At 34.2% G+C, this 64019-nt stretch overlaps 3 protein-coding genes and 2 long non-coding RNA genes across 9 annotated transcripts; 1 reads left to right on the forward strand and 4 right to left on the reverse strand.

Moving 5' to 3' along the window:
- Positions 1 to 1876: 1876 nt before the first annotated feature.
- On the reverse strand, positions 1877 to 2838 carry LOC121223755 (uncharacterized). The gene is made up of 3 exons (XR_005921098.1): positions 2650 to 2838; positions 2397 to 2540; positions 1877 to 2292 (listed from the first exon to the last, which is right to left on the reverse strand). It is a non-coding gene; the product is annotated as an uncharacterized lncRNA (long non-coding RNA).
- A 693-nt stretch (positions 2839 to 3531) lies between these two features.
- On the reverse strand, positions 3532 to 4262 carry LOC107937587 (aluminum-activated malate transporter 12). Its single transcript, XM_041106079.1, has 2 exons — positions 3918 to 4262; positions 3532 to 3822 (listed from the first exon to the last, which is right to left on the reverse strand). The coding sequence occupies exons 1-2, from the start codon at positions 4204 to 4206 to the stop codon at positions 3602 to 3604; spliced, it is 510 nt and encodes a 169-aa protein (XP_040962013.1). The 5' UTR covers positions 4207 to 4262; the 3' UTR covers positions 3532 to 3601.
- Positions 4263 to 21786: 17524 nt separating this feature from the next.
- On the reverse strand, positions 21787 to 25071 carry LOC107912429 (uncharacterized). Of its 4 annotated transcripts, none has more exons than XR_005921099.1 (6): positions 24408 to 25049; positions 23956 to 24102; positions 23590 to 23650; positions 23299 to 23388; positions 23052 to 23161; positions 21787 to 22904 (listed from the first exon to the last, which is right to left on the reverse strand). It is a non-coding gene; the product is annotated as an uncharacterized lncRNA (long non-coding RNA). The 4 variants fall into 4 exon arrangements; XR_005921100.1 differs by having other exon boundaries at positions 23982 to 24102; positions 24408 to 25048; XR_001688153.2 differs by having other exon boundaries at positions 23590 to 24102; positions 24408 to 25071.
- Positions 25072 to 32977: 7906 nt separating this feature from the next.
- LOC107912431 (transcription factor BHLH42) lies at positions 32978 to 37766 on the forward strand. The gene is made up of 8 exons (XM_016840611.2): positions 32978 to 33468; positions 33560 to 33814; positions 34897 to 34993; positions 35262 to 35276; positions 35396 to 35452; positions 35543 to 36035; positions 36567 to 37420; positions 37524 to 37766. The coding sequence occupies exons 1-8, from the start codon at positions 33365 to 33367 to the stop codon at positions 37602 to 37604; spliced, it is 1956 nt and encodes a 651-aa protein (XP_016696100.1). The 5' UTR covers positions 32978 to 33364; the 3' UTR covers positions 37605 to 37766.
- Positions 37686 to 43714, reverse strand: LOC107912430 (general transcription and DNA repair factor IIH helicase subunit XPD). Of its 2 annotated transcripts, XM_016840610.2 has the most exons (12): positions 42625 to 43714; positions 42026 to 42306; positions 41663 to 41745; positions 41163 to 41566; positions 40518 to 40711; positions 40217 to 40397; positions 39869 to 39993; positions 39511 to 39600; positions 39272 to 39350; positions 39097 to 39173; positions 38529 to 38637; positions 37686 to 38175 (listed from the first exon to the last, which is right to left on the reverse strand). In XM_016840610.2, the coding sequence occupies exons 1-12, from the start codon at positions 43156 to 43158 to the stop codon at positions 38056 to 38058; spliced, it is 2277 nt and encodes a 758-aa protein (XP_016696099.1). In that variant the 5' UTR covers positions 43159 to 43714; the 3' UTR covers positions 37686 to 38055. The 2 variants fall into 2 exon arrangements, with proteins under 2 accessions (XP_016696099.1, XP_040962014.1); XM_041106080.1 differs by lacking the exons at positions 37686 to 38175; positions 38529 to 38637 and having other exon boundaries at positions 39091 to 39173; positions 39515 to 39600; positions 42625 to 43451.
- Between the last annotated feature and the right edge of the window lie 20305 nt (positions 43715 to 64019).

Raw genomic sequence — 64019 nt, forward strand, 5'->3', positions numbered from 1 at the left:
ACAACTCAATATTTGTTCTCTTTTTCTCAAAATAAATATTATTTATTCAACTAATTTAATTAATTAATTAATTTTCTCAATCTAATTTTAATTCCGTTAAAGTCATGACAACTTTATCATAAAAGAATCTATGAGAAAATATATTTAATTTTTTTTATTAATTTATTCTACAAATTCATAATGACTAATTAATTTAATTCCATCCTCAAACTTCAATTATTTAATTCAAAAAATCTTAGTTAGTAAGAAAACACATTCATTTGTGAATGCAACACATTTATCTTACTTCATCATTTTCATTTATTTCTACTAATACAAGTTGTCTTTTCATATTACGATCCAACAACATAATACCGCTTAGCATTAGTTAAACGCTAGATAACCAGTGAATTAATATTTTTTTTCATTTTGCTTTATCTGCAAAAATTGTTGAGGACAATATACAAGAAATATTAATGTAGCCAATGGATATTTTATTAAACCAATTTGTTCGAAAAATACAAGTGTACAAAAACGAATATATTACACTTAGGGTATTACACTTTGGCCTCCCTAAAATTATAAAATTTGATTTAATCCTTTAAAAATTATAAATATATAGACTATAAAAATTAAAATTTCATTCTCCCCTAAAAAATTGTTTTAGCTTAACAAAGATGGCAAAAGAGCTACCTTTCCATTTATCAAGTAAAAGTCTTCAACTAAAACCTGCTAGTTTGCTGTTCCATTTTTTGTTATAATAGGATTTTGAACATAAATATTCTTTTCACAGGTCGACTCATATTTTCCTTAGCATTTACTTCCATTCACCATTAGATCTTGTTAGAAATTAAATAAAATTTGTCAAAATAAATTTTGCAATCATATCAAAAATCATTTCATAAAGTACACAATTAAGTTTTTATAAATAATTCTCTCATTAGGTTAAAAACTCTCTTAAACAATAAGAATAATGATAAGTATCAGCACTTCAAACTTCTTTCTTCTCCTTCAAGTTAGTCAACTAAAAGATGATGATCATAACATGGTTGTTGAATAATATTAAATCATAAATCATATCATTGAAAAGTTAGAACATATCAACCCAAAATTTTAATTGCACTACCGTTTCAACATGAAGTGTAACAAGAGAAATAGTCAAAGTTGCAACATAATGTATATGTATTGTGAAAAAGACACCCAATATTTAAATCATGTTTATATAGACATGGAGGAGATGCATTTAAAATTTTGAAGAACCCTAAGTAGTTCGGTTATTAGAGCCGAAGTTAAGAAAATAAAGACAAAACTGTAGGCATTCATTCATGCAAGCCCGCATTGATGAACCAAATGGACCTAATCTCGAAGCTCATGATGCGTAGTATGAAGGTAGATATGATGAATTAACCTATGTAATCTTAGTGGACCGAAATTAAATGATTTCATTAATTGACATAAATGTGATATAAAATGAAGTTGTGTTTCTCTTGTTAGTAGATTAAGTTCATATATTGGTTATTATGTTTTATATATTAAATATAACTTTGAAAATTAATAAAATTTACGTTTGAAAGGTTCTCATGAAGAAGGCAATACACTTTAATTATATTAATGATGATGTTTTTTCCTTTTCATTTTAAAATTGTTAACAATTACTTTTATTGAGTTCAAATACTGATTTCAAATTCCATTTTCTTGTTCTTAAATTCAATTATTTGAATCCTGAGTTTGATATTTAGTTATTTTTTGTTCTCATCTTTTTCTTGTTTATTTGCAAAATAATAATAATAATAAATTATGGAGTCAAATTCATCTAACATTCAACCAAGACTCAATCTTTTGGAACCCAACTCACTTCCACTCGATTAATTAGCCTCAAATTCTGATTTCAAAATTCATGTTTATAGCCGGCCAATGAGTAATATACCTATTTATATGTACAGTACAATCAATACATATGCACATGCCTTGAAATAGTTTAATCTAACTGAAACCTCCACGTTGTCCAAGTTGTTCCACATGTTTTGCCAATTCTTCCATCTTTTCAACCATCTCCACCATCGAATACATGAAGGTAGCCAATCCTAACCCATCAGTTCTCTCCAAATTATTAGTTCCCAATGTGGAAGGACCCGGAATTTGGCTTAGTTCTTGTCTCACTGTCTTCAATTTGGGTAATATGGTATCCTCGGATCCACATTTTTTCATCTTTTTTATGCTTTCTCCCAGTTCTCTTAGTGTCCATGCTAGTGATGCTACAATTGCTTCACATGGTTCCTTCACCGGCTGACGACAGGTATTACTTTCTGATGGCTGATGATAACAATATTTGAAAAAGAAAATTCAGCAAAAGCGACTACTATATGGAAGATTCTCCCAAAGAAACATTTTGGTTTGTGAAGAAGATTTAGTTGTACCTGTGTAGGTGATTTAAGGCAGCCTTTGAGTGAAAGGATAGTTGTAGCCAAATCTCTTAAATCTTCCCCTAATTTTAGGTATATTCCCCAAGGGTAGCAAAACCCAAATTTTGCATGCCAGGGTTCCCAGCTTGCAAAATTTACCTGCACAAATTTTCGTTGTTTATCAAACAATAATAATTCTGATATTGATGTTAAGATGACAGAAACAAAGAAATACTATACTATAAACAAAAAAGAAAGAATAATATACCAATGATTCATCCTTTGTCTTGGAATGCAGGACTGATTTGCATTTACTACTGAAATTAAAACTAGACTTCTCCTTCTCATTGACATTTTCAAAGTACTCCTTGGAGAACCCTACAATAGGTGTATCATAATAAAATTTAAATTTGTGGCTATAATTTTAAAAATATAATTTTTTTTATATTCGATAATTACATTGGGTTTCAATTAAATTTAAAATCTAAGTAAAATCAAATTTTTAAGTGACAAAATTCTTTGGATATTATTTAAAAAATATTGGGTTACAACAAGCATGGGTATAAACTTTGGAATGATTTGAATGATAAAATTGATACACTTATCACAAGCCTAGGTAGTAACCAACTAATTTGAGATCTCTCCTTAGGCTTAATGTAAGGTATAAATTCTAGCACCAGGTCTAGCCCCAGGCCCTAACCTTGGGCTAAGGTGGAAATGGACAAAAGCATATGTAGAACCAAAGATTTAAGCATAAGGGTAAGTTTACTATGGCTTGTACTGTTAAAAGAAATGATTAGAAAACCTTCGAGAGAGACAGCAAGGTCTTCGAAGCGGGCGACTAAAGAGTCATGGAGTTCGTCACTAGCCCAAATGGGGAAGACGAGCAAACTTATAAAGAGGCAGATAGCGAAGCCCATGGCAATTGTGGAAAGACGGTCACGGGCTATTTCCAACACTTGTTCAGCACGTAAACCCGACACTACAACCAGGCTAAACGTGAGAATGAATATCATTGCTCCGTAATCGAATTTCTTTTAACGTTTGGAACCTGTCGAGTGTATGTTGCGGCCGCACCTGAGAACAAGATTCCAGTCAAAAGTTCAAAAATCAGCGCAATGACTTCAAACAAGTCGAAAAACAACCCTTGATTACACAACAATGGTTTATCCATCCATGGACTCGTACAGGGAAAACTTGAATATAAAAAGTTTCTTTAGTTATGTCCATCCATGGACTCGTATAGGGAAAACTTGAATCTTGAGTAGAAGAGAATTTATTGCAAGCGCGGCAGCCATACCAAATATGAAGACAGTAATGCCGACAATTATAGCTTTGCCAACCCCACCCACTGCTTGGGCGAAAATTGCCGCTAAACACCCCAGTCCACCTCCTAGTACTGTCCCAATTCCTCGATTTATGCCCTTGCTTAGTGTAGCGCCTGACAAACAGGTAAAAAAAAAGATAGCAAACTTGTAAATTTAACTGAAACGAACCTAATAAATGTACAAATTAAGAAGCAATTAAGCATATCACCTGCAAAGAACTCGAAGACAACCACGACAGTCATAATGGCCCACATGGCATTTTCTCCAACTTGCTTGTACAGAGGATCAAGTAGATAGAGCAGTGAAACGAAAACTAAAGCAACACCAACCTTGATACTATGAATCACTTTTCTCGTCATATGCTTATTACTTTTCATTTCTTTAAAAAACAAATCAATGGGGAATTGACAACAAATGTCACCAACTTTCTTCTTCTTTTCTTTAGAGCCAGGGACAACCCCTTCTCCATCTGGAATATCTATAACAGTCGAGCCCATTGCTCAAACAAACACTACCACTAAAACTCTCTTGCTCGTGATATATATATAATTTGATATCTGTTGAACCTTCACTTGCTAGTTGAGGGGTTTGGTGGGGGAGAACGGGCTATATATAAGCATGTCAGGTGATAGAGACAGCCATAAAGTGGGAACATGATGATGCCTCAGCTCCAAAAGAAAAGTGGGCACGAACTAATGCTAGCACTTTGTTCTTACCTCTATAACCTAAAGATATGAAGCTTCAAACATACATGTGCGTAAATCCAAACATAGGATTAGCAACACCTCATCAAACATTTAATAACTTTTCATGAGTTTTTTTTTGGTTATTAGAGTGTATACTTTTTTTTTTTAATGTTTTGAATGAGAAGAATTATCAAAAGCTCTAATATTATATTAAGTATCCAACGTAAATAACTAATAATAGGTGGAGGAATTGAATTTAATATAAAATTACATAAGGAAATTGCATTTTTAAGAAGAGATACATATTTGAATTTTAAAAACATATTATTGAGAGAGATAATTATAAACTCCAAATATAAAACATAAAACCAACTTAGAGAATACTAAAAACAATTTAACCAATTTAAAATAAAACATATTTACTTTAATGTTTTTGATGTATGCATAGTGCATTTTGCACTAAATTACATGTATAATATAACCATATATATTTAATATAAGATTTTCATGTAAATAAGAAACAAAATCTTAAATGAAGGAGTTTATAGCGCAATGTGACGAGCCTATTGATAGATATGTAAACATTTTATAATATTAAAATAATATTTTTAAGAGATACTAGTAATCAAAATAAATAATATTTTTATTATTATCTATTTTTGGAATAAATTATTTTGGATGTCTTATTTTTTAATGACTATTTTTTGTTGTTTGTAGGTTTTTAATATTTGGTGTGCTATTTTATTTTTTTCTATTTCTATAAATATTTAAATTCTTATAAAATGAAAAATATTGTAACATCAACCATTTGATGTTGGGCAGCTTTTGTTATATTTTATTGTCGTCCTTTTTGGCGTTCCTTAGCGATTGTGTGATGACTTTGGCAATTATCAGGCATTTTCATTTATTAATAAAAACTTTATTTTTGCTAAGAAAAAAATTCTAATATCTACCATTAGATTTAAAACTAATTTAATTTTTTAATCATGAATATTATAAAAATAATTTAATTAACCCATATAACTAATACAATAACATACATATAACTAGGAGTAATCGTTCGATCGAATTGAATCGAATGAAAAAATTTCGAGTTAATCGAGTTAACAAATCATATTTTATCATCCTAACTCCATTTGCAATTTTCTCGAATCGAGTCGAGTGAGATGAAATTCGAATCGAATATATTTGTTCGAGTTAAATTAAAAAAAATTAGGTCATTGTTACTACTGTCACCCACCGTAATCAAATTTGTTATTAACTTTCATTACCTCATAATTTATTTATTAATATTTTATATATGGGTTAGCTTCTTTGATTGCTTAGTTATTTCAATTATCTTCAGATTCTTGTCACTATGTAGTTTGAAATTAAAAATATATTAAGTGTAAAAATGTGATTTTCTAATAAAAGTTATTTTAAAGAAATTGATACAAACATAAAATTTTAACAAGAATATTTTATGACATCATTAATAATTAAATTTTAATATAAATATTCAATATGATTAAACAATTCAATAATATAAATAATAGAAACTATGAAACTTAATTTAATAATACAAATAGTAGATATAAATAAAATTATTACTATTTAGGTTTAAGGATTTTTTTGGATGATTTTGATTTTTTATATAGGAGTAAAGGGTGAGAAGTAAAAGTTTAGGGGGAAAATAAAAAGTTTTTGGGGAATAAAATTTTGAGGGAAAGTAAATAGGTAAAATTTTGGAAGGAAAATATTAAAAAAAAATTGGGGGGATGGGTTTGGGGTAGATGAGGGTGGGAAAGGAGGGGAGTAAAAGTTTTAGGGGGAAAGTGGGAGGGAGTAAAAATTTTGGGGAAAAATAAAAAGTTTTAAGGGTTTTTGGGAGTAAAATTTTGAGGGAAAGTAAATGGGAGAGTAAAATTTTTTAGGGAAAATATTAAAAAAATATATTTGGTGGGAAATGAATTTTGGGTAGATGAGGGATTGGGATGGGAGGGAAGTAAAAGTTTTGGGGGGAAGTGGGAAGGAGTTAAAGTTTTGGGGGAAAAGTAAAAAGGTCTGGGGTTTGGGGTAAAAATATAAAATATTATAATTTGATATTCGAGTTACTCGAATTCGAAAATTCAACTAGATTCGAACTCGAAATTTGAAAAAAAAATTTGAGTTGACTCAAATAACTCGAATAACTTGATACGGTTAACTCGAAATTTAAATTTTTTTCGATTTTTTCGAGTCAAATTGAGTTTTGCTCACCCCTACATATAACAGCATTAAAGTCTTGTAATTCTTACATATTACGGTCAATTCTCCCTATAACAACTCCATTTGTCTACTCAATTTTGTTTGTTATAAAAAGGTGGTTGTTATACACCTACAAAAGTATGTTATTATAGAGAGATAATCTGTAACACCCCGAACCCGAGACCGACACCGGAGTCGGACACGAGATGTTAACAAACTTTGAAAAATTTCCTTCCAGACACTGCCCAGTCTGAGTACTAGTCGCTTCAAAAATCATATCTTGAGTTTCACAACTCGAAAATCAGTTTGGTGATTTTTCCCTGAAACTAGACTCATGTCCCCACCTATGTATTTTTTTCTAGAATTTTTGGTCGGGCCAATTAGTACAGTTTATTAGTCAAAGTCTCCCATGTTACAGGGGTCGACTACACTGACCTTTTCCCATTACGACTTGGATATCTCTCTGCACAGAGCTTCAATACTGATGCCGTTTGTTTCTATGGAAACTAGACTCAGAGAGGAATCTATACATATATGGTATGACCCCTAATTATCTCTGGTCAATTTATAGTGAATTTCCAAAGACGGAACAGGGAATCCAGAAACTGTTCTGGCCCTGTTCCACAAGAACCCGAATATCTCTTACTGTACTGTCCATATGATTGTTTCGTTACTTTCCTATGAAAGTAGATTCTTCAAGGTTTGTTTACATAATTTATTCACTATTTAATTCCATTCCTACTATTTTTAGTGATTTTCCAAATCTACATCACTGCTGCTGTCAGCATCTACCTTTAAGGTAGGCTTTACCTATTTCATGGTTCAACTAGCCCTTTTTGCATACATAGCACAATTTATGAAAGTGATTGACCATCCCCGTGGCCAATCCTTGTCAAGCATATCCACACTAAATGATTATAACATTATACTTAAACACATATAAGCCATTTTCACATGGCTATCCAAAACTTATACATCACATAAAGTACTCGAAAAACAACAATGGGTCGTCCTATACATGCCATATCAAAATTCAACCAAAAGAGTACCCATAAGAGCCTTTGATAGTGTGGGCGACTTCGACGTCAAGATCCCGAGTCCGATAGCTGGAGAACCAAAAAATCTATAAAACAGAGGAGCAATGGAACGAAGTAAGCAATTTATGCTTAGTAAGTTTTGAGCAAGAAATTCCAGCATAAACAAAGAATAACACACATTTAGCTAAACGGAATATTTCATAATACGCGATTTACCGATATCAAACTTGCTTCACAACATTAACAACCCTTATGTACATACACAATAGTCTAACTTAGCCGAAGGCCGGTAGCTCGTTTATCAACTGAGCGAACATTTATTTGTAAGGGCTCGATTAAATTCTACACATACGTAACATATCCCCATATTGGGATGTTTTTCGAGTATTCGCTGGAATTTTACAGCAAGCTCATTCATTACCAAATCACGTACCTTCGGGATTTAACCGGATATAGCTCCTCGCTCAAATGCCTTCGGGACATAGCCCGGTTTTAGTAACTCACACAATGCCTTCGGGACATAACCCGGATTTAACAACTCGCACGAATGCCTTCGGGACTTAACCCGGATTTAATAACTCGCACGAATGCCTTCGGGACTTAACCCGGATTTAGTATCTCGCACAAAGGCCTTCGGATCTTAGTCCGGATATATTCACTTAGCACAAAGCCTTCGGGACTTAGCCCGGACAGCATTCAATTAATCATGCACATTCATATTTCATTTTCATTTGCGAAACTCAAACACAAGGCACATATCGTCCTTGCACATTCGGCTCAATAGCCACACATAGAGCATGATTTAATCACATTGTAATTTAAGCTCTCTTACTCAAGAACTTACCTCGGGTGTTGTCGAACGATTCCGCTAGCTATTCAACCACTTTTTCCTTCCCTTTATCGGATTTATTTCCCCTTTGCTCTTGAGCTTAATCAAACAAACAAATTGATTTCATCATTTAGGCATCAAAAAGATGAACACAAGGCACTTAGCCCATATTTATACATTAGACATTAAAGTCTCATACATGCAAAAATCATGCATCAACACAACATATTAGCCAATTTCTTTCCCCTTGGCCGAATATGCATGTCTATTTTTGGGGTCGATTTCAACACTTAATACACACATATACACACTAGTAAAGCATCCTCCCCCTTTTCATCGATTTAACACATGCATTGCTCATCAACATGCAAAGTTACATTCGGCCTTAGCACACATCTTGCTAGCCGATTCTTCTCCATTTAGCAACCAATGCACATATGTGCTCACACAAAAATGCTAAAAAGGAGGTTCAAGAATCATCAAGCCATCATCACATGCATCATTAACAAGCTTCATATTTTGCATGCAATGGCATTAACACAACCTCCACCTAGGCCGAATCTTAACTCATCCTTATGCCTCATCACCACAACATCAAACATCAACCAAGAATGATGCATCCATGGTCAAGTGCCATTTCCATCACAAAGCAAGATTTAGACCATGGGCTAGGTAGAACTCAAGCTAACAACTAAAACATGCATGCATCTCATGGAACATCATCAAACATACCTTAGCCTAGCTACATGCATGGCTGAATCTCTTCACCTTTCTTCTTCTTTCCTCCTTAAAATTTTTGGCCAAGGATGAACCAAAGGATGAGAAATTTTTTTTTCTTTGTTTTTCTTTCTAATTTAGGCTAAATGAAGGTGAGAAAGGATGAACACAAATTTTTCTCCTTTCTTCTCTTTAGCTCACGGCAATGGGGGGGCAACCACACATTTTATTTTTTTTCTTTTGTTTCCATTTCTTTATTACCCATACTCCTTATTTTATTCTTCCATTAACAAAACATGTTTCATGACATGTTTTGCCCATCATTCCTTGTCATGGCCGGCCACTACTCATTAGGGGGGAATTTGACATGCAAGTCCCCCTTTGTCCACATGCACTAATAGGTCCTCACACATTGACCTATCACATTTTAGAATTTTCTCACATAAGTCCTATTGACTAAATTCACATGAAATCAACCAAATTGAAGCTTGAAATTTTCACACATTCATAATTACATATTCTAGACAATAAGTATCACATTCAAACATTTCGGTGACTCGGTTTAGCGGTCCCGAAACCACTTCCCGACTAGGGTCAACTTTGGGCTGTCACAACTCTCCCCCACTTAAGAAATTTTCGTCCCCGAAAATCTTACCGGTAAATAGGTTTGGGTATCGTTCTTTCATCGAGCTCTCGGTCTCCCAAGTAGCTTCCTCGATCCCGTGTTTGAGCCATAACACCTTTACTAGCGGAACTCTTTTGTTTCGCAATTCCTTCACTTCACGAGCTAGGATACGCATCGGTTCTTCTTCATAGCTCATGTCGACTTGAATTTCAACCTCTGATGGGCTAATTATGTGCGATGGATCAGATCGATAGCGTCGAAGCATCGAAACATGAAAGACGTCATGAATCTTTTCAAGCTCCGGGGGCAAAATCAATCTATACGCAACCGGACCAACTCGTTCGGAGATTTCGTACGGCCCAATGAATCTTGGGCTCAACTTGCCCTTACGGCCGAACCTGAGTATCTTTTTCCAAGGTGAAACCTTAAGGAACACTTTGTCTCCCACCTGATACTCGATGTCTTTTCGTTTCAAATCTGCGTACGACTTCTGACGATCCGTGGCTACCTTCAGACTTTCACGGATTACCTTTACTTTCTGCTCAGCATCTTTAATCAAATCAACTCCGAAAATTTTACTTTCACCGAGCTCGGTCCAAAACAATGGTGTACGGCATTTACGACCGTACAAAGCCTCGTAAGGTGCCATCTTAATACTTGATTGAAAACTATTGTTGTAAGCGAATTCAATCAAAGGTAAATACCGTTCCCATGAACTACTGAACTCGAGGATGCAACATCTCAACATATCCTCAAGTATCTGAATTATCCGCTCGGATTGACCATCGGTTTGGGGGTGAAAAGCAGTGCTAAAATGCAGCTTGGTACCCAGAGCTTCTTGCAATTTCTTCCAAAATCGTGAGGTGAATCTCGGATCTCTATCCGACACGATAGAAACAGGTACCCCGTGTAATCTCACAATTTGATAAACGTACAATTCAGCTAGTTTATCCAATGAAAAATCCGTACGTACGGGGATGAAATGAGCCGACTTAGTCAGTCTATCAACAACAACCCATATCGCATCCTTCTTACTTGCTGACAAGGGCAGTCCGGACACAAAGTCCATTGTGACTCGATCCCATTTCCACTCGGGTATCATGATCGGCTGGAGTAATCCTGAAGGCACTTGATGTTCCGCTTTCACTTGTTGACATATCAAACATCTCGAAACAAAGTCGAAGATGTCCCGTTTCATACCATGCCACCAAAATTGACGTTTCAAATCGTTGTACATTTTCGTACTCCCCGGGTGAATTGACATTCGGCTACAATGGGCTTCGTTCAGAATCATCGAAATGAGTTCCGAATTCCTTGGAACACACAAACGATTTCTGAACCTCAAACAATCATCATCATCAATTTGAAACTCCGATTCCTCGTTCGGAAAACACTTAGCCCATTTTGCAACCAATTCATCATCGACTTTCTGAGCTTCACGAATTTGGTGAGTCAATAATGGTTTAGCTTTTAATTCAGCTACTAACACATTGTCTGGTAGAACAGACAAATGCACGTTCATCGCTCGTAAAGCAAACAATGACTTCCGGCTTAAGGCGTCCGCAACCACGTTAGCCTTTCCCGGGTGGTAATCAATGACAAGCTCGTAATCTTTCAACAACTCAAGCCAACGTCTTTGTCGCAGATTCAAGTCTCGTTGAGTCATCAAATATTTGAGACTTTTGTGATCCGAAAATACATGGCACTTCTCACCAAACAGATAATGTCGCCATATTTTTAAAGCAAACACGATGGCAGCTAGTTCGAGATCATGGGTCGAATAATTCCTCTCGTGAGGCTTCAATTGTCTCGACGCATAGGCCACGACTCGACCTTCTTGCATCAATACGCAACCCAACCCAAGTAGGGATGCGTCACTATAAATGACAAACTCTTTACCTGATTCGGGTTGCACCAAAATTGGAGCTTCAGTCAAATGAGTTTTCAGTTGGATGAAACTTTTCTGACATTTCTCCGTCCACTCGAACTTAACATCCTTTTGAAGTAGCTTCGTCATTGGTGTGGCTATCATCGAGAAACCTTTGACAAATCGTCGGTAATAACCGGCGAGCCCCAAAAAGCTCCGAACTTCAGTAACATTTCTCGGAGGTTTCCAGTCAAGTATGGCTGAAATTTTGTTCGGGTCAACTCGAATACCCGACGCGGATACCACATGACCCAAGAAGCTAACCTCTCTTAACCAGAACTCACACTTACTGAACTTAGCATATAACTGCTTATCCCGCAAAATTTGCAGCACTAGCCTCAGATGCTCAGCATGTTCGGTCTCGTCTCTTGAATAGACCAAAATGTCATCAATGAACACCACTACGAACCGATCCAAATATGGTCTGAAGATCCGATTCATCAAATCCATAAATACTGCAGGGGCATTAGTGAGCCCAAACGGCATCACTAAGAATTCGTAGTGACCATATCTCGTTCTGAAGGCAGTTTTGGGAATATCTGAATCTCGGATTCGCAACTGATAATAGCCCGATCTCAAATCTATTTTTGAGAACACTGAGGCTCCCTTCAGTTGGTCGAACAAATCATCGATGCGCGGCAACGGATATTTGTTCTTTATCGTCACTTTATTCAGCTGACGATAGTCAATGCACAACCTCATGGTTCCGTCCTTCTTTTTCACGAACAATACTGGTGCACCCCAAGGTGAGAAACTTGGTCGAGCGAAACCTCTATCCGTCAGTTCTTGCAACTGAGCTTTCAACTCCTTTAACTCGGTTGGTGCCATACGATACGGAGCTATCGAAATCGGCGTAGTCCCAGGTACAAGCTCAATACCAAACTCTACCTCCCGAACAGGTGGTAAACCCGGTAATTCTTTCGAAAAAACATCCGGGTATTCACAAACCACCGCCACAGATTCGGGTTTCTTTTCTAATTCTTTGTCACCAAGTACATACGCAAGGTATGCTTCGCACCCTTTTCTTACATATTTCTGTGCCAACATTGCTGATATTACAGCTGGCATCCCCTCCAAGTCCGCAGACTCAATTCAGACTACTTCGTTATTTGCGCACCTCAAATCAATAGTCTTGCTCTTGCAATTCACAATCGCATCATGCGCGGTCAACCAATCCAAACCAAGGATAACATCAAATTCATGCAAAAGCATCAAGTCCGCCGGAAAACAGGAACCTCGAATTTCCAGGGGACATTTCTTACACACTTTGTCGACAAGCACGTAACAACCCAAGGGATTTGACACCCGAATTACGAACTCAGTAGACTCAATAGGTAAAGTCTTACTGGATGCTAAGGTTTCACATATGTAAGAATGAGTAGAACCGGGGTCAATCAAAGCAATTACATTAGTATCAAAGAGAGTGAATGTACCGGTAATAACATCAGGCGAAGAAGCATCCTCGCGGGCACGTATAGCATAAGCTCTAGCAGGCGCACGGGCTTCGGATCTGGTTATATCATCTCTAGATCCTCTCTGACCACCACTAGCATTGCCCATATTTCCAGATGGTCTACCTCGAGCAGTGGTAGCACCCGGTCTCCCACTCTGATTTGCATTCTGTCCCGACAACCTCGGGCAATCTTTAATGAAGTGGTCAACTGATCCGCATTTGTAACAGGAGCGGTCAGGAAATCTACAACTCCCCGAATGCCATTTACCGCAATATCGACATTTCGTCCTGTCTCGACGTTCATTCCCAACACTGGCGATCGAAGTGCCTCGTGTACCCACAGGGGGTCGATCACGATCTCGTCCAAAAAGGCCCGAAGTGCCTCTAAACTGGCCCGCATCATCTTGAAATCTCTTCGATGTCTGTTGAAGAAACCTTCCCGAGGATCTTTTACGAAACTCTCCAGTTCCCTCATCAACTCTTTGCTTTTCTTTTCTAAGCTCTTCGGCTTTACAAGCTCGTTCAACAAGTACCACGAACTCTAGTATTTCAAGAACGCCAACGAACATTTTTATATCTTCATTCAGCCCATCCTCGAAGCGTTTACACATAATAGCTTCGGACGAAACACATTCCCGAGCGTATTTGCTAAGTCTAACAAATTTTCGCTCGTAATCAGTAACCGACATGGAGCCTTGCTTAAGCTCAAGAAATTCCTTCCGTTTTTGATCAACAAATCTCTGACTGATATACTTTTTCCGAAACTCAGTTTGGAAAAACTCCCAAGTTACTTGCTCTCGGGGCACAATAGAAGTCAGAGTACTCCACCAATAGTAGGCAGAATCACGTAGCAAGGAGATAGCACACTTTAGGCATTCATCGGGTGTACAAGATAGCTCATCGAGTACCCGGATAGTGTTGTCCAGCCAAAATTCAGCTTGCTCGGCATCATCGCTATCCATAGCCTTAAATTCAGTAGCCCCATGTTTTCGGATTCTGTCAACTGGGGGCTTATTTGACCTTATTTGGTCCGTTACCGGTGGTATTGTAGGTGCGGGGGTAGTATTTGTCGGGAATGGAGGTTGTGGAACAGCCATATTAGTTCGAATGTATTGGTTAAACCAATCAGTCATCACGCTATAGAATGCTTGTCTAGCTTCATCATTCGGATTACTAGCATTAGGTTGAGAGTCTGCCGGCACTGTCCCTTGTGCGGGAGCAGGCGCTACACTCTCAAGATCATCAGCTACCTCTCGGTCACGATCGGGATCCATTACTATAAATAAACACATTTACAATTGTCAGAAATCACCACACTATCAAGTAATCACATAAAATGGTATGTATAGCTAGACCCAAAACATTACGGTAGTCCTAGAATCGACTAAACCGTAGCTCTGATACCAATAAAATGTAACACCCCGAACCCGAGACCGACACCGGAGTCGGACACGAGATGTTAACAAACTTTGAAAAATTTCCTTCCAGACACTGCCCAGTCTGAGTACTAGTCGCTTCAAAAATCATATCTTGAGTTTCACAACTCGAAAATCAGTTTAGTGATTTTTCCCTGAAACTAGACTCATGTCCCCACCTATGTATTTTTTTCTAGAATTTTTGGTCGGGCCAATTAGTACAGTTTATTAGTCAAAGTCTCCCATGTTACAGGGGTCGACTACACTGACCTTTTCCCATTACGACTTGGATATCTCTCTGCACAGAGCTTCAATACTGATGCCGTTTGTTTCTATGGAAACTAGACTCAGAGAGGAATCCATACATATATGGTATGACCCCTAATTATCTCTGGTCAATTTATAGTGAATTTCCAAAGATGGAACAGGGAATCCAGAAACTGTTCTGGCCCTGTTCCACAAGAACCCGAATATCTCTTACTGTACTGTCCATATGATTGTTTCGTTACTTTCCTATGAAAGTAGATTCTTCAAGGTTTGTTTACATAATTTATTCACTATTTAATTCCATTCCTACTATTTTTAGTGATTTTCCAAATCTACGTCACTGCTGCTGTCAGCATCTACCTTTAAGGTAGGCTTTACCTATTTCATGGTTCAACTAGCCCTTTTTGCATACATAGCACAATTTATGAAAGTGATTGACCATCCCCGTGGCCAATCCTTGTCAAGCATATCCACACTAAATGATTATAACATTATACTTAAACACATATAAGCCATTTTCACATGGCTATCCAAAACTTATACATCACATAAAGTACTCGAAAAACAACAATGGGTCGTCCTATACATGCCATATCAAAATTCAACCAAAAGAGTACCCATAAGAGCCTTTGATAGTGTGGGCGACTTCGACGTCAAGATCCCGAGTCCGATAGCTGGAGAACCAAAAAATCTATAAAACAGAGGAGCAATGGAACGAAGTAAGCAATTTATGCTTAGTAAGTTTTGAGCAAGAAATTCCAGCATAAACAAAGAATAACACACATTTAGCTAAACGGAATATTTCATAATACGCGATTTACCGATATCAAACTTGCTTCACAACATTAACAACCCTTATGTACATACACAATAGTCTAACTTAGCCGAAGGCCGGTAGCTCGTTTATCAACTGAGCGAACATTTATTTGTAAGGGCTCGATTAAATTCTACACATACGTAACATATCCCCATATTGGGATGTTTTTCGAGTATTCGCTGGAATTTTACAGCAAGCTCATTCATTACCAAATCACGTACCTTCGGGATTTAACCGGATATAGCTCCTCGCTCAAATGCCTTCGGGACATAGCCCGGTTTTAGTAACTCACACAATGCCTTCGGGACATAACCCGGATTTAACAACTCGCACGAATGCCTTCGGGACTTAACCCGGATTTAATAACTCGCACGAATGCCTTCGGGACTTAACCCGGATTTAGTATCTCGCACAAAGGCCTTCGGATCTTAGTCCGGATATATTCACTTAGCACAAAGCCTTCGGGACTTAGCCCGGACAGCATTCAATTAATCATGCACATTCATATTTCATTTTCATTTGCGAAACTCAAACACAAGGCACATATCGTCCTTGCACATTCGGCTCAATAGCCACACATAGAGCATGATTTAATCACATTGTAATTTAAGCTCTCTTACTCAAGAACGTACCTCGGGTGTTGTCGAACGATTCCGCTAGCTATTCAACCACTTTTTCCTTCCCTTTATCGGATTTATTTCCCCTTTGCTCTTGAGCTTAATCAAACAAACAAATTGATTTCATCATTTAGGCATCAAAAAGATGAACACAAGGCACTTAGCCCATATTTATACATTAGACATTAAAGTCTCATACATGCAAAAATCATGCATCAACACAACATATTAGCTAATTTCTTTCCCCTTGGCCGAATATGCATGTCTATTTTTGGGGTCGATTTCAACACTTAATACACACATATACACACTAGTAAAGCATCCTCCCCCTTTTCATCGATTTAACACATGCATTGCTCATCAACATGCAAAGTTACATTCGGCCTTAGCACACATCTTGCTAGCCGATTCTTCTCCATTTAGCAACCAATGCACATATGTGCTCACACAAAAATGCTAAAAAGGAGGTTCAAGAATCATCAAGCCATCATCACATGCATCATTAACAAGCTTCATATTTTGCATGCAATGGCATTAACACAACCTCCACCTAGGCCGAATCTTAACTCATCCTCATGCCTCATCACCACAATATCAAACATCAACCAAGAATGATGCATCCATGGTCAAGTGCCATTTCCATCACAAAGCAAGATTTAGACCATGGGCTAGGTAGAACTCAAGCTAACAACTAAAACATGCATGCATCTCATGGAACATCATCAAACATACCTTAGCCTAGCTACATGCATGGCCGAATCTCTTCACCTTTCTTCTTCTTTCCTCCTTAAAATTTTTGGCCAAGGATGAACCAAAGGATGAGAAATTGTTTTTCTTTGTTTTTCTTTCTAATTTAGGCTAAATGAAGGTGAGAAAGGATGAACACAAATTTTTCTCCTTTCTTCTCTTTAGCTCACGGCAATGGGGGGCAACCACACATTTTATTTTTTTTTTCTTTTGTTTCCATTTCTTTATTACCCATACTCCTTATTTTATTCTTCCATTAACAAAACATGTTTCATGACATGTTTTGCCCATCATTCCTTGTCATGGCCGGCCACTACTCATTAGGGGGGAATTTGACATGCAAGTCCCCCCTTTGTCCACATGCACTAATAGGTCCTCACACATTGACCTTTCACATTTTAGAATTTTCTCACATAAGTCCTATTGACTAAATTCACATGAAATCAACCAAATTGAAGCTTGAAATTTTCACACATTCATAATTACATATTCTAGACAATAAGTATCACATTCAAACATTTCGGTGACTCGGTTTAGCGGTCCCGAAACCACTTCCCGACTAGGGTCAACTTTGGGCTGTCACATAATCGTTTAAGCTTACCTTAGAATTCATATAGCGAATTTTCATCAAGTAAAGAAAGTGATAATCAAATCAACAAAATTAAAAGACGTATAATAGACATGTATTATTGTTTTTATACATCTTTAATTTTACATTCTTTCACATGATTAATTATAAAGTTCATAAATCTAAAAAGTTCAATTAATCAATATGATTTATCGAACTTAATTAATTAATTTATCATGAGTTACTAAAATCAAGTAATCAATTTATAAGTTTACAATGTTCCAAATTCATAATAGAATATTTAATTAGGGAACTTAACAATTTTTTGAATTTATATCTTTAACTCCACTCATTGAATATTATTTTCATTTAATAAAATATGATTAATCGATTTCTTCATGTGAAATTTAATCATTTTATTGATTAATTTTTTAATTAAGATCATTTTCATTTAATAAATGATAATTAATAGGCTTGTTTATATAAAAAACTATAATTTTACTTTAAAACTTAGATAGTATGTTGTTATAGAGAGCTAATTTAATTAAAAATATATATACTTCATAACTATGGATGTTGTTGTTATAAGTAAAAAGCTGTTATAGAGGATTAAAATAAAACATAAAAAATTATTCTAAAAACTTGTCTGTTGTAGCAAAATGTTGTTATAGCGGGTGGTTTGTCACACCCGAAAATGTTAAAGGTTTGGTATAACAGAATTTCTGAGTATTTAATTAGAAAATCTTCTGGTTAAGCAGGTCCTAGTGTGATTATGAGAGTCTTGTGGTTTGATTGGTAAATAGTTAGAATTCAAGTTTAGTCTCGTTACATTAGAACTAAGAGTTTTCTTTTAATGGGAAACATTATGATTAAGGGTATTAATAGTATTGACCGACTTGGGATTTAGGGGAACGGTAGTGGAAAGATTATATATTAGGAGGATTCTTTCATTCTGGTAATTCACTTTTCTTTCTTTCATCTTCTTCTATGGTTCATTCTGTAAAAAAAGAAAATTAAGAAGCAATTTGCATGATGGGAAGAATCTAGGGTGTTAGCTTAAATATTTGAGAATTTAACAATTTGGTACTATTTCTAACTCTTATGTACCTTTCGATTTAAGATAAAGGAAGGAAAATTTGAGGATTTCAGTATGATTTATTTTGAACTACGATGATTTAAGTCGTAGTTAACATTTATAACTCCTCTGCATACATAAGAATTAAGGTTTTTTTTACATATATGCATATTTGTTTTGATATTTATATGGTTCTTATGCTTAGCTAACCAAGAAAGAAGAGACCCATGTCACACTCGGTTTTCCTTTAAGTCCCAAAATTAAAGGAAAGTTAGGATTTCATTGAATGGATTGGCAAATTAATGGGCTTCACTCAAAAATTCAAAACTTTTAGTGGTTGAACTGTGATTAGTTGGATCTCAATTTTGGTTTAGTTAGATTGGAACCGACTATCTCCCTAGTGGGAGACAAAATAATTAGTAGTGATTTGCAAAAATGGACTAAGGAGATCATGACTAAAGAGATCGTGCAAACTTTGGCTATGAATATTTGTGTGTGGAAAGGAAAGAAGTCTCTTTAATTTAGCTGGTAAATTCCTTATTGTCTGCAACGTCTTCTTCGGTTGGTCCAAAGAAAAAGAGAGAGTTCGAGAAAGCTCTGCATAAAGTGGTAAATATGAGGTTCGAAGTCTGGGAAGTCGAGAATTCGATAAACTAGTAAGTCCTAGGCCTCCCTGTACTCATGGGTTAGAGGAAAGAGAAGTAAGAATTCTCGAAAAGTTTTTATATAATTATGGATTATGGGGTTTTAAGGTTTGAATACCTTTGAGTTAACCGATAATTGGTTGTTATGCTTAGCTACCAGGACAAAGGAGGCTTTGGCGTTTGGACAAGCTAAGCTGTCGAGAATAAAGAGAGCTAGGTGAATTTCAACGCTCGACTTTTGGGTGATTGTTGATGGTGTGTTGCTTGCTTGAACCACATTTATGTCTGCTTTGAGTTGTGTCTAAAACCTTGGTCGTGTATGAATATGGAGGATAAGTAAGCTATGTATGCATATGGTTGCAAGTGTTTTTGTTTAATGTTGTATGGTTGGGAATTAACAAATAGATGCATGATGTAATGTATGTGATAGTAACTAGCACAATGAATTGTATGAAATGCATGAATATAGTGTATTGGGGAGTACGGAGGTATTTTACCTTGACTGGGTAGATGAAGTTAGGAATAATTGGTGGAATTAAGGAATGGGCGGTTTGATAAGGGACGACAATGGAGCATGGTAAGTCGTGGAATGTTGTCAACTGGCTCGCTAGAGCGACACCGTGACAACAGTTTATCGACTCTATGGAGTGACACCGTGACAACAGTTAGGTTCTTCGGGGCGACACATGTGTAGATATTGGAGCAACGTGTAGTTTAAATTTTTTTTTTGTATTTGTATAAGAACTTTTCAAATCTAGTTCAAATTGTAATTAGACTCATGAAGCTAGTTTGACAGGTTATTATAAAAATGTTAATATTATCAAAATATTTTTTATCATATTATGATTTCACAGCAAAACCCTATGAAATTATTGATTAGTTATTAATTTATTTTCTCTTACGATGATAGTCAAAATCATGACGGGTCGGTCGTCCAGCCATTCGGTCTGGTGTTACATAGTTATTATAGAGAAAGCTAACTGTATTGCCTTTTTTATCCCATCAAAGACTCAAAGTATATATTTGCATTATCAATTATTTGGACTTGATTATAATTCAAAAGAATCGAGACATTTATTTGTATATATTATTAGTGAGATGTGAATAGGGCTAAAATTGGTACAAACTATAGTGTATTTTTATTTAGAGTCGGGGCTTCACGGTCTCACTATCAAATCCCGCATATTATAGTGTTACAAATATAGGTAGTAGGAGTGTACGTATGGTTGAGAAAAAAATTGAAAAACTCGAAAAATGTTATAACATAAAGGTGGGGATGATTGATAAGTACGGTTTATATTGAATAAGGTGTGAAGAATCGATGATAGTGGTTCACATTGAATGAATCGCAAAGAATCATTAGTTGCAAGAAATGGTTGGTAATCTAGTAGAGCCGTAGAGGTTAGGTAGAAAATGTTAAGGGCATTTTTAGTTCGCTATAATGGAATAAAGATGTAATGGAATAGATGCGTAATGGAATAGAGGCGTAATAGGTAATTCTTTTATTTGGTTGAATGGAATAGAATAGAGGCGTAATGGTATTCTTGTGTTTGGATGAATGGAATAGAGGTGTAATAGCATAAGAAGAAAAACTAAAATGACTAGAATACCCTTAGTAGAATTTTTGTTAGGTAAATGATTATTGTTATTATTATTAAATTTTAATAAGATTATTAATATAAATAATAAATGATTTAATCATATTTTAACATAATTATTATTAAATATAATTTAATAAAATTGTTAATATTAAATATTCTTGTATGAATTTACTAAAATCATAATATATAATACTATAAAATATAATTTAAAATAATTATTATTAAATATAATTTAATATCATGAATCAAAAGGTGAACACTTTATAAAATTAAAATTAATTTCAATATCATGAACCAAAAGCTCAACACTGTATAAAATTATAACACATGATGAATGAAAAGAAATTAAATTATAATTCAACAAGTTTAGCCAATAAACTTTTATTTATTAAGTTTATATTGTTTAAGTTTAAAATAAAGATTTCAAAATTAAAATTAAATTGAAAAAATTATAAATATAAAGAATTAATTTTTTAATATTAAAATTAAATTTACACAATGTGTAAATAATTTAAAACTAACAAAAAGGACCAACATAATTTTTTTACGGCAACTTTTCCAGTTTTTTATTGCCAAATCCGTAAATAAATTGATACAACATTAACTCAGTTAATTTTTTATAATTATAATGATTTTTCTAATTTGAAGTTATGAAAAATATACTTAAGAAGTCCCTTCTACAAGTTAAAGCTAGTTAATAAAATGAAACAAATACCCTTATTTCTTACAGCATCATCTGCAGAATTATTTTCGACTCACGCAAATTTTTTTCACCGACATCAAATGGATAGAATTTCATTTCAGAAAATTAACATGAGGCAAGCTATTTACTAGTCAAAAAGAAAATGTTAATAGTAAATCAACCCTAAATCAGGGACTAAATTTCCTAAGATACATGAAAGAGGTCAAATACCTATGTTATCCGGCAAGCAAGGTATGGAAGTATCAAATAATATATTACTGGCATGACTATGTTCAATTTTTCTAAATTTTCCCGGATCATGCATTTGTCCCTACGTCAAACACGCATACTTCATGAACAATTTCGATTTTCTACCCGGTTCCTACAAGTTAAAATAATCTGAACCAGCTGTGGCTTTCTTCATCTTCATTGTCTGAACTAGATTTACTTCCCACTGATTCATCTGAACTATCATCACGTGGAAGGAGTTTTATCCTGTCAGTATGCTCAATCATCCAATTTGTGAATTCCGGAGAAGCTGCCAGTTCCACTATGGCTTTCCGAGTAGATTCCTGACTGAAATCTTCTCATTATTGCTCCGTGAATTTCTTCTAGAGGTTTGTCTTGTGAAAGGTTGAATAGTAATCTTGATGATCTATAGCACCTTCACCAAGCTTAGCATAATAACCTTTCACAAGAGAGTTAGTCCATGCTGGGGCAGTCTTCGGACTATTCCACATCTTCTGTTTAGAATCCACTCTTGGTGACCGACTTACAAATTCAGCACGGCCTTTCATCAGTGTTCTTTGCCTCGACTGGTGCAGCCAAGGACTCTGGTCCCAAAATACGGTGGTTGCTTGCATAAACAAAAATCATGGTTCAAATAAATCAATGCTATTAATAAAAACTCAGCAGTCTTAGTATATTTGTTACAATTTCATTGAAATGAACCGAACTTTTAACATGATTTTACATACTGGTTTTTTTAAAGCACACAACTGTTTTATGATTGAAACAGAATCTGTATGGACTGGGAGCAAGGAGGATTGGAGTAACAACCTTACCACCAACAGGTTGTTTACCTGCAGCCATCACCCTATTTGGTGCTGAAAGTAATCAGTGTGTTGCAAGGTTAAACCAAGATGCCATTACCTTCAACAATAAACTGAACAGCACGTCACTAAGCCTACAGGACAGATTGCCTTGTCTTAAACTTGGGGTCTTCGACATATACCAGCCTCTCTTGGACATGGTTACAAAGCCTAGTGATAATGGTAAACCATAAATAAACTATATGTCAATTAAAACTTGAAAGACACTTGATCTTTAGCACGGACATACATAAAATTTTTAATATCTTAAAATCCTTATGGCAAATAGAAATGAATTTAGATAATAAGGAAGTTCACCTGCGCCAGTTAAAAATCTCAGGTCCTTAAGAAAGTTCAAATCCAGCATTAGAATTAATTGCATAACGAAGATTTGCTTTCAGAGTACTTGACCGCTTGTATGTTGGAAGCTGTAACCATCCAATAGAGCAAGAAAACACAGATACGAGACAATAAAAAATCACTTGTGTTGAAGTTTGATGTTGTTATGGAGCCTTTAAACATAGTAATTATTAAACTGGAGAGCATCCATCCCCCATTATTGTACCTTGATAGTGTTATAACATGTAGAAGCTGATGGAAGTTGCTCCACATCTGAACCTCCAATTGCAGCCCAAAGAGGAGCATCACTTGCAACCTATACAAGGTCAAGAAGATTCCTGACTTAGTTTCAGTTGTAGATGAGATTTTAGGATAGTCGTGTACCCTTTCTCCATTTGCAATTATCGTTCACCCCTGCCCTTTACAATAGATTTTTCTTTTAAATCTTGGGAAATTTCTTCCTTTTATTTTTTGTAAGTAGAAATTGGGAAAACTTTTAACAGATATAACAGCGTACCTTATGAATTGTGAAAGCCGGCTGCAAGTATTTGAACCCTAGTAAAGGAGCTCGCGAATAGCTGGTCACAAATTTTAGCAGCATACAACGTTCTTTGGGCTCAAAATCATTCATAAAATGAAATTTAAAATAGAACTGTATTCATGCAGCAGTTTACATGATTAAAACATTTGAGGAACTAAGTCAAACATGAGAAAAATCAATTAAACTTCCATTATGCTAATACCTCCCAGAAAAGTTTAACAGTTCGACTTCCCTCAGAATAGCCACCAGTATACTCATACTCATATGTGAATGTGTCAGACACGGATATTTTAAGAAAAATAAGAGTCAAAGCAATTTCCAGGTATTTAAACAAAAACCTACTGTATAGAACATAGTTAATAGCAGACCTCCCATGGTCATTTCAAAAACCAACAACGGCTTTCAAGGAAGTTTTGCATAAAGAAGTGAAAACTTGTAGCCTAGGTTGCATATAAACCAATACGACTGCCATCGGTAGTAGAAGTGTACCTGGAAAATGAAGAGAATTGAAATGATACGCATGGCCCATTTTACAAAGAAATCTGATCTTTTTTTATCAGCCAAGAGGTTAACAAGGAAATCAAATAAGAAAATCAAACATGCAATACAAACAGTAAAATCAAAGCCCAATGGAAATCATAAGAAAAGAATCAATATTGCAGATTTCAGCAAAAGGAAACGAACGAGAAGAAGAAGAAGCGAACAAAAATCGATTTTAACAAACGAACGAGAATAAATGAATCACAGATAAAAAAAAAAGAAGCAGAAATCGATGGAAGGGAAAGGGAAATTACCTCTGAAAGGGAAACGTGGGAGAATCGATGGAACTAATGGAACGAAGCTTGATGAACACAAGTCTGTTTTTGGTCGACAAAATAATCAAATGAAAGTGAAACGGGAGCGGTGGAGGTGACTTTGTTGGCAGCTTCTGTTTGATGTTGGGAGGGAGAGTTCTGGAGGTGGCTTTCGGCTTGGGAAAATGAGAGGGTAAAACAGGGCATAGAAATCGGGAGGGGCTAAACGGAAGCGAAACTGAACTTTGGGCAGGGAATAGAAATCAGTCATTAAGCAGGAATACATACGTAATGTAATAAGCCCGTAATAGGGCATTACACCCAACCAAACATATGAATAGGTGGGGCCCACGTAAATAGAGATGTAATGGTTATGCCATTACACCTAACCAAACATGCTGTAAGTATTTTGGCCTGTTTCTACCCATCATCAAGGGGTATTTATAGGGGTGATGGCCCTTATCTTTTGAGCCTAAGCGTCGTAGCAGAGTGGTGAGTGTAAACTTAAGGTGTTGTTGGACTTGACCTGAAAGGACTAGCTAAGGGATTTGTTGGATGTGATTTATTTATAGGTGCCTGTAGAAGGTCTTCTCAATTTATATCTCTTTTGGATTGTGTGGGTTTCAAGAAGATGGTGCTTAGGTGAGGGTATTGAAGAGGTTTTAAGGGCAAAACGAAAGTTACGTAATTTATAAGGGCGAGATGTCGTGAGGTTGCTTCCTTGTGGGTTTAGGCTCTATATTTTTAGTGGGCCTTCCATACTTATCCTGGGTTGAATATTAGGATATAGCAAAAATAGATATGAATCATAATATTTGGTTCAATTTCAAATTGTTTTTATTAAAATTGATTCGATTTTGGTTTAATTGTTTAAATGTGTTTCATTCGGTTTAGTTTCGTTTAATTTTTTATTCACAAACTGCAATTATTTGAACCAAGCTAGATTAAAATTTTATTCAATTTATAATTAATTTCATATTTTTAAATAAATTAATAAATAGTTTACATTTGAATTAATGAAAATAACTTAAAATTTACATAACAATAACAAGTATGGTACAATCAATGTACAAATACAAATACATATTCTAAAAACTTGTACAATACATATTACTATAGTAATCACACGATGAAATTTGTACCCAAAACCTTCACCTGATCTACAATTAAACCAATAACTCATTGGCATTTCATCTGATTTTTTAAACAGCATAATAATCATAAATTTCTTCGGAATCAATGTGAAGGGAAGGGTTAGTTGTTTGTGATTATTTATTGGGAGGGTTATACTTATAAAATGGAGTATTTCAAAAAAGTGGCATTTATAAATATGTCCATTGCAGAAAGGCCTGCAAAAACCCTAATGGTTGGTAGAAGAATTAAGTTGCAATGTCATGTAATGCTGGAGTTTGGGTGCTTCTTCTATCTCATGCTTTAATATCCTCTAATCATACAATATGATCACAGTTGTCTGATATTTTGATGCTACAGACCAAGTGTTAGGAGAAAACGCTTATTTATATTATATAACGAGGTTTAGAAATATGGTTGGTTGACATGAGTGAACAGAATGTACGGACAAACCATAGTGATAGTGGGGAATGTTGCCATTTCCCCACTTTATATTGTCTGTTTGTTCCGTGATTGATTTGGCTTTATTTCTTTTTGTTATCATTTGAGTCATTGAAGCGAAATAGAAAGAGCTCAATGGTTGATTCAATGTACTCTCTTTTTTATTTTATTTTAATAATGTGTACGAAAACTGTACGTTGTTGGGAACTTCAAAGCACTAAATAATGGGTAAAATCATATCTTTTAAAATCCCTAGTCCCTACTATATTATATTATCGGATTTATTTATTTAAAATAATAATGTTGATTTGGGAGTAAAGCACTTTTATGTTTATGAGAGTGGTTCCCATGTTCTCTCCATAAAACGAAAAACAGCTGTTCTGTCAGTCCAAATTGGATCAATCCTCTAACATCTTCATCTTTCTATATTTAGTTGAGAAAGACAAGACAATTTGTATACAGTAATATAAAACTAGGGTTTATAATTGAAATCATGTGGAGTGAATCATATCATCAGTTTTCATAGTATTGCAATCCTAGCTATGTAGTTAAGTAGGTTTTTTTTGTCTTATTGTATAAAATAATAATTGAAAGCAGAGGCAGAATATTACGCGGAATTAGCTCAAATTTGGTGGACCCTAATTTTGTCATTCATTTTAATTGAGAGGCAGGAACCTAACTCGGTCGTAAATGGAGATTAAGGTTGAATATAAGGGTGACTCATTTTATGATTAATCTTGGGAAGTTGCCTTTTAGGGCCATTTTCTTTTCTTCCACCTAGGTTTTCTTTTTAAATGTCTCATCTTCATTATCATATTGACATGTGTTATTCTTTTACTAAAAAGATTGAAGATGTCACATGCGAACTGAATGTCAATAGTTGGTTAGGTATGTTCTTAAAGAAGATAACCAAGTTACTGACTGCTTGACTAAATTAACTTTAAGCTAAAAGATAAGTTTATAGGTGTTTGATGACATCCCTAATGAAGTGTTAAGAGCCCCACATCACGGTAAAATTGGTGATGTTTTTGCTTAAATAAAAAATTAGAGGTTATGTGCATTTACCTGGATAGCCAATGATGTGTTTAGCAATAATACACGTAATAGTGATATACTTAAAAACAAGCATAATAGGAAAAATGAATATCTTCTAAAAGGAGGCATACATCCGTACATTGTGTTGACATCTTTTAGAAAAACGCATTGGAGAAACGATGAGAACAAGGAAGGAATTGGGGTTTTGGGTTTAAGAACAAATGGAGGTCCCCTCATCATCAATCAATTTGATTATTTGGCACGTTGCGACAAACAAAGCCGTGAAAAAACAACTAACCTTCTTTTATCATTCAGAAGTTAGACGGATTAATAAGTAAATACAAATTGATAAATGACATCCGGATAATTTAAATCAAAAGCATAAAAAATTAATTTTAGATATAGAGGGGATGCTATTTTACAACTCCAAGTAAAATCATATTATGAGGCTTCAAAAAATTTATAGATATCCGTCAATAGTAAACTATAAAATTTTCCAAAATGTTTGGCTTTAGCACCTTACTGTTTCCATACACATGAAAGAGGAGGACTCAAAATCGATGCTTTTACCCATCAAAATATGATGTCCTCTAATTTTGCTCTAAAAGTGTCAGATCCTGCACTACAGAGGCAGCCTTTGCCCAGAAAAATAATAAAATTGCATTTAATCTCTTTAAAGTTATATAAAATTATAAATTAATATAATGAGAAGAAAAGAAGTTTTATTAAAATCAGTAAAGTAGAGACAAACAATAAGTGGAGATTCCACTGAGAACCAAACCAATGTAAAGCACGGCAGCTATGCGAGCAAAGGTGATGTGCGGTGCAGGTGCCTCTTCCATGCTTAATATGATTGAATTTGAAAAGATTATCTGTATCCGACTTGCTTATTATTTGCCAAACAATCTCCATTTTTTTGTCATCCAACAATCATCAAGTGGGGTGGCCTGCCCATTTGTTGGGCCAATGCCACAACGACGAAACGAATCTAAGACTTACTCATTTAATTGCTTAGTGGGGTGGCCTTCCATATTCTAGACATTACCTACGAATAGATCCACCCTACTGACCCAACCAGAAAGGCCGAAACCATCATGAAGAAATTAAAAATCTTGGGCTGGCACTGGCAGCAACCAATTTATAAGAAGGTTAGGCGAAGATGGCAGATGCCTCAGCATCACCATCTAACATTCTTAGTTTAATATGCATGACAATTGCTCATGGAGCTCTTTTTCAGTCACGTCCCATTTATAGTCGCATCGGCTGCAAAGAGATGCAAACTCCAAATGCACACAATGTTGGAGAAGAGTATCACTAATTCATGTCTTCCCAATTATATTTTTAGGCTGAGGGCCTTCGCATCATGATTCATAATTTCTGCAAATATCAAATGATCCCGCTCAGCCCCATTGCAACTTTTGTACCAACTATTGTTTTTAATTGCCGCTTAATTAGTTTTTACAGTGGTTACCTCTCATCTTCTGCTAATCCCCTGTCTTCGACCAAAAGGTAACTCATTTTTGTCCTTGGTGACACATAATTTGGGATTAATTTTTATTGGATCAGAAGTGTTTAAAGTCAGCACTCTTAATAAATGAGTTTTTCGAATTTCAAACTTGGGATTTTCATCTTTAGAAGATGAGAAGATTACCACCTTAACCAATAGCTCGTTGACAAGAGACGATTGAAAGTCTATTAGGAATATGGTTAAGCTCAAATCTGAAAAATAGAACCCATGACATATAGATCTAATACATCATCCAGATTCATGAACTAGACCCGTGAATGGACTCTTGAACTAGATTCATGAACTAATATATGGAGTCTGAATCCATGAAGTGATGGAAGCTTTCTTTATGGAGTTGATGACTGATCATTTCTCATCATAAATTCAAAATGCGCAACTGATCTAAACTCGAAAGGTGAGAAGTGAATCAACAAATGCCTCTATGTCTAATATAAAGTTCTGTAGAAAATGTTGGGGCAAAAATTGACCCACAACTTGGCTTATGATAAGATGTATTCGGCTGTGTTCCTTTGCTTGAGCACAGCCCTCTGTATCACTTTATGAATGCTATGGTTTATTGAATCAGATCAAAGAAAAGCAAAATCTCATCAGCCTTCTTTTGAAGTTAATGCATGCTTGGTAGCGCAACAACAAAACATTTCGCCAGGATTTGATGCGGTAGTCCAAAGCGCATTAAGCCCTTGCCCTTTCACAGTTTTGGGGCTCAATCTATGACCCCCCATTTCCTTGATTCATTAGTTAAACCTTGAACTCCGAAATCTATGAAGTGTCTACTTATTATATCTCAACAACAATATATTGAATTATGAAATCCTTATAGGTGAGTTTAAAGTAAGCTAGGCTAGTCAAGGGGTAGGTATCGTTAAAAGTGGTGATTAATGTGCAAGGCTTCTATTGGTATGTTGTCGAGAAGTGGATGCGAAAACTACGTTCTTGAAAATTAAATTGTTTAAATTAAAAAAAAAATAATACCACTTCAATTTTAAGACGTTGGTCATTCAGTAATTTAGTTAGCAGAGAGAGTTCAACTCTAACGTGTAGATAAATATAACGGTGGAAAAGATGTAAAAATGTAATAATTGATAAATTAAACAGCAAAGAAAAAGGTGGTTCCAACTTCCAACTTTGGGGACAAAGACGTGGGTGAGTGGGAAGCGCAGGTGGGTAAATTGTTAGCTGTTACCAACTCTGAAGAAAACTTTCAACCAAATTAAGGTAGTCAATACGCCACGTGGGTTTTTTCCGGTATTAGTATCTACTTACTACAGTTATATTTTGATATAACCTTTCAAGTTTCTTTTAAAAATACTTTTAATATCATATATACATTATAAATTTAAGTATAATAAATATTTTTTAATTTAAAAATTAAAATTTTGTAGTGATACAAGTCAATATTGATTACAACATTAAAATTTAAATTAAAATAATTGATTCTAGTTTAAAATAAAAACCATATGTATGGATATAGCTGCTACTATCATGAAGCAAACCCTAGCAAATTGAATTTTGAATCAAAGGTGGATAAATGAATATTGCAATATAAATGTGAAGAAAGTGAACTTATATTACATTCTAAAAAGAAAAATATGGATTTGAAGTTTGAAAATAGAAAATTCGCTTATATTTTATTTATTCTTGAGAGGGGGCGGTGTTGGGACTTGAGAAACCTACCCTTCGCCTTTTGTGCCTGGTATGTATGTTGTAATTATTAGGACAATAATTTCGCTTTTGCACAAAAGAATGGAAACGGGTGAGAAGCAAGAATACGAAAATATAGAGCAGACAAGGAACTAGAAGGTCGCATGATGTATGGGACCAGAGCAAGTGAAACACCATATTCATATTGTCATGTAGGGCCGGGATTGAGTATTGTTTTGTTTTCGTACTTCTTCTGGGGGAATTGAAGATCCAAATTCTAGGGTTTCGGTAAGGAGAAATTGTTTTCCATTCACATCCCAATTTAATTTTGGATTGCAAGAAACGTAGAGGAGTTAAGTAAGGCAAAGATAAGAGGCAATGTACGTGCATCCATCAAATCCAAAAAATTAATGCTTGGGGATATAATAGGAAAAAGCATTACAGAAGCATACCAATTTGTGGGCGGGAGAAAAGGAGTGAAATGAGGGAACCAACCATCTGCCACACTCTCCGCTACAGGCACAGCAAAGGCTTTCTAGAGAAGCCTTTTAAATATTATATTTCTCCTCCAATGCAATTAAAATATATTTATTTGATAAATATATGATGAAAGTAAGTATTGATTTTTAAGACATTATTTATCTTTTAATTTTAATCTTAGTCATATAATATTTCATATCATTTTAAATGCTTTTAGATAAAATATAAATATGGTAATTTAAATATCTAAAATTTTCTTTTAAAAAATAATTTATTTTAATTTATAAATAAAATAAAGTCAACTTAATTTTTTTTTACATTACGTGATAAGTATGTACCTGTTTACTTTATCTTATTCAACAATTTTTTTAAGTAATAAATCAAACAATTTTATAATTTAAATTCAGTATTTAAATTTTCAATACTTAATTTTTTCAATTTATCAAACAACACTTAAGTAAAAAAATTAAAATGATTGTCTAACCTATCTAAAATCTTTATTGATTTATTAAACACACCCTTATATAACAATTCAAATATTAGGATAATAAAAATTCAAATCATAATTAAAGTATTTTTTTTATCAAATTCAATATACACCATAATTTTGCTTCATGTAGTTAACTTAAAGTAATATTATTTAAATTAATAACTATTTAACATATATAATTTATTTTAACAATTCAAATATAGTGGTAATAGAACTTTTTAATCATTGTTAAATTATTTATAAAAAAATATATAAAAATTTACTATCTAAAACAAAATTAATGTAATGTTTTATTTTTTGTTAATTGAAAAAAAAATTAATAATATAAAATTCGTATTTTTATTTAGTATTATATAAATTCATTTAGTAACTTTTTTTAATAGAATTAGAATGCTTATTTATAAGCCTGGTATATTTTCTTATTAAGCAAAATTTTAAATTAATTATTTTAATGAAACTGAAACTCTAACTTAAAAATGTGAAAAATATCAAATAAAAAGATTTAAAATGACAAACTCAACACTATAACAGGCAATAAAAATGATATTCGTCGGTTTAAAATTTTTTCTAAACTCATACTTTTATATTTATATTTATAAATTATAAATTTTTTATTTTTTATTAATAAATTAAACTTGAAATAAAAACTATTTATTGTGCAGCTTGAACTAATTTTTATTTTTTAAAATAATTAAAGTTTGTGGTTTTAATAAATTAATGCTACATTTGAGTTGAGTATTATTTTTAATATGAGTTACTAATAAATTAATTTATTTGGTTTAACTTGTATAGAACACACCCATCCTATCTTCTTCTAGAATTTTCTTAATAATATGAAACTTTCAAAATTATTGAATAAATAATTTCACAATAATTACTCAGCACTTTTGAAATGTATATATTTTATTTAAAAAAATAACTTTGTACAATGGAATTGAGGTAAAATAAGATTGGTTTCCTTAGTCAAAAAGTAAAAGTCAGAAATTCAATATTTGAAGTCAAAATGAAATATTATTCTTGGGTTAATGTATTTTTTTCCTTGAATTAGGCATTAGGTTGATTTTTATTTTGGTTTATTTTAATATTTGAATTTGTTATTTTTTTTGTAATTTTAATTCTTAAACTTAAATTCTATTATGACATAATTATCTAAAATTTTAAGAATTTTATTTTTGAATTATATATAATTTTAAGTTTGGAGTTAATTAAAAAATGTATACCTTTTGACTAAATTGATTAGTTGTTATAAAGTTGTGATTGAATGGGCCTACCCAAATCAGCAATGTTTGTAAACTTGTTTTGGACATATTCCAAGCGATGGTTTCCAGGGCTGTGAATAGCGAAGAGGACTGTCTTGCTAAATCGGGTGTGGGTACGATTCTTGAATCAGGGCATGACGGTACTCTAATGCAATACCTCTGCTTTAATCAAGTATTTTGGAGTTTGGACCTTTCATTCAACGTAGGACGGGTGTTGGAAGGAAAAGAAAAATGAGATGAGAGCTTAACGCCGCCTCTGACCTTAGTATAATGAATGAACAGTGATTGACAACGGCTAGTCAAGGCGCTCATATTTCCCGTTTTGGATCCACCAATAATGTAGACAGTCAATAACACACGCACGTAGCCCACAACTAAAAAGCACCCCGTAATGTTGTCAGCTCCCGCTCACATCAAACTGGCTGGTACACCGACCAGTCAAATTTCCATATCTCCAATAATATCACTTTTCTCGCTCTTTACGAACCCTAACTACTACAATATTTTCTTTTCTTATAAAGTTTATATTACATCAATTTCTAAGCTAACGGTCCTTCAAATTCCTTTTATATATACATTTTGTTATTTTTAAAATCTCTGTCTCGTTAGAAAGTATGGGGTATATGTGTTGGGCAACTAAAACAAATCTCTCCTCAAAGTCATCTAGTATCTTTTGAATTTGTCTGTCTGATCTCTCACCTGTTGCTCTTTTTTCTTCTGCTACCCTTCCTCGGGCTCCTCTTGTCTACCCTTCTTTTCCTTTTCCTTTTTGCTCCTTTTTAAGGGGTTTTGGGGTTTGGGTAAAGGGTTTTTTGTGATTTTCAGCTGCAGATATCATGATATATAGGATGATTTTATGATTCTGCTTCTTTCTGTTTCTTCACTAGTATATAATATCCCATTTTTTCCTTCTCATTTTCTGACATTAATATCCAGCTCAAATTTGGAGTGAATGGCTGTGCCGCCTAGTAACAGGCTTCGGAATATGTTGCAGGCGGCGGTGCAATCAGTTCAATGGACCTACAGCCTTTTCTGGCAAATTTGTCCCCAACAAGGGTGAATTTTTTCTTCTTCTTGGACTAGTTCTGCAATACAATCGATTTAGTGTCATTGGTTATAATGATCGATTTGAGTGTGTTTTAATTAGGATCTTAGTATGGTCAGACGGATACTACAATGGAGCAATCAAGACACGAAAGACACTGCAACCAATGGAGGTCAGTGCGGAAGAGGCGGCTTTGCAAAGGAGCCAACAACTTAGAGAGCTCTACGACTCATTATCCGCCGGAGAGTCGAACCAGACAGTCCGGCGACCATCTGCAGCGTTGTCACCGGAGGACTTAACCGAGTCCGAATGGTTCTATTTGATGTGCGTCTCCTTCTCTTTTCCTCCTGGAGTAGGGTAAGTTAAGTTCTTTCCTATATAGTAGCTTACTAGCTTATAGTTGCCCCTTAGCACATTGACTTTTTGTGCTCAGTGCTCTCTTTTTCCTACCATCCGTTCCACTTTTTTCCCCTTCAACGTGAGTTACTTATTCTAGTGAACCCCAGTGCTGGAATCTGCCAATAAAAATGGGAAAAAAAATAAGAAAATTACGGGTGGGAAGGAGGATCTTTTTTGTTTTAAACTCTTTGTCATGACTCATAGTTTTTCATTCCAAGATATTAGGACCATTTATCATATAGAGAAAGAAAAGAAAACAATGAATAAAATTAATGGAGTAGCTCATCTTCCTCATTCAGCAATGGATAACTTCTCAGTGTAAGAAATGAGGTTTGAGACTGTAGTTACTAAAATGGTAAGTGAGGCCAATTGAGCTACAAACAATTAAGAAGAGTTAATGAGACAGTTGGGGATTCGTTATTGCAACAGTGAGTTTCAAGTAATTTATTCAATCTAAATAGTTCATCACAGTATTTCATGTTTGATGATGCCCTTGACATGTGGTTAGGTGAGAACCTTTAATGTCGTCGTCTTCTTCCTTTTTGGAGGAATAGTGACTTTTTTTTTTAATGGTGAAAGAAAGATAACATGCTTCAGTTTGTCTTTTGACAAATTTGATTGAAGAAACTACTCAGGAGGAATATATTCCACTAGATTTTATTCCAGATATTAACACTGAAATAGGTAAACTAGAAATTAGAATGTAATAAAAATAATAAACACTTGATTGAAAGTTGAAACCGACCTAAGCGACTACAGACAGTAAACGTTGTTCTCATGGCAGATGAGAGTCGTCCTGTCTTTGTACTTAGAACAGGAAATTTGAGGTAACACTGTTGTAGCATGATGAAATTAATGACAGGGGTAGGCCGCAATCACGTTCTGAAACTCTTCAACTTGGTCTCTAATAATGTGTTTGGTACCAAAAACAGATTAGTGTATATCAATACCAGTACTGTGTTTTGATTAACCACTGATTTATTTCAAACACACACATATATATATTTACATGGCCGGGATGTGATAAATATTGTGTACAGGTTGCCTGGAAAGGCATATGCAAGGAGGCAGCATGTATGGCTTACTGGTGCAAGTGAGGTTGATAGTAAAATTTTCTCAAGAGCTATTCTTGCTAAGGTATTGTTGCGACATTGCCTTTTGCTTGTACTATTTTATAACTAATAAGGACATAATTTTCTTACTTAATGCACCGTCTCAACTAATTTTATAAATTACTTGAATTTGGAGGGTTTTATAAATTACTCTTGGCTTTTTCATCACTATTAATGAGCAGCAGTTCATCATGTGCTTATTCTTCATCTTGTACCTCAATTCAGTGCACTAACTACGTTGTATCTTCCTGTTTGTCAACATAAATAAAAATGGCGCCGTACGGTTGCAATAGAGTGCTCGTATACAGGTACCTATATCTGTTATTGGACTCATGCAGATGCAGTTTAAAATTAAAATGCATCATTCTTTCATTTATTATTAATTTAATTATTGATTGACATTGGTTTATGTTGTATGTTGTTGTAGACTGTGCTTTGCATTGCTGTCCACGATGGTGTTGTTGAACTTGGCACTACGGAGAAGGTAATAAAAGTTTCCTGTTTGTGTCACTAGAAAATTCTTCCGTCAATCTGCTGATATTGACAGTAGATAGTCCGCTTGATTCCATTTCAGCTCCAAGAGGATCTAGAGTTAGTCCAACATGTCAAAACCTTCTTCACAGATGATATAATTCGTAACCCCAAACCGGCTCTCTCCGAACACTCCACTTCGAACCCCGCCGATTACACTCGCTTCCACTCTCCTGCACTTCCTCCTACGTACGCAGCTGCAAACCCTAACCTAGACGACAATGAAGAAGAAGAAGAAGAAGAAGAAGAAGAAGAAGAAGAAGAAGGACCTGAATCAGACTGTGCCGAAACGGATCGAAATAGCTGCCGAATGGTGAGAGTAGCAGCTGAGCCAAGCGAGTTAATGATGCAGTTGGAAATGTCGGAAGACATGAGGCTAGGGTCACCAGACGACGCATCAAATAACTTAGACACAGATATTCACATGGCAGGCGTAAGTCAAGCAGAGAAGCAGCGGCGAGCCGAGTTGTGTAGGAGGTGGGAAATGGTACAGGAGGAGGAGGCAGCAAACAGTGGGCTTGAGTCACGTTATTCAGGTAAAAAGACTAGAATGGAAAGTTGGGAATGGGAGAAAATACTTTGTAGAATATTGTTGGCCAATAATTAGAAATATAGTACAAAATCTTAGTTGTAGAATTCAGGGTTAATAAATAGATTTGCAAACAGTGGCCTTTTCCCGTCACTTCTCACTCACACAAATCAAATGAGGGTCCTTTTGGTATGGTGGGGCTTGGCTTGGCTTACTGCATGGGGAGACTTCCAAGTTTCTTCAGCATAAAATAATGATTGATGTATTATTGCTCCAACTCTGATCAAATTTCTTCTTCATAGTTATTTATTGCAAGCTGCCAAATGACTGTACACAAATCGAAATTTCAACTACCCTTGTTTATTTCACCCGCCCCGTAGAGTTCAATGTTTATTAACTGTCAATGTTTTCGTCGGCATTTTTATGGGGAAAATTGAAAGGCTTCCCGGTAATCAACCAAAAGATTTTGGAGTGCTTTTCGTTTAGTTTAGTGTGATAAAAATTATCAGTTGAAACTTGTTTTTGAGTTATTTTGTAGGGCTACTGCTGATGGATGGACTAGCACAAGAAAACACCCACTATTCTCAGACCGTCTCCGCCATCCTCCAAGGCCAACCAACCCGTTGGGCCGACTCATTGCCAACCTACTCAACGGAATCAGCGTTTTCCAAGTGGACAATCCGTTCAGACCACCACCAGCTCCCAGTGGCCCTCGAAGGAGCGTCCTCCCAGTGGCTCCTCAAGTACATTCTATTTAGTGTTCCGCTCCTCCACAGCAAATACCGCGACGAGAACTCACCCAAGGCACGTGACGCCGATGCCGCCGCCAGGTTCCGCAAGGGGACCCCGCAGGAGGAGCTCAGCGCCAACCATGTACTAGCAGAGAGGAGGCGACGGGAAAAGCTCAACGAACGTTTCATCATATTAAGATCCTTGGTTCCATTCGTTACCAAAATGGATAAAGCTTCCATACTCGGGGACACCATCGAGTACGTCAAACAGTTACGTAAAAAGATACAAGAACTGGAAACTCGAAACAAGGAAATAGAAGCCCATAACGAACGGCCAAGATCAGCAGATTCGCTGCAGAGAAGTGGGGTAACGGTGTCGGAGAGGGCACGATCATTGGGTCCAGAACCAGGGCGGGAGAAAAGGAAGATGAGGATAGTGACAGGGAGTAGAGGTGAAGCTAGGCCAAAGAAGACGCAGCCCGAAACGGCGTTGGAGGTGTCGATAATAGAAAATGACGCGTTGTTGGAGTTGCAATGCGAGTATAGGGAAGGGTTGTTGGTTGATATAATGCGGATGCTGAGGGAACAGCTTCGAATTGAGATAACGACGGTTCAGTCTTCTTTGAATAATGGAGTGTTAGCAGCTGAGTTGAGAGCCAAGGTAATTTAATTTTCCACCTAGTTGTTATATCTTTTCCTTTTGGGAATAAGGCTGACAGTTTTGTGTACCATGTTTACCTTGTGAATGGTACTTACATTTGCAGGTGAAGGATAATGTAAACGGAAAGAAAGTAAGCATAACGGAGGTGAAGTGGGCCATAAATCAAATGATACCTTCATTCTAATCCACATACTTTATCTCCATCTTAAAATTATTTACAAACAGGAGTACAAATTTTCCCAGGAATGGGAAGGATATTATGAGGTTGAACTGCAGTAATTCCTTATAACTGTAAATTTTAACAGAAAATAAAATGAAATGTGCCAGAAACAAACCTGTTCATGTACATTGTTTAAAATCTCCTCTCATCTTCAAGGGGAATGAGCTAATCTCATTCAAGTTCAGTGTGCATTGTACGGGGTGAATCCCAAAACACTAGAGGGATTACAAAAATTGTTGTGTGTATGTGCCATTGCCATAGGCTATATGTTTAGCATTCAATACTCGGCTTCTCAGTTTACAAAACTTGGTGATAACCTTGATACTTAAAATGGATAATACATTGAGGTGGACTCAAAACTTGTTCATGGCAGAGACATCTCTTCCATTTCTGGTTTTAATGAGCAGAGAATTCCTTAATACAACATTTCATCCATGCCTCCATCCCCCATCTTCTCCAAATCTTCTTCTGATAGTAATGTCTTCCTACCACTGCCACCGATCTTCTCATAAGGTTGAGCCATTTTTCTTAGGAACTGCACCCACCGAGAATAAAATGAAAAGCAAATCTTAGGGCATCAAATATATATCTTAAACAACCAAGGACTAATTCAGATACACAAATTTTAGCTTAAGCCATAACAAGATTTCAACCTTCTTTAGGAGTCTAGGTTCTATATATATGATTCCAATCCAAGCAGACAATTCATTATGTGCATTTTTCTTTTTAGTATTAAAAGCCACCTATTGAAGACACGCTATGCCTCAAGTAAATGAACTACATCAGAGAAAATATCAGATAATATACCTAACTATATTATATCTAGAAGGACATTTATCTTTCTCCAAAGTGCTAACAAAATACTGAACAATGAACAAGGGGGCATACCTCTTTTGCTATATGTAAAGCCATGTCGGTGCTCAAATTCAGGTTCACATCTCGTAAATGAGACAGTATCCAGCTTGGTAATTTTGAGCGCTTGTCATGTCGGCTATACCTGCATTCATCCACTAATTCAGAAGACGGGGAAAGTAGGAAATCTCCCATGACTTAATCAGCCAAAAAGGAGAAGAGTAAGGTATAAATATCTCCATGTGTTGTCCAAAACGTCTCTACATTTATCATACAGAACCCTTGTAAAAAGGAGATAGGTTTCATGAAGAAATAACAAACTTTCAGGCTCCCCTTTAATAGCCCTGGCAAGTAATCTAACAGAAGAATAGCTTCAACTGTTTTAAAACATACTGTGTTTATTCTGTTAACAATTCAACATTGCTTTTACAGTTGCAAAGTTTGGACGGAGGGCATCTCAACCATAAAATTAATAAAGACGATAAGAAGTTAAAAACTATAAGTTGGAATGATTTGCCGCTAACCAGAAAAGGCAATACTTCTAGCTCAAAGACAGAATTTTCAATTTCAATATACTAGAAAAGGAGCAAGGAGATACATATACCTCTTATCAGCAAATATCATCATCCCATAATCCGCCTTTGAACGGATAACTCGTCCCACACATTGAGCAGCTTGCCTCTGTTTCAAAAATCACGTAGTCAACAAACCGTTGTCACATTTCATAACTATATGTTTAGGAAATGCAAGTTTATTCAGGAAAATGATGGATGTAGTACCAAGGCATCAAAAGTAAGAAAATCTCCTTCCTTTATCTGGAATGTGTCTCGTAAGTACTCCAACCTCGCCAGCAATATTCTGAAAGGAAACCGAAGTTTATTGATGTGCAGGCAAAGAAAACATAACTTGTGATAAGTTCATTACTATAAAACCATTGTACCCATAGATTGCCTATGGCTACAACTGCAAAAGGCAAACAGATACCAGAAAGGTGATTAAATTATTGGATGAAACTCACTTGCCTAATGTATACTGGAATGGAACACCAAACATTATTACTAGTCTGCCATAATGTCGATCAAAATCGATACCTTCAGCAACCTTTCCCCTGTAAGATACATAAGCATTCAAGGGATTTATCAAGATGTGATAAGTTACTTCACCTCTATTTCTACTAAATAAACTACAAGTACAAAGTTAAAATGATGAAGACAACTGGTTTTGATTATTTGCATTGCACCAAACATAAAAAACTAAGAATGGCCATAAGAATGAATATAGGCCAATGAACCAGTCTAACTGACACCAAAAACATAATAGAATTACCTGCTCTACTAACAAAGATTCAAAGTTATACATTTCATCATCAATAGTACCTGGCAACAGAAAAAAACACTGCACCTCTTCCACAGTCACAAGCCTTGCGATAATTGTCTAGAGCCAATGTGGTTTCTACAACATCTTGCGTCTCAATGAAGACAAGCTTATGTTGCATTATTTCCTACAATAGATGGATTAAAAACGTTTTGGGAAAACCATATACATATGCTTCCAGTATAAAGAAAGGTTATTATTCTCAAGAATCAGCCTATATAAAGGAGACAGGAAAAGATATAAAATAAGGAAAGAAATAAAGGAAAAGCAACAAGGGCAGGAACCAGAATGGAGAGAAAGATGCCCAAGTTCTTTGCACAATTTAAGAAGAGAAGCCAAAAGATACTAACCTTCAGAATTCCACTATCATTCCAAGTGTTAATGATTCCATCCATGTATGAATAACTGACAAAGAAACAGACAGTTCCATCAGGGACAACAGAGACCATCTCCAACAAGAGTTTCCCATAATTCCTCACAACACCAGGGTCACTTCGCATATCAAATTTGGTACTAACAGGAAGCTGATCACTGCAAGAACAAACCAAATACAAATTGACACATAATAACTATATTTATAAGGCTTAATATCTTACAAGTTACAAACTTGAAAGTGTTCATAAGCAAAGGGAAAAGATTACAACTGCCCACCTTCCACGTGTGAGAACCATTGGACATATGCAGTCTCTTGTCAACGACATTGTAAAGCTACGACTAACAACTGGATGAAAGTTAAGAAGGCGTGGGTACAGATCAATTGGGCTGAGTGTGCCAGATGTAATGACAACGGATTGGAATCGGTCAAACACAGGCTTTATGGCAAGCGAAGCATCATGACAGCTAAGCTGGAATGCCAAATCATGAAGATTGGTATATTAACAGCTTAAATAATATCAAATACTATTGTGAGTGGAAAAAAAAAAAAAAGAGAGTAGGAATCACAGGTATGCAAGCACTGGAAAAGCCATAAATTAGACCCCAGTGAGAACAAAGGCATACAATGAGAATTAAAGTCAACATGGAAGACAAATCATCTAGATGACCACCTCAAACAGATAGATATCATGAAATTAAATATTCTGTATAAACATATAAGGTAAAAGGAATAAAAATTTACCATTTTGACTTTCTTACACTGAACCTTCCAAACATACAGTCTCAATAACAATAGAGATTTGGGAAAAATATCATTAGCATGTAGGGACAAAACCCTTACGTTATTTTGAGATTTCTGGAAGTTAGCCAAAATACTGAAACATCAGCAATTTAGAAAAGAGAAAAATAGCAAAAACCAACCTGCAAGATAGGATCTGGAATATGTGGCATTCTTTCATCAAAAGGTTCAATAATAATTGAAAATCCACGACCATAAGTGCCTACAAGAGTTGCAAAATCACATATTGTTTGGATGTGTAAGAACTCATCTGTGTCAGTAATTTCTAGAGTCAACATGAGTGAATGCAGACGGTCATAACAGAACTTCAATGTTTTCTGGTCAATTCCGGCATGACTATTGATAGATGCAACAAAGCTAACTGGGCTTTCTTTCTCAACATTCTCGGTGTCTAGTCGGCCCCTTAGATACTGAACTAATCTACGTAGGACATGCAAAAAGTGCTCAGCTCGACGGATATTTCCAGGCACAGCTTCCTTTAGAATATCATCAGGCAGTGCAGGATTTGAAAGCCAGTTGTCAGTGACTGCATAAAGAAGAGAGAGAAATGATAATCTGGAACCATCATTAAATCAAGAGTCATGCTAAAAACATCTACAAAAAAGGCTTCCATTCCACATACTAGGTAGGTTTCCTCTCAATGCCAAACCCTCTACAAGTCGGTTGTATTCAGCACGAAGTCGGCTTGCATCAGTGGCCTTGAACCTTCCTACCATGATATACAATTTAAATAAACATATATAGAATTTCATATTGAGAAGTTTAAGGGGATGATACACTCAAGAACTAATATAAAATTGCTCCTACGAAACTACTTGACACATATAGAAATTTCGACAGTGAAAACGAACAAGTGCAGTAAGTCCCGATACTTGAACTTCATATGTTCTAGTGCCCTACCAATCCAATTAACCATCTAATTTAAATCAAAATGGTAAATTTCACTGATGTAATAAGAAACTAACCGAAGAGAAAGAAAACATACCTATCAATCTCTTGACTTATCCTATTAAGATTCCTTGTAGCTCCTTCAAGTGTCTGTCTCCTAACACTAACACTAAGTGCTTCAATACACACATTGTCAATATTATGCGCCTCATCAAACACCACAACAGACTCCTTCTGCATTTCCTTTGATATGATCCCAGCCACCTTTGGATCAAGTAAATACTGATAACTATAAACGACCACATTAGCAAACTGTACCATATGTCTGGCCAAAAAATACGGACACCACCCTTTCTCCTTCCCAAACATCCTCAAGTCCTACAAAGACAATGCCAAATACAGAGAGCATAAAAATATAACATCGGTTAAAACATAATTAGACTACATAAATGCAAAATTGTTCCTTTTGTTATCTAAAAGAATTATTTGTTGTTTCACTTCTAAGAAGCAATTCTTCAAATAAATTGTTTGTTTTTTAATTGTCGCACATTTTGCTCTATACTTCCCTAAGCAAACAACAAAATGGTACTTTAAATATTCTTCAAGACTCAGTGTTCACAATTGAAACATATAATTCAAATAATGCATTTACCATTTATAATATAATTTATGAAAAAAATACAAAAATTTGAATACCTGAAGGGTATAAACTCCAGGTGGCAACACGGCGGCAGAAGCAGCCCTCTCATAATTCTCAAAAAATTGGCATGTAGGCACATTGGGATTCTCCGCAGCCATAGCTCGAACCCAACTGGCCGTCAATTTCCTACACCCAGCATCCACCGAATCCCGGTTCTCGGCCGCTAAAACGGTAGGGTTGACGCACAAGTTCTTCCTCGAAGAAAGCCCAATGGCAAGAAGCCTAGCTTGAGGACCCAAGTGTTTAATCTGATAATTGTGCAAAAGCTTCAATTCGGCAAGGGTTTTTTCCATCTCATGGACAGTGCGAGTACAGTAAATGAGCTTGATGGAGGTCTCGGGTTTGGAGAGGGAGTAGCTGGTGATGAGAGAGAGTAAGGCGATGGTTTTGCCGGTGCCGGTGGGCATTTCGAGAAGGCAATGGCCTTTGGCGTCTAAGGCTCGTTTTAGTTCGATCATGTAAGAGTATTGCTCGGGGTAGATGTAGTCATAGAGGAAGTAGACTGTAACGTCTTCGATTTGGAACTTCATGGTCTTTTTATTTTCTGAGATTTAATTTGTTTCAAGCGGGATTTATAAATGATGCAGAGAAAGTAGGGTTTAGAGATTGCAGAGAGAAGAGGGTGCTTGCTTGACTGTTGGTTGATTTTGCTAGAACTTGAACCGCCCTTCCGTATTTCACCTTTTTCTTGCTAAAACAGATAATAATAAACTGCGGTGGACCAATTGCTGGCCCGATCCCTCATATACTAGAAATGGTATCGACAAACTTCACTGCACTTGACTTCCAACCAAGTCATCTATATTTGATTTGACTCCAAGGTTTCAACAACCCATCCGTATTTGAGCTCATCCAGTGGGAAAATCCATTTTTTAATCCAATTTAATCTATTTTAAGTGTTGTAATCTCTCTTTTCAAAACAACAAATGAACTGGGCTGTGGAATTGGCTGCTTTGTTTGTCCACTCCACATCCTACAAAATAGATGGGAAATGGTGTTATTTCGAATTTTGCTTCTGAGGTTACTTAGCAGTTTCCCTAGTGCTGATGCGTCTGTTTGTTCCATCAACACACATTGCTTGTTTGCTGCATGGATTTTCGACCTCAAACCTGTCTATAAATTATTTAAAAGTTCTCTCTTCTTTTCCTGTTTCCATTCCCAAAGTGGGCCTTTGGTCGAGGCCTAGTTTGGGCTTTCCAGCCCAAAAATAGATTACAAAACTTGACCCCTTCATTTGCTCTACTAACTCATATAAACAACTAGATGGATGCTCTCTATTTTTTTGTTTATATGGTAATGAAAAACTCTTAAAATAAGAACCTATGTTGCCATTCACATCCTTTATGCTTAATGAGAATGTTAAATTGGTAGCCCCATTGGCATTTCATCACCCACTTGAGCCATGCACCATGGTTTGTCATTGCTACGGTTTTTATTCATTTACTAATATTCCTTCTCTTTTTTTCTCTTCATTATCAACTACATAACCTTTCTCTTTCATCACCTCAAAATGAAAACAACTCTATATATATCCACTAAATTAAATAGTGGTATTAATTTCTTGTTGTCTATTATCCTATAAAAGTTTCACACAATCTTAATTATAAGCTTCACATAAATTAAGAGAAATAGCTATCACATTCATCATCAACATTCAACACACACATGTATATACATATCTTAATAGTTGGTATTATATCGATATCATTCGTATTCATCAATATATATACTTTTTCGATTCTAAACAATTATCAAATAATTTAAGTTTTGTTCTGGTTAAAATTTTACGGTGTTTTGGCCGATATCAATTTATTAAATTAGTACAAAATGTGATATCTTAAATCATTTTTTTCTTAATTTTTTTTATAATTATGACTAAAGTTAAAAATATAATTATCAAATTAAGTTAATTAATTATTTTTGTATATAAATATGTTTATATTCATGTAACTAAAATATATTAAAAAGTTAAAAATTAAACAATAACTACATATAAAAAGTAATTAAAATGACATTGAAATATATTTTAGAAAATGATACGCTGACTAATGCAATAGTACAACCTCGATACATAAAAAGATATAGCACCCAAAAGCTTTTGGGTGGCCTTCTGTGAGCCATTATTTTATATATATATGGGGCCCTTTCAGGGGCTTATGGCTCTCATTTTCCTTCACTTCCCTGTATCTCTTTTTCTTAATTAAGCGTGTAATCCTATTCCAATCCAAATTGTTAACTTAAAAAGTTTGAATAGCATATGCTGCTTTTAAAACTCAAACGTGTGTGTTACAACTACAACAAAATTTGGTTTTAATCTCGTATAATCTTCGCAAATTTTAATTAATTTCTGAAAAGTTAAAGCATGGGACAACATTTTTGTACTACTTAGTGAGTGATGTAGAGGATAAATACAGGGAAGTGTTAGAAAAGCATAAAGGGAAACAAAACTGGATTAGATTGGTGATATGGATTAGGGTAGCAATGAAATAGATGTGGAGAGCAATGAAGTAGAATAGGTGAGGTGAGGTGACATGAGTGGAAGACCACAAAAAATATTGGTGGGGGATGGATATCCAATTCTGGTTGGGCTTGGGGAGGATGAGGCCGACCAAATGGAAGGAAGACCTTTTCACTCTTTCATGTATTTAAGGATGTTAATTGGTGCGGGTGCGGTCCTCCCTCACATTGTCGAGTGTTTATGTGGTGCATCTTCAGGTATATATATTTGCCTTGTCATTCCCTACGCAATCTTACCTATATTTCCAAACCCAAACAGACAAAAAAATTAATATCGTGAGTTTATTCGTCGATGTTGTAAGTAGAACTGTCCATGGGCCGGGCGGCCCGGCCTGGCCCGATGACCCGCCCGAAATATGGGAGGGTTCGGGTAAAAATATGGGTCCGAAATATGGGCTTAGGCAAAAAAATGAGGCCCATTTAAAAAACAGGCCGGGCCTCGGGCACCACTTTTTTTGCCCGGGCCCGGCCCGACCCGAATATAATAAATATATATTTTTTATTTTTATTTTTAATTTTTAATTTTAAATTTTAAATTTTAAATTTTAAAATACTTTTAAAATAATTTTTTTATTTTTTTATTTTTAAAATAAATTTTTAATGTTTATTAAAAAATTAGCCGGGCCGGGCTTGGGCTTATGATATTTTCCCGGGCCAGGCCTGGGTAAAATTTTAGGCCCATATTTCGGGCCGGGCCGAGCCCGGGCCTAGGAGGCGGGCCGAAAATTTTTTCCGAACCCGGCCCGGCCCATGGACAGGTCTAGTTGTAAGTGGATATGTGGGTTTTTTTTCCTTTGAAAATAACAAAAAAAAATATTTATCAAAATAGGCATGTGTAGTGGTCAATGCATGATTAAATCACCACACAATCTTTGCATTGGCTATCACGAAAACAAGTATTATGAAATAAAATATAGATGATCTCGACATTCATGAGTGATAAGTTTAAGTCAATCAACATATTTACTATTCATCTATCAAATCAATTTATTCAATAGTAAGAACTTGACACCCATGTGTTTCAATGTCCTCTCTTATAAATATCTCACCGGTCTCTATTTTATTTTCATTGTAAATCCTTTCAGAAAAATCTTTCAAACTTTCAATTCTAACAAAAAAAAAACCCTAACTTTTTTACTTATTTTTCCCAAAAATGATTGATTTAAGGTTTCAAGAAGAATCCATAACATATCACGCCATTGATATGGTAAATTTACTTTTTTTTTTTAAATTTATTTTGTTAGTATGGGACTTATTTTAAGATTTACAAAAATACATATTGTTTTTTGTGATATTTTGAACAACAAAGAAATTGAGATATTCATTAAACTTCTTAGAGCATAATGGACGTATTTGAGACCACTTAAACAATATTGGTTTATTTGTGACATCTACAATAATAACATATGAAATGATACGTGAAAACAAAAAAACATATATATATTCTATTTTTCATGCAAAGAAGCGATTATAACATAGGAATATGCCACTTTAATAATCAACCTTCCAATCAACTGACAATAATTGAAGCCAATTGCATCAAGGCAGAGCTAGAGTGTTAACAATTGTTGGTTGTTATGCCATCTAAGTCATGGTTTTAAAAATCGGACCTGTGGTTAAACCGGTTAGACCACTAGTTATTGATTTAGTTAATTCGACCACCGATCCAGTTTTAAATTTAAAAATTAATAAAAATTCTTTTTTTTAAATACACTAAAAACTATTTTAAAAAATCAATCCAACCACTGGTTCAACTGATTTTTTTGTCTCAGTTCAATTCCTTTGTCCAGACTAATACACTAATTGGTTCCTTGTCCAACCAACTGATCCGCTCTCCTACAACCATGGTCTAAGGAAGAGAAGAATTGGATGAAAATCAAGTGAAATGCACATGGTTGAAAATATTTGTTAAATTAAGTCCTTCACATAACACAATTGTGGAGAAAAATAAATCAATATGCCAAAGCTTGGATGCTTCGGATGATAAGAGGAATGATACTTCCAAACAAGTTGGCAACAATGTACAAACCATGTATCTTTCTCTACAAGAATCTTTTTATGCAACCAGAACATTCAATTGGGTCAATAACGTATTCGTACAATGTGCTTTTATAGGGTGACTTGATATTAAATTGATAAAATAAATGATTTTTATCTACTTTTTGCAAACTTGAGCATGGATAAGAATGTCGTGGTTAACAACTCTCTATTCCCATCAATAGGTATTCTCTCTTATTAAAAGGTAAAAATATAATAGTATTGAATATCTCAAAATATACGTATTAGATTATAAATATTCATAAGTTCCAATTGTATTTAATATTTCATCAAATTTAAGGGTCGCTTGGGTAATAACGATTATAGAAATGACCCTACTTGGATGCTACGAGAAATCGATCAACTAGCCAATCAAGAGGTACTTAGTTATTACTTAAAATGAACATAATTTTACTTATAGGAAATGTTTGCAATTTCTATGGAGATCGTACTTGGGAAACTCAATTATTGTCGTTCTATTAAAGACAACGTATGAGCACTTTGAGTTGTGAAGGTTGCGAGTTTCCATCATTTGTTTCCACATTGTGGAGTGGCACCATCTAATCCGAGTGAAACAACCATATTAGTTTGTGCAAGATTTTTCGAGTGACCCAAAGTTGAGAGGGTAGGATAAGCATGCACGATGCGTTATGCTTTGGAACCAACGAGCTCAGTATTCCATCTATGGGAATATTTTCCATGGATGTAATTTTCGTTCTTCTAAGGCATATATCCAATGGTTTATGCAGATTGGTGCAAGATATAATGGTTAAGGAATGGTGCGTACTATCAAGCGGTCAACAAGCATATCAGCAAAGTTGTGGTCTTGCAGCCCCCAACAATTCAATCAGATCCATTTATACAAAAATTTGACCCACAACCACATTTTGAAGCCAACTAGGTCATATTGGCTCTACTTACAAGTAACAATTCGATTTACAATGGTACCGAAAAGTGCGATTTTGGAACCCCATTTTTGTAAAAGAAATTCGTAAATATTAAATATTAATAGTTACGTGTATAATATAAAAATATATCAAATATTGGTCAAGAAATTTTGTCGATTAATAGTTAATTAAAGCCTAGGAACTAAATTGTAAAAGTTTGAGCTATAGAGTTTTAATTGTCAAAAGTCTTGAGGACTCAAATAACAATCAACCAAAGGTTCAAAATGGTAAATAAACCATTTTATATCATAGGATAATGGATGAAGATCACATCCCGAAAATTAGGTTAATAAATCGAGGATTTGAGATGAACACTGAAATTAGGGTCATAAATAATTAATTAAAGTATTAAAATAATATAATTAAGTTTTATTTTATTAATTAATCTAAAAAAACTTAATTACGAGGTTTTATTTGAAAATAGTGTGTTTTAATTGAGTTAGGACCTAATTGGAAAATGGGAGAAACGGAGAGTGACCAAAAGGGCAAATTGCTCAAATTTTGGATAATTAGTCTTGTTCTAGGAATTGTCATCGTCTTCTTCTTCCCTCTCTTAACCTAAACCATTCAAAAATTTTCTAAACCTAAAATCAGAGAGTTCCTTCGAAATTAACTCATTTTTTTAGATTTATTAATCTTCCAAACACCAAAAGCAATTTATCATATGATATCCTTGATTCCTTTTAGTTAAATCCGTTCACTTAATACAATCCTATTTTATTTCATTGTCACCATTATGTCTTCTTAATGATTAAAATGATAATTGTCAACTAATGACTATTATAAATTGCTCGTTTGAGAACTCGTAGCCACGTTTCATATTTATCAATCACACAATATCAATGAAAGGATATCCTTAACTCTTTAATCGAACAATGAATTCCATTGTTGCTAGTAAATCTATTTTGATTACTTGTGTACGGCATGACTTTACTAGCAACAATGGAATTCATAGCTCGATTAAATAATTAATGATATTCTTTCGTTGACATTGTGTGGATTGATAAATATGGAACGTGGTTATGAGTTGCTTGTTCTCCAACGAGCAATTTATCACAGTAATTAGTTGACAATGATCATATTAATCATTAAGAAGACACAATGGTGACAATGAGATAAAGTAAGATTGTATTGAGTGAATAGATTTAACTCAAATGAATCAAGGATATCATATGAGGGTAACACACACATGGCGAGGTCATTAGACAAAGTAGTTAGATGAATTGCTTTCGTAAAAAGTATATAATAATGAATTTCCAACATGGTACTTCTGAACATAATTGCAATTAACTTGAGTCTAATTGTATATGTCTGATTGGTCCCTTCGCTAGCTCAACAAAAGTTCGATCGAACTGCATTTGAATTAGAAGAAAATTCTATGACTTTGGAAATAATTTAATTGAGTCAGTTTATTCAATGTGGAATTACATTAGGTGGTTGTGAGAATTGTTCAACTAGAGAATTTGATTAAAGAATTTTCTTCAAAAATTAATTTGGAAAATCTCAATGATTTTTGGAAAAATTAATTTTGATCAAGTAAAATTAAGCTAATCAAATTAATTAAAATCTATATGATATTTTTTGAAAATCAATTTTTAAGTTAAACAATTAGCCCGACCCGAGATCGAAGATTAGACTCGAGAACCAAAAACTAAGATCGAGACCCAAAACTGGTTGAATCAGGTCAAGTGTATAAAACTGGGTTAACGGTCCAACTGGTGGTTGGATTGGACAGGTTAGGCTGTCACTAGCCCAGACTAAACTGGCAGCAGCCAAATCGACTGTCGTACCATCGGCTAGACATTTGCATGCTTGACTGGTGCAACAGCGTTCGAACAGCTAACGCCGGCTCCAGCGACGACATTGGCAGCCTCACGAGGAGATGTTGGCCGACCAGACCTATTTGGGCAAAGCGACGATAATTCAAGGTGTCAGGGGATTCTAACTGGCGGTGGCACCACTAAGCACAATAGTTACGACAATGACGATCTAGTAGTCAGCGAATGGTCGACGGCAGCAGTTCTTCGGTGGTAGAGCAGTGGAAAAATTAGACTCCTAGTGGGACTTTACCAAGTAACTTGATTTCAAATTAATTTTACCAAATATAATATTATTTTAATGAATATAATATTTATCTAGATATTAATGAGATATTAAATTAAATTTAATATTTACCTAGATAATATTTTATTTATTTAATATTAATGTGATTAATTCTAATACTAGTTGAACTCTCTCTAAACTCTTTCTATATAAAGAGAGTATGGACTGTTATTCACATACACCTGAATTCAAGAAAAGATGTAGAGAGAAATTTTTTTGAAGAAATTATTTTAGAAAATTCTTAAAGATATTCTTGTTATTTACAATTTAACCCTAAAAGTTTAGAGAAATTATGAAATTGCCCCATTGGTAATTTTTTGAAAAATTTTATGATTTGAAGCGAGCCCACACTCAAAAGACGTGAGCTTGATGATAGTAAAGAAAACTACTCAGTTTGATTAAGTCTTCATCCTATACAAATCATAAAGGTACGATTTTGATTAAGTGTTTATTACTTTAGATAACACAACCAAGTTATTGTTTTTGGAAAAATTTTAAAACTCTGGTTTTCCTTAAACTTATTTTTCGTTGTATTTTCCGAACTCGATTTCCCAACACTCTAATGTTACCAAAATCTTGATGTAGACTTTGAGTTGAATCAAAATAGACAATGTACATGGCACACATAATTCCATGTGGAATATTCTCTAGGTGCACATGGCTTGCATCATCCCTTGCAACATATTCTATAAGTGATGGTAACATCTATCTTTTTGAGCTAATTAAAATACTAATTTGACATCAATAAACAAAAGGATCTATCAAGTGGAGAGATGTTAAATTTATAACTCCAAAAAAGAATTGTAGCGTATAAAAAACTCAATTTCGTAAAACCCTATAAAACTTGAACATATCTCTTAAAACTCTATAAAAAAGCTTATGGTTTTCAATTATAGAAATGTATGTGCCTTATCAATTCACTCCAAACCCTCGTCCATTGCCAGTATCTCTAAACTTATGACCCTATAAATGTATATGAGATGAAATTATGGGTCTCAAATCTCTATCATTCAATTAGAGGGAAAGTTAATGATAGTACAAAAGAAAAATTTTGAATTTGACTAAATAAAAACCAACATATCTTAATTTGACACCAAACCATTGGAGAATACTTTTGAGCAACATGTCATTCTTCCAATTTCAATAAGGGGAAGACATTATAGATTTAGAAAATCTTTGGTATGTAGGATAGTATAGAATGTATAGGAGGAATTTGAGTTTTTTGTGTGAAAAATAAACAAGTAGGATGAACTATTTATATGTTTTAGGGTTAGGATTTTTCATAAGAACACTTTTAAGTGGTGAGATCATTTTAAATTTCTGAGATCTTCTTTTCAAAGCACCTGTTATAAATTATGACCTAACATTTTCAAAAATTTTACAAAGACCTCGATAGGATATTTATAGGTTTTAGTGTTAGGCTTCGGTTAAGGTTTATAATAAAAACACCTATAGATGTTGAAGTGTAACACCCTTAACCCGTATCCATCACCAGAATAGGGTTATGGAGCATTACCGGAGTTTACAGAACAAATAGACAGAAATTTCAACACTTTACATCATATAATATTCATATCATAAACTAATCGTAATCAAACATATTGTCCCTTATATGAGCCCTCAAGGTCCAAAATATGCATTAGAAACAAGTCAGGACTAAATTGGATGTAAACGGTAAAATTTAGTCCTTTTTATCAAATTAGGTATGTAAACGGTAAAATTTCTTAACGAAATTTTTATACTGTATTTCTATCATATAGTAGAACATAAAATAATAATAATATAAATTTTCTGACTCCAGATTTGTGGTCCCGAAACCACAATTTCGATTTCATTAAAAACGGGCTGTTACATGAAGTCTATTTAAATATTATTCGTAACCAATACATAAACAACTACAATTTAAAATTTAAAATTTTTACGTAGATATATGTATCAGTAAGGTTAAAAAAACTTAGCGATGCAATACTATAACGTCCTAAACCTAACCCGATTCACCGAGTCCAGATTTTGAGTGTTACTTCACAAAGCTAAACCATTAACAAAAATAGTTTACAATTTCTCGTTTCTTTAAGCATGTTGTTTGACATTTTAATTAGAAACTTATTGTATGAAAACAAGGGAAGTGACTTAAATTAATCTTATTACAACATACTCGATAAAAATCCTTACAAAGTGGAAGTTGATGTGGTCGTTGAAAGCACAAAAAATATCCTATCCCTAATAAATAATGAAAAAGAATAGTAAAAGGGAAGTAAGGTCAAATCCTCAGGGACTGGATTTGCACAATATCTTGTTCCGTGAAATCCCAAGCAGAATCTTGCCTAAGAAAACCTACGTTCCTGAAAAAAATAAGAAAATAACAAAATTAAAAGTTTGGATCTGGAAACGAAAAATAAAATAAAAACAAAATTAAGAATATTGAATAAAAAATTCAAAAAATTAAAAATAGAGTTGAGAGAAAGGAAATTCTTATGGGAGGTTCAAGCCTCTAGTTGTCTCGTTCCGCTTTGGGTTCAACCCTCGACTTTAGATGATCCTTCCCAAATCGAATAAGCCAGTTATAGTGGAAGAGGACGCCTAGGACCACCAGCTCCAAGCATTTAGACTTACGATTTAGTGGAACCTGACTCTAGTCAACAATAGCTTTTGTGGGATTGTCTTATGCTAGATCAACGCTTCTCAATGGCGAATCCCGCGCCATTTTGGCTCTTGGGCTCGCCAATCTCTGACACAGTAAGCTAACAAACCAACTGTGCAACCTTTCCAAAACATACAAAGCAGCCGCCTTTGCATACGTTGAAAAGCTTACTTCTTAAGGGACATAGACGAAAGCGTCAGCCCCGTAGTATGGAGAAATGATGAATACTCGACGAGGAGGCTAAGTACGGACTCTAAGCCTCAAGAACCCTTTTTAGGGAATATCGATAACCTTCGGCTAGATGGGTTTAGTGGCTCATGGTTGTAGTGGAAAAGAAAATAAATAAAATAAAAATAGAGATTTTATTGAAAAAAATATGAGAAGAACAAAAGCCTAGACTTTTTGGGAAAGAGTGTTTACAAAAAAAGATGGATGCCTTTTGAGTCACTTCACCCCCTATTTATAGTGCTAGGGGAGATAGTCTAATCCTATTTAAACTCCCAAAAGATAAATACATTTAATTGAATATAAATAAAGATAAATAAAATAAAATCCTAAAATTAAATAATCCTTAATAATAATTTTAATATTAATTATCCTAATATAATTAAAATAGAGTCTGATAGAATAAAATCTCTTCTTTTTGCATTTCAACCCTTATTTCTTCCATGCTTGCACTTTTGGCACCAACTTTTCCTTGTGTCGCACATTGGCCCATTTTATCTTTAAATTCACGCTTTTGGCCCTTAATTTTGCTTTTGCCTCAAATTTAGTCCCTATGAGATAAAAGATCATAAATAGCTCAAATTAGCAGGATCATACTCAGAATAAATACATAATTAATACATAAAAATACGTTATTCTAGAGTGTTATCATAAGTTTATTTAATATAGACTCAAAAGGAGTATTCTTAGACTGCGACACAAATCCACTGTAAGTATAATAGCCCACTCCGCCACTAATTTGGCGTATTCCTGGCGTTGTCCCTCTAGGCGAAAACTATTCTCAAACACCTGAAAAGTAATAACAAATCTTGTAAGTACATGAGTACTTAGTGAGCTCATTATAACAATACCTTGATGAATATACTTTGCCGTCTTGCAAGAACTACTGTGAGCCAACCATCATTCTGCATCATTTATTTCAGTTGATACTACTACAATTTTACCATTTTCTTATACGCCAATTATTATACTCTTGTCATATTAAATATTTCTTATCTAAGTAATTGAGGAATCTTTCTAGACATCTCATAAATCTCTTACCACATAATAATTTCTTAACAAATCACACCCTTAAAATCCACTTCCAACCATCCATGCCTCAATCTATACTCTTATTTCAAACAATTGTTCGCTGACCTTTATCACGGGCGGATACATATATGTTTGACAAATACTTACGTAGAATTTAATACCATCAATTCATACTCAAACATACCCTGATTCAGTACCACACATATCCATACTGATAAATCACTACATTGACCATTCTGACGAAATCCATATCACAATCCCATAACTCAAGATAACACTAATTCAGATTCAGAAAATTCTAGAAGAAAATTTAATACCCCTCACTTTCTACATTTACAGATCATCATAATAGATACATTTTTTAACATTCAGATATGCATCTCTTTTTCATGAAAACCATTAAGACTTATTCACTCTTAACCCAGAACATACCAATTATAGAACTAAAAGGATTTTCTCATACCTTACAAAAGAGACAAATATTCAAATTCATATCTTACCAAAGATTCCTGACAGTTCATGCCACATAAGCCTAACAGAACACGCCATACAGGCAATCATATAGAGTATGCCACCAAGTCGATCCATTCTGAGTATGCCACAAAGGCAATCCATTTAAAGTGTGCCACAAAGGCGAGCCAGTCAGAGTACGCCACAAAGGCAATCCAATTAGAGTACGCCACAAAGGAAATCCAGTTAGAGTTTGCCATGGTCATGGAGTTTTCCTTCAGAATTTCATATCAAAGTTTGTGTTTACTGTCCTGACGGACTTCATCAATTACCTCCTCGGTGACCAAACTCATAATACAAACTCTGTTGGATCGCCGGCACCCCTACGGCGCAGCGAAAAAATAAAAATTCGGCGACCCTAACCACGGATACATGTGTGAGGAACGAAGCGGAGTGATAAAGGTAACGAAATTACCGAATGTTTGTTCTGAGTAGACAGCAACGCCTCAACGAGTAGTCTGATCTGCTATCGAACCAAGCCACAATCTATCGTGACCCCGGCCTCTACGTAATCCACCCAGTTGATTATGAATGGAAGGAATCCCCAAAACAGTTTTGAAAATAATTTTTTTGACGATTGCTAGACCTAAGCAAAGAAAAAACGGGATTCTTATATATCTTTTTTTCGGGTTTCTAGAAATTAAAATAAATATAATAATATTTTAAACTGAAAATTATAATTATATTAATTATAATATAATTTCGGTAAACCATATATTTATTTGAGTTTATATACTAACTAAATTCATGTTCTCATAATGCGTACAACAACCTTGTACATAATGTGTTCGATATTTGATTACCCAATTAAATTAATTCTATAATTAATTTAATTCAAGCAACAACCAAACACTATACCAATTATGTTTTATTTCGTTCATTTCAATTATAGGGTGTGACCCTGTAGGTTCCTGTAACGTTAGCAGTAATACTAGAACGATTCCAATGTTACAAACAATGAGTGGCATCTAGCAATGCATCATTGCTACCTAAGTCACAAGAAATCATGATTCGATATAACCTTTTATGATTAACCTTTTATGCAATAATTCTTAAGTCCTTTATCTTTGGATTGGACACAAGTTATGGAATAGTCACACTTGCATAGTCCATTCCATGTTCCTTGATATCTTAAGCAGACTACGATATACAAATAAGTATGACATCTCATATCAACTTATTTGAGCATGGCCATGCATTTCTAGTCTCATTCAATCAAGTGACCTAAGATATTACTCCCATTATGTAGGAGGGGCTTATCCTATCTCAATCAACCATATCCCTCTACATAGATCGTGGTATATCCAACATCATCCTTTATAGAACAACCAGTTACGGTGTACGTTTGACTGTATCAAAATATACAACTCAAGATGTTGAGATTATGATTATCTCAAGTCTGAGGATCATATACATATTAATCACTATGAGTAATGTTGTGACAATTACATAATAATCCAAGAAAAATATTCATAACGGGTCAGTCCAATATGTTGTTCTCTAACACACATATTCATGCATCGATTCTGACATTCCATATCAATGACAACTCTTTATTATCAACCAACTACATGTTAGTCTTAATGCATTATCATTGTCCTATCCAACAATAATACTTGACTAAGGAAGTTTTAAGAATAATCATATTATTCTTAGGACATTATTATAAAACAGTTTATTTATACACACAGAAAAGAAACTGAAATAATAATGGTAATGCCTTATATTAATAAACATGATAAATCAAGTATGTTATTACAACCATCTCATGATTGATCTTTGGGCATACTCTAACAAACTCTTCATGCACAGACACAATTCAGACCGGCATTTCAAATCACTCAGCATAAATCCAAATGAACTCACATGATTAGATTTTAGATTCCAGATTCCATATCATATATACATACTAATCTCAATAATTAACCACACACAAAATCTCTATTACTAGAACTTAAATTATAAAGGACTTATCTAGAAATATGTAGAATTCTATATTGGAAACTCACCTGACTTATTCATACCTTTCTATATTGGACTTTACCAACGTACTCATCATTCAACTTTTTATTCATGTAATTCTTTGTACATATTATCTTTACACTTGCAATATCTTTCTTATGTTTTACTTATTCACTAATTACTCAAAATTTATCATTATTTAAGTTACTTACTTGTATTGTTCACATGTAGGAGTCAAAGTAGAGACTTACCTGATCTTCACCTACTGCAGTTCAAAGCTTTAGATCCAGATATCCATCTTGAACCAGCAACAACCACTACTTACAAACATAATTTCATTATTACTACTCTTGTACATACAAATTACTTATCATTTCAATCGCTGACAATCCCATACAGAATCCTTATACTTATAGTCTCACTATTCAATTTTCAAATATAGATTTACTCATTCAGAACTTAACATTCATAGCTGAAATACTTACTTTGATGTGAAATAACCACTGATCATAAAAAAACCATAACTTTTAAATTATCGGTGTAAGATACATTCAGACTTAAGGAAAGTATCAGTAAATACCACTTAAAGACGAGGAAGAAAAAAAAAACTCTTTCAAAACTCATCTCACACATATAAATATAACTCAACTTGTTTAGTGGAATTTAACAAGTGTCATACGTTTCAAAACTTGCCTTCTTAATGACTTACAGTTACCGAGAGAAATTTTAATAAATGCCTTGCAATCACAATTATCTCACTAGGCTAAATAGTTGGTTTCTAACCAAATCACTTAATGTGTGACTAACACAGTATTCTATACAAACTAGACGTATTGTACTTTTGGCGAATACTCTTTTCATAATTACCCTTAATCTCTTAACACAGACCTCTCCTTAATACACGGTAGAATATCAGAAAATCAAATTCTTACTTACTCTTGTGGCGGTTACTATACGCCCATATGTATACGCCAAAACAATCATTTGGGTGAACAACAATATGCCAAACAGTCTATTTATTGCTATACGTCGAAACTTTGGACCCTCCAAATATGGGGTGTTATAAATACCCTGATTCAAATCATTTCATATCCACAATCTAATCATTCAATAATCATTGTCTTCATTGAAATAGAGTTTGGAAAATTAGGTGGTACAATACATATGTTGAAACTTCTAAATTCCATGATTCTCTTCTAAAAATATATATATTCTAAAAATAACTTTTAAATATACTTATTTTGATACATAAATAATTATTTTGTTATATTGAAATTAAAAACCATATGTATTCCTTCTTCTTTTTTCTATCCAAGGATGATTGGATGGATTTTAGATAGAGTGGGAAGGTTAACACATGTATGTCTTGCCTTTGTTTAGGGTTGGGGTGTAACAACCCGATTTTGGGCCTAGTCGGAACAGTAGTTTTGAGACTACAAATTCGACGAGGAAAAATTTATTCTTGTTATACTTTTATGGTCTACAATTTCACAGAATAATTTCGTGAAAATTTCGTTCGAAAATTTCGACGTTTGAGCACTCAATTTAGTAAAAAGGACTAAATTGTAAAAAGTGCAAAAATTGAGTTCTATGTGTTAGAAGTGTCCAATTGTTATGAAATTTTAAATTGGAGATCCTTATATGGTAATTAGACCATTGGTTAAGTTGGTGGACAAAAATGGACATGGTTAGACATGTTTCCAAAGTTTTTTATTAAGGGCATTTTAGTCATTTAGTAATTAAAATGAATTAAAAACAAAATTAAAAGTCAATTTTTGTCCATCTTCAAGCTAGGGGCCGAAATTTGCATGGAGAAACCATGGCTAGGGTTTTTCAAGCTTCCAAGCTCGTTTGTAAGTCCGTTCTAGCCCCGTTTTTAATGATTTTCACGTTTTTGAAATCCTTGTAACATGATTTATTTATTTCTACCATTTATTTGAGATATGATAAAGGTATAGGTTTTGATCCATGTTAGAAATTTGTGTATTTTGATGGTTAATGGTAGATTATGCATGTTTATGGTTAGAGAAACAACTTTTACTAAGTGATTTTCGGAGAAAATGCATAAAAGGACTAGTTTGTAAAAAGATTGTAAAACGTGTGTAAGTGTGTCAATAAGTGAAAATTGTGGACTGCTATAGTTATGAAAATGGTTCGGCTAGGCCTAAAATGCAAGGAAATTTAATAAAAATTATTTTACGAGCCTAGGGGCAAAATCATAATTTTGTGAAATTTTAGGGGCAAAAATGTAATTTTTCTAAAGTATGATTCTTGGAATAAATTGAATAATGTGAGTGTTAAATAAGTTTGTATGTGAATAATGCATTATTTTAATTTTATTTAATATATTGTTGAGATATGATTGAATATAGAATAAATATTTGATGTAGATTACAAAAATGTGGTTAAATTTGAAAAAGTTGGTAAAATGTTGTAAAATAAGGTTCCCGATTGAACACTTGGATTAGACCGGGATTCAATGAATGTAAGGGGTTGCTAAGTGCATATTCCCCAAATCACTAATGAAAAAGGGGTTGCTAAGTACAGATTTCCCGAGAGGTTGCTAAGTGCTGATGCCCCGAATTATTGATTCTAAAGGTGGTTGCTAAGTGTTGATTCCACCTTATCCTTGATTGTGAAAGGGGTTGCTATGTGTTGATTCCCTGTATCACTGAATATAAGTTGGTTGCTAAGTGCTAAATCCACCGAGTAACGATTAATATTCCGAAGTGTTCATCGGGGAAATTGGACAAGTGAAAGTACATGTGAAATGAATAAGATTACGTGATGAATATTGGGTTTGATATTTAATCGACCCTTGAGTAAGATGATATGAAGTAATGAAACTATTAAAGAGTAAATTTAGAAATAAAAGAGTTTTGAACAACAATAGTTGTGTGACTTTCAAAAATCACCAAAAATGGTGGAAATTGAATTAGAGGCTAAATAATATATGAAATTAAAGTGAATGAGTCTATTTTCGCATAAAAGAGACATCGCAAGCAAAAGAGTTTTATATTATGATATATTTGAATTTTAGTGAGACAGGGCCAGAATGATTTCGAAATCCTCTGTTCTGTTTTTGGAAAATCATTAAAAATTGTAAAAAAATAATTATGGAATAAAATTTATATTTTTAGAATTATGAATCAGTCTATTTTAAAAAAAAAAACAAACGAGAACATTATCCAAATTCTGTACAATGAGATAATTAATTTTTAGTGAAGAGGGGTCAGAACTGTCAAGCAGTGAAACAGGGGAAAATTTAAAGAATAAACTGTATTTATTAGCTAAGCCAAAAATTCTAAAAATTTTATGGTAAAAATATATATGAGTCTAGTTTTGGGTAAAATTAACGGATCTTAATTTGGAGCTCTTTAGCTCGAGATATAAATAAATTAGTGACTCAGACTCAGACAGACAGCTTGAATTTACATACAGGAAAATAGTGAAAGTAGGGATAATGTGGTTTAAGTGTGTTATACACATTAATGATATGGAATGGAGAGGAGAAGGAGGAAAATTGGAAATATATGAATTATTTGTGTATAATTAGTCATATGTTCGATTATAATTGATAAACGATGAAATAGAAATACCGCTTATATTTGTGCATTATTGGTCATGGTTTAAACTCATGTGGGAAAATAAAGTTTCATAGTATGTGTGTATAACATATTGGGTATATGATTTGGCATGAAGTAATTTCATGAATGGTTTATGAATTAACTCATGTTGGTAAGTTTGATACATGAACAAATGTTGTACTCATCCATGCTTATAATGCTTATGCTATATGTTTATTTGGCTAACATATTTGGTGTATATGCTTAGGCTTTGGCCAAGTTGTGGCTGGATTATGCCATGTTAAACTTATAAGTTATACATTGAAATGGTATGTGCCTAAATGGAAATATACGTGTGATCAAGAAAGGGGTGATAAGATTTAAATTATGTAATCTCTAGTGAAATGGTTTATCATGTGGTTAGTTCCAAAAATAATTATGTTTAAATGCACTAGTTTGCAACTATGGTTGAATGATATGTTTATGTCTTGTGTGATATGCATAGGAAACGGGTATAGAAAGATAATGAAATAGTAAGTTCATACTTGAAGTGTAAAATGACGAAAAAGGGGATAATGAGTTGAATTGATGTTGTTATTTAAGCCAAAGTGATATTTTCATTGCAAAATTGAGAATTTCATAGATGTGTTAATGAATGGTATAATCGATAAACATTGAGTTAAATGGTAAATACGTATTAGTATTGATCTTAATGATATTGAATTGTAAGTGAATTAAAAGGAAATTGCTAGCGATATGATTTGAATTGTAAGCATGAGAAATTGTGAAATGAATGAAAAGGAAATGAAGCATTGAATTGCATGAGTATGTATCGGGTCTAGTAGGCCCTATTTATTATGAATATAATATTTTGATGATATATAGTGAAGAATTATAAAAGTATGTTAATAATTTGAAATTTTTAATTTAGATGAAATTTTATAACTTGGTTCACTACGTTTACAAGTGTATGTGTTCTGGTAATGCCTCGTACCCTATTCCGGTGTCGAATACGGGTAAGGGGTGTTACATGGGGTCAGGGGAGGCAAAAGCTAAATCGTTTCCTCGTCTAAGTAATGTTAATGTTATTTTGTTTGATTTTAGATTGCTGTATTATCTGTAAATGCATGGTATAACCTGATGAAATTACATTATTGGTCCTTTTAGGATATTTAAATTTGGCATTTAATTAACATAATTAAATATTGGTATAAAGACAAATTTAGCATTTATATTTACTCATTTTGTCACTTTGGCCTTATTTCTTTTCTTTTATCACTTTGGCCCTCAATTTTCAAAATTTAATCAAATTGCTTTGTTTTGGATGAAAAACTTACTAATTAGTTAAAAATTTAATGGCATTGATGTGGCAGTCCGCATGACAATTTACATGTATTTCACCACTAACATGAACAATGTTTCTAAATTTTTTATAACTTTTTATTAATTTCTTTGAATTTGTATGAAGATGCGTGAACTGCCACTTGAGTTACAATGTCAATATCGTTAAAATTTTAACTATCTAGTTAACTTTCCATTTAAAGGAAAAAAGCAATTTGACTAAATTTTAAAGGTTGAAGGCCAAAGTGATCCCCCATAAAAGAATTAAGGCCAAAGTGATAAAAATGATATGCTAGGAGTTAAATTTATTATTATGCCTTAAATGTTCCAATTAAAATGTTAATATAGATTTTTTTTCTTAAAACACGCCTCTTCTACTCATTATGTAGAAGTAATATTTTTTAAAAAAAATCTATGTTAGCGTTATAGTCGGAACTATTTAAACCAACAAATACCATTACAAAAAATAAAATGATCAAAACATATCAACATATCAAATTGAAGTATATGAATTAAAATCCCAAATTTAAATAGAAGACCAAAATCAAATTTTGAGCACAACACATAAATAATTGGTAAACTACACCCAAGGTCACTAAACTAGTACTAAGTTTATGTTTTGGTTACTCGACTTTAAAAAGTTACTAAATGATCGTAGAACTATCTAAAAGTTTTCATTTAAGTCATTAGGTTGTTAAACTCGTTGTTTTATGGCCTTCTTGGTTTGCACTGTCTGCACGAATTGAAAGCTCTCCTTCCTTTAGTTCTACTGTTGAGGTTTATTTTCTTCTATAAAATAGCTTTGAATGTCACAAATCAGCGAATCAAAATCTAAACAACTTTCTTCTCTGATACACTGATTGTCACGTCATTTTGGATTTAAGGAATGTTCTTCTCCTTGTATATGGATGTTGATCTACCGTACCGATTGTCAAATTATTGTTTAGAGCTCACTAGCTAAACTTTTTAAAAAATTAACAACCCAGTTACCTAAATAAAAGCTTTCGAATAGTTCAATGACTTAAATGGAAACTTCCGAATAGTTCAACAATCATTTTACAACTTTTTGAAGTTGAGTGACTAAAACATAAACTTATTAATAAATTAGTGATCTTATGTGTAATTTACCCAAAAATAATTAATAACAATTTTATGAATATGAATTCATACAATCCTTTCAATATCTCTCATCTCTTCTTTTTCTATTTTTATTTCTTTTTAATTTAATTTGTTTTATTTTCATACGTGCATTGCATTATCCATGGTTATCACCATATATTCATATTGATTAGAATGTGAGTCTCATTCTTGCCTAGTGTTGGAGCTTCGTCTTCTAAAACTTTCGGGATGATCAGATCAGAGTGCCTGCCTCAACCCTAGGCCAAATTTGTCTCTTCTCCAAGTGGAATCAGTGTGAAACAAGTGCATTTGTTAATTGAAGACATATTTCATAATTTATTTTGATATAATTAATACATTTTTATGATTTATAAATTTTATTTTCAAGATTCATAAACCATAACTACCTCTCTCAATAATATCCCATTTAATAAATAAATAAATAAGCTTTTGGTAGGTTAGGTTGAATAAACCAACCAAAAAGAGCTCATCACTTGAAAAATAAATAAACAAAGGCCACCAACACCAAATTTGTGATGCTGACATATCCGTACAGTTCTATTCAAGCAGGTAAAGTTTGTGACTTCTTCTACCACAAAGTAGAATCTATATTGCATTCAACAATATATATGCTTTCAATCACATGGCTTCTCTCAGCCTTCCCCAAAAAAAAAGGTACATAAAATTTTGTTTCTCCAAATGCTGTTGAGTAATCTCCGCAAGCTGCACCCCTCCATGCTATGTCGTTGAAAGTGATGGATACATTTTTCTCAATCCCTGCCCTAGCTAAATGGAACCGTCTTTATTGTCATTCGATTAAGCATCTTTATTTAGCAGAACATGAATGATTTTTATTTTATGTTTTTTCCATGTGACAGTAAATGAAATGTGTGGAGACATGCTGATTGCCTTAAGATTTCACTTGCTTGTGGGTGTGATATGGTGAGAGCAGAATATATGTGCTTAAAGGAAAGGAAAGGAGGGTCTCTAATGTTCTCAAAGCACATGATCCTTATTAAAAGACACAATGATGCATTTGCACTATCCTTTGACAATTTCAGCACCCCCAATCTTACCCCCAAACACCACTTACCTTAACCCAAATTGCACTGTGTGCCCTCCTCTTTTAAGGAATGTTATCCCACCACTCACACCCTTTCCATCTTTCTCTGGACCCAAACCAACCAATCAATTTCCCGTATCCCAAAAGTTACCTTTTCTATAACGCCCTCACAGGGTTTCCATTTAGTTCGGAATTTATTTCTTTTAGTATTTTTTTCATCACAAATTTGACCATTAATATTTATATATTTTGTCTTTAATTGTATTTTTGAGTTTTTTTATCATCAACCTTTATTTTTTTAATTGATGAAAATACCATTAAAAATTTA

The sequence above is a fragment of the Gossypium hirsutum genome, chromosome D11 (genome assembly GCF_007990345.1).
Source record: "Gossypium hirsutum isolate 1008001.06 chromosome D11, Gossypium_hirsutum_v2.1, whole genome shotgun sequence".
Taxonomy (NCBI): Eukaryota; Viridiplantae; Streptophyta; class Magnoliopsida; order Malvales; family Malvaceae; genus Gossypium; species Gossypium hirsutum.

Bases quoted from the DNA above. Each gene is read 5' to 3' on its own strand.
- LOC107937587 (XM_041106079.1), bottom strand. From the start codon at position 4,206: ATGGGCTCGACTGTTATAGATATTCCAGATGGAGAAGGGGTTGTCCCT. The intron at 3,823-3,917 runs GTGATATGCTTA...CCTGTTTGTCAG, and splicing joins TGTCTTCGAGTTCTTTGCAG to GCGCTACACTAAGCAAGGGC.
- LOC107912430 (XM_016840610.2), bottom strand. From the start codon at position 43,158: ATGAAGTTCCAAATCGAAGACGTTACAGTCTACTTCCTCTATGACTAC. The intron at 40,712-41,162 runs GTTGGTTTTTGC...TTGGCATTCCAG, and splicing joins TTCCAGATCCTATCTTGCAG to CTTAGCTGTCATGATGCTTC. The intron at 39,351-39,510 runs GTGAGTTTCATC...GTTTCCTTTCAG, and splicing joins TTCCAGTATACATTAGGCAA to AATATTGCTGGCGAGGTTGG.
- LOC107912431 (XM_016840611.2), top strand. From the start codon at position 33,365: ATGGCTGTGCCGCCTAGTAACAGGCTTCGGAATATGTTGCAGGCGGCG. The intron at 33,815-34,896 runs GTAAGTTAAGTT...TATTGTGTACAG, and splicing joins TCTTTTCCTCCTGGAGTAGG to GTTGCCTGGAAAGGCATATG. The intron at 37,421-37,523 runs GTAATTTAATTT...TTACATTTGCAG, and splicing joins CAGCTGAGTTGAGAGCCAAG to GTGAAGGATAATGTAAACGG.